Genomic DNA, 62,899 nt, shown 5'->3' on the forward strand with positions numbered 1-62,899 from the left:
AGTTTTCTATATAAATTATTAAATTATAAATATCGACACTAATAAATATTGATTTGATCTTTAAGGGAATGAAGATTTTTACAACAGGTTTCCACGACAATTAACAGTCGCATTACCTATCATTTTAAAACGTGTTTTATTAAATGCCTGCGCTTTTATTTACCACATGAACACATATTTTTCAACCATAGTTTAAATAAATGATCAAAAACAAGTTTGATTTGAAACCACCGTTACTCCTATTTACCAGTATAGGAAATGTTTTTTGTTGTTTTTGTTTGTTTATTTTTCCGTTTTATTATAACAACAGAATGGTGCAGGCGAGTATAAGCACATGTTGGGAACTTAGTAACTTAAACAGGATACAAGGGATAGCTGCCAGTGAGGATTTCCGTAACCATTAACCCTTACTCTGCCAAATTTCTCGAATGAGCTTGTCCATCTTTCAATCTTGACAGTACCATTGACTGTTATAATGGGCGTTTACCAATAAAAAAAAAATATGAGCCGTGCCATGAGAAAACCAACATAATGACTTTGCGACCAGCATGGATCCAGACCAGCCTGCGCATCCGCGCGGTCTGGTCAGGATCCATGCTGTTCGCTTTTAAAGCCTATTGGAATTGGTGAAACTGTTAGCGAACAGCATGGATCCTGACCAGACTGCGCGGATGCGCAGGCTGGTCTGGATCCATGCTGGTCGCAAAGCCACTATGTTGGTTTTCCCATGGCACGGCTCATATACTGACTGAACGATAGTGGCGCAGAGTGCAGATCATGATCAGACTGCACTGATGTGCAGGCTGGTTTTGGTCTGCACTGGTGGCAAAGGCAAAATGACTTGCCGTGAACAAGCTAAGTGTTAAATTTTTCACTTTTTTTTAAACTTACATTCAAAAATACGTAAATATAACCGTTGCATTGTTTATAAATACATGTACACAATGTTGTGTCGTCATTCGTATAATTTCAATAAATTTTGTTACCATGGTTACTGTAAAGGACTTAATGTGATGTCGCAAGAACTTGCGGTCAATTATCATTTGCTATTTTGTTGTACTTTTGTGTATCTATCTACATGTAGAAAAAGGTAGGGCTAAGTCAAATAGGAAATATTGACGCAATATGATTATTTTGTACTGATATATCGCTTTCCTGTTGTTTTCGGCTTGCAAATATACACAGCTTTCTTTGGACCTTGAAAAACTTTGACTGACAGAGAGGTATTCTTATTGGAAGACTTTCTTTTTAGTCTGCACGATACTTTCGGGTGTGCACATTAATAATGATTATCATCAAATCTACATGATACTTTCGAGTTTGCACGATATTACGGGCTGGGTTAAGGGGAGTGGGATGGTAGGACAGTTGTTATAATGCTGCGTTAGGTATTTGAAAAATTTCTGCTACATTTCGGCTTGTTTTCTTTTCTCCAGCAAATGGTATTTTATAGAAGTAAATATACATCATTTTCAACAGTTAAGAAGATTGTTAGTAAAACATATTTAAGGTTGTGGTGCATATTTAAGACAGGCCGTCATGACCAGTAACCTCATTTATAAAAATTCAATAAAATCTCGTTCCGGACAAAATGGAATAAAATCTGGATCTGGAAAGTAATAGAACCTGTTAGAAAAGTGAAGAAACAAAATAACTAGCTGTCCCTTCCTTAAGGTATAGGTCCATGTTTCGGAGAAAAAAGTTCGAACGTCATCAAATCATAGAAAGAGAGCATTGTTTTACATGAAAATTTAACAGCATATAAAACATTTATATTATATTACAAAACCATTGTCAATTTATTCATGTATTTATTAAATTCCGGAAAGGGACTGCATGATGGGGCCACACTTCTGGACAGTTCAGCGCCTTTAAAATCTCATCATTTTCAAAAAGCTGTTACATGTCTTCGTTTTGATGCATTTGCAACATCGTGCGAGTGTTTAAACTTTACATAACTAGGTAAAACATCGTTTTGTGACAATTGTTTAAACTTTACATTTATTTCTTTACAAATGACATTCTTATTCAAAGGGGGACAACTCATTAAGAATATTTTAAGTATCCAACTCTGTGGGACAGAACAGTAAAACATATATTGGATAGACAAGTTGTGCGTCAAGGTGCTGTTCATTTACTAAAAAAAAATCTGTTATTTTGTGATATACTGCTAAACCTTAAAGGTTAATTCATAGTGTTAGAAATGATGGAACGTACGAGAGCCGTTCGAAAACTAATGACAATCGCGCTACAGTAGACGTTTGACACCTGAGAAATTCGTGTTTCACGTGACTTATACATGAATGAATCTTTTATTATCCTGAAAAGTTTTGTTGAAATTTGTCTCACCGTTCCAAAGGTGTTTAGTTTTATATCAGACATAGTCATATACGCAAAATACATGTAGCAGTGAAAAGCGAACACAAATCTGAAATTAGAGAGTACGTTTTTACTTTTGTTTGTGTGTTTGTTTGTTTTTGATTTAACGCCGTTTTGCAACGTTATCTGTACCAGTACAAACCTGTTCTCCGCAAGTAACTGCCAACTTCCCCGCGTGAATCAGCAGCGAAGGAAGTATGATCCGTAGATCTGAGCTCTCCCTACTTGAGCTCTCCCTACTGAGCTGAGCGGGTGAGTCACGTTGTTATTTAGAAACACCTGCGTGCTCTACATAAATGTAGGAAGTCTGCAGTATCGGATAAACTGTTTACAGGTGGGTACGTAAATTTAAAAATGGTCAGGCAGCCCTTAAAGACAGGGCTCGTCCTTGCAAGCCCAAAACAGCAGTGTCGTCAAAGAACATTGCTGCTGTATGACTTCTGATTGATAAAGACGCCAGGTACACGGTGTCCGAGATAGCGTCTTTTCTTGGCATGTCAACGGGGAGAACTCATGAGATTCTCACCAAGCACTTTGGTTTTAAGGTTTGTGCCCAATGGGTGAGTCATATGTAAACCAAGGAGCAAAAGGTCAATAGGGTCAATTGTGCTAAAGAAACTCTGATAAAGTTCTCCAGTTTAGATGTTCGCACAATGTCACAGCTTCTGACGGAAGATGAGAATTGGATATATACTCAGCGTCACTGATATGTTACCACCCTAATGGCCCTTATGTTTTAAAAATCGCACTGGACTGTGTTAAAAGCAAAACACGACTACATTTTTGACGCATCTGAGACGTCACTGGTGTAAAGATTTGTCAAATTCGATTAACTCCATTCGAGGCACGGGCTGCACGTGCAAAATGACTTTTTCCAGCAATGTCGACATGTAGGAAAATTCTATCGCAAATCATTGATCGCACTTGAAAGTCAGTCGACAGACTAAACGGAATACGTTAAAAAAATCCAGAATATCTTTGCTTAGAACGCCACGTTTAAGGCACGATCAACACCATCAGGCCATTGACATGGTTGACGCCGAACTTTCATGTCGTGAAATTGCACGTCGTATGTGCTGTTCTCACCTGACAGTCATGAAATGGGTAAGGAGACATGATAAAACAGGGTCTATGAGTAATAGACCGCGCACAGGCCATGAAAAAGTGACGCAGATATTGTAAAAACAAGTAAAGAGGTATATATTAAGTGGTAACTTTTCAATGACGCCAAGACAGTTAACTTATATTAGCTACAGCGTCGCGTTGACAAAGTGTCCGTAGAGAAGCAATTGCAAAAATACCTAAAAGTGTGAAAAAAAAATCACTGTTCAAAAGTTTCTGAGTGATGAAAGGGAGATCACTGCGTAGCAGTTTGTGAAATGTGATGTAACGTACCACTGCCTCCTAGTTCGACAAAATAAGATCTGGAACTCTAAGATGGACAATGATCTAGTTTTAGTCTTTACGATTGGTCTAAACAGACATATGATGAGTAAGAAAAAGTTTTATTTTAATATGCTTGTCTCTGTTAAAACACACTTACGCTAGAATGACGTCGCGTTAACGTGCGGAGACGTCAAAGATTTTGTTGCGACCAAGAAAGAGCGCTGAACTATATTTTATTTACTGTTTTAGATTACCGGTAAGGGCATATAAAAAAGAATCGAAATAATGTTTATCAAAACCGTGTTTTAACACTATGAATTTATACACTGCGGTGGTAATACGTCGTACAAATAGTTACACTCGGGCCGTGCCCTTGTTAAATTATTACGCCCGACATATAACCGCCCATCGTGCATAAATAGTGTTAAAACACTCATTTGCTATAAATAATTTCTTAATTACATACTCATCTAAACTCCGTTAAGTTACAGTGGAATCTGGAACCATACTGACGTTAAATTACATATCGGGTGTGTGACGTCATTTGTGACGTTAGTTTCATGCATTCCTTCGCGTTTAAAAACTCTTTATCGACTATAATTTCAATTTTACTTGGGCTATGGAACAAATTTATATCATTAATGTTATAATTTTAAGTGTAGTATGTGTATGTTATAAAAAAATTATTAGATTTGCATCGAGAAAGATGCACTCGTTCTTTCGCGGAATGATGTTGCGTTACTAAAGTCGCGCAGTATGTCCGCTGCAGAACTCGTGCATATTTCTTGATACAAATCTAATAAGCTATAAGTATTTACTCGTAGTTGGAGTAAAACAGGCCTACGTAGTGAGTTAAATAGTAGTGACGTCAAAATAATTGCTTTTGACGTCATAATTAGGTGGCGTCTTATACACTTTTAAATCAAAACACTGGCCGAAGAAAATTTTTGGAACCTTTGAGTTTAATTTGATAACATAAGTATAGGTTATAGATCATTTATTGAACTTCTAATGCAATTAAGTTTGCCGAAACGGAGCGTAGCGTAGTGAAGGCAAAACTTAATGCATTTAGAAGTTCAATAAGTGATCTATAACCGGCTTATAGTTTAACGCCCCATTTCAGGTCAAAACTGCAAAAAGCTCCCTCTGAAGTAAACTAACCACGCCTTCTGTTAATTTATTGGCTAGTCTTATCTTCACTCATGGTGGAGAAGTACATGTTTACTACAACTTTATACAAGGTCATTTTAGTGCCAAACTTTAGCAAAACAGCGGTTGATCCAGTGCTGATTTTAATTTAGTTTACATCATAAATACATCAGTCTTATCGAGTACTTTGTGGAACACGATCTTATATTCTTATTCAATGGAAATATAATATGCAGGTTTAACTCGTAATGATGTAACAGTACAAGTCAAGCAACTACATGTATAAATAAAACAAGACAAAGTAGAATTTAAGTGCACCCTGGTTTATTTTTAGACCAGTAGAGGTAGTGAAAGATACAGAAAGGTCAAACTTGATCTATGAAAGTACAGCTTGCATTAAAATATTTGAGCCGCGCCAGACGTCTGGTCAGGATCTATGCTGTTCGCTTTCAAAGCCTATTGTAATTAGAGAAACTGTCAATAAGCGAACAGCATGGATCCTGACCACACTGTGCTGATGCGCAGGCTGGTCTGGATCCATGCTGGTCGCAAACCCACTATGTTGGTTTTCACATGGCACAGCTCATTTATCTACTTGGTCCGTTTATTAGATCTACATAGACACATTGCTTGTATGCAGTCCCTGCTTTGGTAATTGCTCCGCCTCCTAGAATGTGGGAAATCCATAATAGAAATTTACGGATTAAGTCTACGTGGACTGTGGACACCTAAGGCGATAGATTTTTCAAGGGGACCGTCTCAACATAGTTTAATTATATTATGCGCGATATGAAAAAGAGTTTATAACGGCAAAAGGGTTTGAGTTATTATATCATCACTATGCGGTAGGTGATATCAATTTGGATGTGCCTGTTTTTAGCTTGACTTTTCGAAGAAAAAGTAGAGCTATTGCACTCGCTCCGGCGTCGGCGTCTGCGTCTCCGTTGGGTTAAATTTTTTGATAAAGTCAAATATCTCTGTTACTGTCAAAGCTATTGACTTAAAACTTAAAATACTTATTTACTGTCAAAGTCTACACAAGGAAGAACAATCCCCATAACTCTGATTGAATTTTTACAGAATTATGCCCCTTTTTAATTTAGCATTTTTGGTAATAGTTTTTGATAAGGTCAAATATCTCTGTTACTATCAAAGCTATTGACTTGAAACTTATAATAGTTATTTACTATCGAAGTCTACTCCAAGAGAAAAAATCCCCATAACTCTGATTGAATTTTGATAGAATTATGCCCCTTTTAACTTAGAATTTTTGGTTAAAGTTTGTGATAAAGTCAAATATCTCTGTTACTATCAAAGCTATTGACTTGAAACTTAAAATAGTTATTTACTATCGAAGTCTACACAAGGAAGAACAATCCCCATAACTCTGATTTGAATTTTTACAAAATTATGCCCATTTTTTTAATTAAGAATTTTCTGTTAAATTTTATTATAAAGTCAAATATCTCTGTTACTATCAAAGCTACTGACTTGAAACTTAAAATTATTATTTACTATCGAAGTCTACACCAGGAAAAACATTCTGCGTTACCCTGATTTGAATTTTGATAGAATTATGCCCCTTTTTAACTTAGAATTTTGGGTTAAAATTTTTGATAAAGTCAAATATCTCTGTTACTATCAAAGCTATTGACTTGAAACTTAAAATACTTATTTACAATCGAAGTCTACACAAGGAAAATCAATCCCCATAACTCTGATTTCAATTTTTATAGAATTATGCCCCTTTTTGATTAAGAATTTTCTGTTAATGTTTTTGATCAAGTCAAATATCTTTGTTACTATCAAAGCTATTGACTTGAAACTTTAAATAGTTATTTACTATCGAAATCTACACCAAGAAAAGCAATCCCCATATCCCCTGATTTGGATTTTGACAGAATTCTGCCCCTTTTTAATTAAATGTACTAAATTGAACAAATATATATGTCATTACAGAATAACTGTAGAACATTCAATCGCAGAATTGAAGTGTTACAAGAGCGTAAGATCTGTATGGAGGCACTGACGACAACGACTTTCAAGAACCGTACATGTCTGTGCATACCTTGTGTGTAGAAGAAAACATATTGGATTGATTGTATAAACTGAAAACTGTCAACAAGAAATGAATTTTATTTCATTCATGTTTATGCCATAATACAGTATAAATGGGAAGATTTTTTTATTTTAATTATTTTCCTATCTTCCGTTCATTTATCTAGTAAAAAAGCTGTCCATCTCTTCGTCCATCCACTACTGACAAATTAAAACAATAAAGTTATACGAATACAAAGTGTTTAACGCTAATACAGAAATAACAAGTGCTCCGCCAAGCGGGGCAATATACGCCCGAAGGATTATATCAGGGGAGTGGAGCAAAATTTAAAGAACTTAATTACTGTTGAAGCCCAACCGAAAAGAACAACAAAGGGAAGAAATTCCCCGCAAAACTCTAAGTCCACTAAAATCATTGCAGGTACCATCCATGTTGTACCACAGAAAAGTGGTATCGGTTTTTTCCCTACGGCCAGTAATAAAAATGTTACAAAATAACCTATTTATAGTAACATTAAAGGGAAGTAATTCAATAACAAAATATTGTAAGTGAACAAAAAATGGATATGCCAAATAAAACCAAGAGCACCGCAATGCAAAGCAACATAAACACAAAATAAAGTCATGTGACCTTTGACCCCTAAGTGTCACCTTGACCTTAAAGCAAGCCACCTGATACAGGCGCTCTGCACGTCCTCTTGATGTGGATAACATTTGTTTCGAGTTTGTTTAAAATCCTTCAAGGAGCGGAGTCGACACGAAATTGTTAACGGACAGACAGACAAACAGACAGACAGACAGACAGACAGCCAGCCAGCCAAATGAACACCTGTGGTATCCCAAAATACGTCCCTTCGGGCGTATAATAACAACAAAGGAATGGAGACGCAAGATATTACGTTTTCTACAGTTTTCACAATGTTTTACCTGCTGACCTACATTTTGATCCCAGCTGACCCAGTTTAGATTTTTTCATGTTGGACGACGACGACGATGGAATACGGATACATCGCGATCAGACTAGCTCATCTTTTCAACTTTGTCGCAGATGCGCAACTTATAATATTGAAGAACATTTCAGGAAAGTGTTATGACGCTAGATCAAATACTTTTTGCGATATGTATAACAAAACATTTCTCTGGCGAACAGACGGACGGACAGACAAATCCAAATATTATCCTGTGCAGTGACATATTAAGCCAGACCTTACCATCATTATAGGAATGTTTTCCTACTAAACATAAATTAAAATTATCATGTTGAGACGGTCCCCTTGAAAAATCGATCGTCTAAGGTGTTCACAGTCCACGTAGACTTAATCCGTAAATGTCTAATAGGCGGAACAATGAATACTCATTAATTTTGAACTACTTCATGATTAAGTGGATCAGATTCTTCAGTTATGAAACAATATGAAAATAAGTTGGTTACTTTTTTGAAAATCCCTCGCTTGTCATTGGATAAAAACGATGGTTGAACTATAATATATTTTACATTTAGGTGTTGTCAATATGAGAATTTATCAATCTGAGAAAAGTGTATTTCAATCTCGGAAGTCCTTTTTCCAGGCCGATAAATCCAAATATTGACCAATAATTGTCTAATACAAAATAAAAGCAGACTCTCCAAGTCTAGCTGTATCCAAATGAGATCTTGTTTATTGTTTCCATCCTTAACTTAATAAGGGTCTAGACTCATAATCAGTGTAAAATGAACGTTTGGAAAACTGATCAGGGTGATGCGAGGTTACACGGGAGTTCGCCCAGTTACAATAGCCTACTGTTTTGATTATTTCTTTGATAGAACCGAGACCAAGGTATTAATTCAAGCCCAAGAGAACGAGATGGATAACAAGCAACAAAAATGATTTTGATATTTTATTTTATGATATGACGAGATTATTATGATTAAACAACAAAACATTAACGGTCGAAAGAAATCTTTTGTTTGTTTGCCCAGGGATCTAGTCAGTTAGGTAATCAAAGCCTTGAGACGTATGGTGGTTGCGGGTTTTGGTCGATTTTTTTTCTATTTAAATGCCAATCTATCAAATTAGTATGCATGTATGAGAAACAAATACAAACGTGCCTCATATGTAATATGAACTCTACATGATCTGACACGAAGATGTCTAAATTGCCAGCTGGAAATCAGTGATATGACCATGGGCTGGAATACTTATAAGTCTTGTATAATCTAAATGGTCGGTGTGAATGGATGCAACCGGTTGAACTGCTTAACCACTGATAATTCATCCGCATTGTTCATGAATGGGATTTTTTTTCATTGTTCATGAATGGGACTATTTTGTGTAGCACATGAACATCCTTTGGATGTAATTCGGAATAAAATAAAAATGCTACAAGATTGCCAGAAATATACTTGTCACTTTGGTAGCAGGATAAACCCGTAACAAACAAAAAGCATTTACACTTTTGGCCTTTAGATTTTCAAAACTCTGAATATGCCATTGAAACAACTCGCAATCAACACAGTTAACAACATGATCACGTGACTCAGCTGACACGTGACTGCCAAGCTGCACGTGCAAGCATACGTGTCCAATATTGTTGAGAAGAAGCTACCCCAAACGGCAAGATGTGTGGGATCTGTGCACGTGACAGTGAGGAGAGATGCATATGCCACGTATTCCATCGTTGTTGCCAGTCTGAAAATGAAAGTAGCCTAACTTTATTGCATGTGTGCGTACACGGTTCGTTAGCACAGACACTTGGGGTTCGGACCTCCACACACCCCATTCTCCTCCGCCCCTGGTTAAGTTAAGCCAATATATTTTAGCATTTTACCATGTATTGAGCATAGATGACGATCATAAAACGCATTTTGTAACAATTCAGCGTGTTTTTAAAAAATGCATTTTTACCATCAATGCTGTCAATATTACAAGATATGAAACATCTCACGACCACTAGGGAAACAATAGCCAGTTAAACGTTTAAATGAACCCCTACCAATGAATCACTGGTATCAATCGTCAGATCTGTTGCCATTTTGTCAAATGACACCGGTCCCGACAACTGTCATTTGTATTCCAACGAGAAATCAATAAATAATATAAATCAATCTATCTAAATTCTATGGAACACTTCCTTGCGAATAGATCCCTGCTTTGAACTGCGCATATCGTTGCCGGGTACCAAAATTGATACCGTTTCGACTGCATTATACCGGATTATCGCTTCAGCACGTGTTACACGAGGTTTGTTTACATAAAGAAGTGATGATCTGGTTTAACATAGCCGTAAGAGTAACAATTTTGGTTCCCGGTTTATGACATGCGCTACACAAAGCGAGGGTCCAGCGCAAGCAAGTGTTCCCATTGTTCGTGCGATGTTTCATATCTTGTAGTATTGGGAGCATTGATGGTAAAAATACATTTTTTAAAAACACGCTGAAATGTTACAAAATGCGTTTTATGATCGTCATATATGCTTAATACATGGTGAAATGCTAAAATATATTGGCTAAACTTAACCAGGGGCGTAGAAGAATGGGGTGTGTGGAGGTCCGAGCCCCAAGTGTCTGTGTTCGTTAGTCGTCATTAAAGTCCTGCTCCGCTGCTATTCAAATTCTTTTGTGTGTATGCAACCCATGATTACAATAGGTAACAGTTAACGGCCACGTGCCACACTGTAGCACGCAAAACCACAGGTATTTAATATAGATTTATATATAAAATAGACTCTATTTTGACAGGCGTTACTGTTCATAGTCAGGATTTTCATGCTTTTTTAGTTACAATTCAAGGTTAAAAGGTAGGACGAGAGCAGGGCTTTAACCTAAGTCATGGTATAAATCCCACACGGTAACTCAAACGATAACATGTTTGATCTTTGTGATTTTTTTTTCTTCATTAAAACGTTTCTATACAAAAAAAAATAATTTCTGTATAACATTACAGTAAGCACTTAACTTTTATCGTTAGCAACCTTTTTAGTTCAACGGTCCATGAGAACCATAACGATCAAACAATAATATAAACATGCTATCGTTTAAATTATCGTGCGGGAGTAGTACTGGTATTTCGTTAGTATTAATATGCTATATGTTCTATACAGAATTAACCATTTTCTGAGAGCTGTAATACATAGCCAGACCCATTTTTCTTAAAGATTACTATCCTTATGTTCTTAAATTATCTATAAACTACGAAAAAAAAGAAGAAGAAGAAAAGTAGGGGTCACGTATCTTCTAAGTGAGATTTTTTGTCTGACAGGTAAAAACTATGGAACACGTATCTTACAAATTGACAGCTTGTGTGAGTATGAACACATGTGTACTAAGGTTTGTGTACATTTTACAAATACAAAAAGTTTCTTTAAAATGTCAAGTATATGTCCACAGTGAAAGATTTGGTTAATCTTTGTTGCACAAAATGTAAACAAATGGACAACAATTAATTTTCAGCTACATATTTATGATGGCTGATTTCTGAGTTCGTTCTGGCTTTTACGACATACTAACATGCCAATACGACAAAAACCATACTTGTAATGTTGGTACACTATTTAGTCGTCCTCAACTTTTGCGCCAACACGAAGAACGACCTAACTGCATGTTGGCGGGTTTAAAGGGCGTGTCGATACAGAATAAGAAGGGCGTAAGTGGAAAATCGTAGTTTTAGGCCTAAAAAAATTCTTTGTTTCCGGTAACATGCTCAAAAAAATTAGAGAAAGGTAGGTCGGAATTTTTTTTTTTTTTTGGAATTTTTTTTTATTAAGGGAGACTTTTCAGAAATTATTTTTTTGTCAAAAAATGATTACAAATAAGGGGGTTATGCCTTTAGAGCATCAGTAAGTTGATTTCTAACATCACTGGCCATGTTTAAAGCATAAAAAGTGCAGTTTTGCATCTTTTTGTTAAAAAATTGAAAAAAATGTTCTCCAAGGTCATAAAATCATTTAGGGTCGGGCCAAAAATTTAGGGTAGGTCGGGATACCGGAAACAAACAATTTTTTTACGCCTTAGTTCTATAGGGCGTAAGTGGGCCCTTCTGATACAACATTTAAATGCAGATACGCCCTTCTATTACTAAGATTCTGAAAAAAAAAGCATTTTACTTACGCCTTTTTATGATTAGTGAATTTGATCAACGTAGCAATTAGTAACAAACCTTTTTTTTTAAAAAAAATAGGATGGTGCCCTTTCGTATGTAGTTTCAAAAAATATATTATTCATAAAAGGGCGTAACTAACACTTACGTCCTTCTTATTCTGTAGAACTCAGCCGCCATAAAACGGACACTTTTGATCCTAAAATAAATCTAGATAACAGTAGAAAGTGTCATAAAACTTTAGTTCAGGTAGTGACAATCAGCAATTTACATATTCATCGTAAACTATGCGAATTCGGTGCAAATATAGAGCTACATATTTACATTCCTAATCACATGGAAATTGCCCATGTCATAACGGGCCCACTACCTAAAACTGGGTAAGCCACCTTAAAATGACACGGCTTTTGATACACGCCACAATATCAACATTTTTAATAGATGAAACTTTAATACTAACATAAACAAAATATTTAAAAAATCTTCAATTTAAGTTTTCTATGTTATACCTAAATCCGGACAGTGCTGAATAATTCGGACACCGTTAAAAAGCCCTTTACGATCGTGATCGTGGTTGTTTTACTGGGAAGACCAGAATCGACGCAAAGGAACGCCTTGGTGGCCAGTTGTTAACAACGGTGTATAAATGTAATTATTTCCACCGTAAATTACCTTCAAATATCCGCACCGTTAAAAGTAAACGTTGTGTGTCACGGGGATGACGTCATTCAGTGCGCGCCAGTTATTTGAGGCGCGACGAGGTACTGATTTAATAAGAAAAATATTCTGCCTATTGCAGACGACTCTTTTTGTAAGTTGCGGGTAGGTTATAGTAGTTGTAAACATTTATTTTCACTCAGATATATTTTATTGTGTATTACATTTTGTATATTATTGTTATATTTGGCAGTTATATATTAAATTAGAAACTAGTCCACATGATCACGTGATTAACAGGTAACAAAACTTTAGTCGAACAGAGATGCCTGTATTTATTTAAAGAACTGAATTTGGCCGCTTTGCTTCAAACAAAGTTTTTTCATTGCTATTTTTGGGCGCGCTGATTCGTTGCATTTCATACCCAAATAATATCCGAATATTTAAGCACTCTGAAGACCGATTTAGACAGCTTTTACTAGCCCAAGTCGGATGATTTTCTATAATGAAATCAGCAATACACGATTTTCTTGCCGTTTTGCACAGAAATTTTTAAAGAACTGAAAATTATATATTCGATATTTTATGCACGTGTGGTTTCAGAATGCAAAGTTATCGTCAAAAGAATAACCAAAAATGTCCGGATTTAGGCACTGGACCAGTAGTCTATAGTCATAAAAGATGTACGTTAGCCAATGTATTCGAGGAATACGTCTTTTGTGGATGCAAGAAAAACGCAGTTCCCTGGTTTGTTTAAACATTAGTTACTGTAGTACGTAGGGCTACACTACTTTCTTACTGAAGGTAGTGGACCTGTAACGACAATCGGCATTTTCCGTTCAATTACGTATTTTCCGTATGTGGTTTCCGACAATTTCCGGTTGTTACCGAAGGATGCCGAAATAGTCTTCGACATTACGTAATCGCACGATAATTGCAGATTGTCGTTACACACCCCCTGAACTTACCCACATATTTCTATACTCGTAGCGGCGTCTGGTAGTGCTGTGACGTCAGTTGTGAACGCCGTCTCTGCCGTTGTAAACGTTGACGTTGCTGATACAACCGACATACAAGCCTGCGCTTCAGCTGCAAAGATGGTCAACAGTCATGATACAAAATCCCACAAAATGCAATTAATCTGATCAAGGCATAGTCAAAGTCATTCAATTACAAAATGGAGACATTGCGTTTTGTGTACTTTGTACTTACTTTTAAACGTTTCTTTTTTCACAAATATCACTCCAGTCGTACTCAGTGATTTTGCAATTAATGATAATTGAGCCGCGCCATGAGAAAACCAACATAGTGGCTTTGCGACCAGCATGGATCCAGACCAGCCTGGTCGGGATCCATGCTGTTCGCTTTCAAAGCATTTTGCAATTAGAGAAACTTTTAACTAACAGCATGGATCCTGACCTGACCGCGCGGATGCGCAGGCTGGTCTGGATCCTTGCTGGTCGCAAAGTCACTATGTTGGTTTTCTCATGGCGCGGCTCATTCTGTTAATAATAGATAAAACAACTGCCCGAAAAGAGAATATGCATACTTACATGGATAGAAAACCCTTAATATCAATGTTTCACATGAACTGACCGACAGTGCCATAAGTGTGTGTATGTGTGTGTGTGTGTGTGTGTGTGTGTGTGCGTGTGTGGGGGGTGGTGGTGGGGGGGGGGGGAAAGGCAGGGAGGTGGGGGATTCAATAGTAGTCTGTATTATATTAACACATATACACAACTATGGCAAATGTTTAACGACTAGCGCATATCGAAAATAGATAATAGCGCATATCGAAAATAGATAAACAATCTATATATATTTATGTCCGTAACAAAAAGTGTCGCAGGAACATTTTATAACCATTAGATCTAAGGACGTATGCTGCAGTTTTGGGTAAAAAAAAAAAAAAATAATAGAATTTGTTCAAACATTGTTTATGAACACAGTGTCATGTTAGAAACAGAAAAATGAAAACACAATTATAGGTCATAATATTTGTTCTGGAGTTATCTGCCCTTGGATATGCAAATTTGAAGAAAAATCCAGTTTAAGGACAGATAACTCCTAAACAAACACGATAACCTATGACTGTTTTGCATTTTTCTGTTTCTAACATGAAACTGAGTTCATATGCAAAGTTTGAACCAATTCTATCATTGGGAAATCTTTGCCCTATCTCTCATACAAGCAAGTGTCTTGTAACTAGACGATATGCAGTATATCAAATATATGTGCGGTACATCGTGTTAAATCAAATATGTGTGTGGATTCCGTGTAACATCAAATGATTGTGCGGTATACAGTGTCACATCAAATATTTGTGCGGTATACAATGTCGCATAAAATATTTGTGCTGTATGCCGTGTCACATCAAATATTTGTGCGGTATGCAGTGTCACATTTAATGATTAAATGTTTGTGCGTTATACAGTGTGATATCAAATGTTTGTGCGGTATGCCATGTGACATCAAATATTTGTGCGATATACGGTGTCACATCAAATATTTGTGCGTTATACCGTGTCAAATCAAATATTTGTGCAATATACTGTGTCCCATTAAATGATTGTGCGTTATACAGCGTCACATCAAACGTTTGTGCGGCATGCTGTGTCACATAAAATATTTATGCGGTATACAGTGTCACATCAAATGTTTGCGTAGTATACCGTGTCACATTAAATGTTTGCGCGGTATGCCGCGTCACATCAAATGTTTGTGTGGTATGTCGTGTCACATCAAATATTTGAGCGATATGATGTGTTACATCAAATAATTGTAAGGTATACAGTGTCACAAAAAAATATTTGTACAGTATGCCGTGTCATATCAAATATTTGTGCGGTATACAGTGTCACATTAAATGTTTGTGCGGTATGCCGGGTCACCTAAAATATTTGTGCGGTATACTGTGTCACATAAAATGTTTGTACGGTATGCCGCGTAACATCAAATATTTATGCGGTATACCGTGCCACATCATTTGTGTTGTATGCCGTGTCACATAAAATATTTGTGTGGTATGCCGTGTCGCATAAAATATTTGTGCGGTTACCGTGGCGCATATCTGTGTGTTTTTGTATAGATATGCACAATTTAAATTGTCAAAACATATGTTTTAATTCAAAAGCTGTATTAGTCCACATATATATTTTATTCACACGAACAATCTTACTTATCAATGTCGCAGAACACAGATTTGTGTAGGCGTTGATGATATTGTCACCCGTGGTACTGAACATTTTCAAACTTTTGGCTTCCAGCTTGCATGCCGAGAATATCGCTCTAATGCACGTGGCTAATGCAGTTTGAGCACTATTCCTAAAACACAAAAAGAACAAATAAAAGTGGTATGTACCTTTAGGCACAAAGAGAATTTTTGATACCATAGGATCTTTTGATAAATATAAACTTTTTGGTTATAGGACATTTGCCCCAAGGACATTTGCCAACCCCACCCACCCATGCATGAGGAACTTTTGATGCATAGGAGCTTTTGATACACGAAGAACTTTTGATACACGAAGAACTTTTGATGCATAGGAACTTTTGATACGTGGGGAACTTTTGAGGCATAGGATCTATTGATACATGAGGAACTTTTGATGCATAGGAACTTTTGATACGTGGGAAATGTTTGGTGCATAGGAACTTTTGATACATGAGGAACTTTTGATGCATAGGAACTTTTGATACGTGGGAAATGTTTGGTGCATAGGAACTTTTGATACATGAGGAACTTTTGATGCATAGGAACTTTTGATACGTGGGAAATGTTTGGTGCATAGGAACTTTTGATACACGAAGAACTTTTGATACACGAAGAACTTTTGATGCATAGGAACTTTTGATGCATAGGAACTTTTGATACGTGGGAAATGTTTGATGCATAGGAACTTTTGATACACGAAGAACTTTTGATACACGAAGAACTTTTGATGCATAGGAACTTTTGATACGTGGGGAACTTTTGAGGCATAGGATCTATTGATACATGAGGAACTTTTGATGCATAGGAACTTTTGATACGTGGCAAATGTTTGGTGCATAGGAACTTTTGATACATGAGGAACTTTTGATGCATAGGAACTTTTGATACGTGGGAAATGTTTGGTGCATAGGAACTTTTGATACATGAGGAGCTTTTGATGCATAGGAACTTTTGATACGTGGGAAATGTTTGGTGCATAGGAACTTTTGATACATGAGGGACTTTTGATGCATGAGGAACTTTTGATATAAAAGTTTTAAACATATGAACGTTTCATGCAAAGGAACTTTTGATACATAGAAACTTTTGATACATAGAAACATAGAAACTTTTGATACATAGGAATTTTCGAAACATATATAGGAAATTTTCATCTATAGGACCATACTTGTGTCTTATTAGAGCTAGGGTCATTTCTTAAAGATAGCCAATTACATTTGAGCAAAGTCTCATTAATACATTCTTATATATACACTTCAACACAGTATACTATACATGTGTAACGGGTCCGTAAGGATTATCGGTTATTTTCGTGCAGTTACGTAATCTCCGCATCAGACTTCGGCATTATCCGTCTGATTGACTTTACGAGTTACATCAGTAGCCGGAGAATGCCGAAGTAGTATCGGTATACTGCGTAACCTAACGTAGATTATAACACGAAATCAGCGATTATCCTGTACATCCTTTACGACATCCACCATATATTTGCCTTGGTTGTATGTTTTCCTTTCAAACGCGTCGCCTATAATGGCGTTTTACGCTATGACTGCGACGTAAAAATAGTGATTTGTTGCATGATAACAGTTTTCAGTTTTCTTTGTTTAAAAGAAAAAAAAACATCGGGCCGTTGTATAATACAATATTAACGAATGAATTTCATAACACTTACTGGCATAGCTCGGCTTGCTCAGCTAAGGTCCCGTGTGGAAAGAACCATCGCACGGTACTGGATGTGGTAGCAGCTGCGACACAAGTATTTAAGTCCGTGTCAATAGCACTATACGTGCATGCTCCGTGAGAATAGCCCACAAGAGAGAGAAGAGATAAAACTAAAAGAAAAAATGAACAAAATTTAAATTAAAATTCATTTCATAGGATTTAATCCGGGCAAACGAAATTCAGCTAAACTATACAAATTACTATGTTAAATGTCTGAAAAAAATCCAAATCACTGGTATCATATCGAAGACTTTAAAAAGAAAACTGATTACTTAATGGAAAAAAATGATTTATACCAATCAATTTGATAAATTGCTCATTATAAAAAAAGATATTTAAAGAAGATAATTAAAATTCGTTCCATAGGATTAAATCCGGGCAAACGAAATTCAGCCAAACCATACAAATTACTATGTTAAATGTATGGGAAAAAAGTCCAAATCACTGGTATCATATCAACGACTTTAAAAAGAAAACTGATTACTTAATGGAAACAAATGATTTATTCCAATCAATATAAAAAAGATATTTACCTATAATGTCTTCACACATGAAAGCGCGCATTTTAGAAATAAAATTCAGTGCAATAACCAGTTTATCGAAATCCGTCCATTTTCATACAAAAAAAAATCAAATGTACTGTCTTTTTTTCAAAGCGGGTTTTAAAAATAGCCGTAAAATTAGTCCTAATTGTTTCGGGCCAATGGTTCTTAATAGGCACCTTGTACAACGTATTGTTTTCACGAACAATGAATGCCATAATAAAAACTATAAACAGAAAGTGATTTAACCTATTTTGTCATTGAAACTCATTTATTTTTTACATTATATGAATTATAGTATTTGTATCACTGCATGCGATATACCGGCAAATTCTTACAGCGCAGGTGAATTAATTGAATGTTTTTTTGTTGTTTTTTATATGAACAAATCGTGAAAGTATATGTAATATCCACAGAGGAAATGCAATAATATATTGCCTGAATAAAAAATTCTAACATGTGAACATGTGGATCGATATTTTTATCATAAATTCACTTGTCTATTTGTTTCGTAAAAGACTGACCTCTGTGCGCTCTCAGTTTGACCGTTGGGTTTGATCAACTTATTAGGGTCACATTAGACAAAGCTTATTGTGTCTTACTACGAAACCAAGGGTCGTGAGTTCGAGCCCCCGCTCCTCCAACTAAAATTACTAGCATAGCGACAAGAGTTGAATGTATGGGTGCTTTACACCTGACACGCTAAAGAACCAGGGAAGCATCTGGAATAGGGGTGTCCTATCCTCCCACTTATATTACTAAGTTTTCTTGAGGATTCGCCCATATAGCTTACCTGTGGCGACTATACATTAGCTTATATAAAAATCGGCATACACAAAGATCAAACAAAAACAAACGAAGTCCACTTTTCAAAACTATTGTATGAGATGCTCAGTATGAACCTGTGTTAGAGCTTCGATAACATAGGCCGTTTTACGGGCGGCATTCTTTTCATCGCAGTGGGAAACCGAAAAGGCTCACCATGCGCCTTGTACCTTTTCCTGGTGTTTTGTTCGTGCTTTCTTGGGCATTGTTCATAAACGTTTTGTCCTGTATGTCAAAATATGATTTGTTTCACTTCTTCGCCATGGCAATACATGAAGACATGTGGCCCTGTCAATGGATATTTGGTTCTTTTTAAAAAGCTTTTGAAAAATACGTTCGGAAATATTCAGTCCTTTTATCATTATTTGATCGAAATAAATTGGAATGAACGGATTTTAACCTTCTCGAGATATCAAACAAAAACGTCAGTCGCAATATTTGAAAACAAAATTACATAGTGTCAGTATGGTTGAATGCTGAACTATAGGGTTGGGACGCTTTGCGTTTTGAATTGTATTTCACAGGTAGCGAACCAAAATAATAGAATTTAAAGGTAGCCTTGCAAGTTAAAACCTGAATTCAAGTAAAGAAGAAAAGAGTGGAGAATTGTGGCGCATCTTATTAAAACAAGCTCATTACCTTCTATTACCTTTAGCTTCGTTTGATGAAAATATACATTTATTTCAAAATTCTGACTAGGGACTAACAAAATTGTAATACAACAACCACATTGTGTGGGTGTGCGGGGATGGGGGAAGGGGTGGGAGGTTGAAGATCGAGTGGTAATGCACTTTCACCTCTCATAAACAATCTCCGTTGGGTCTAATATTATTTTGATAATTTTATTTGCATGCTTTCGGGCGTATGTTTTCCGAGGCGAATTTATAAAAGACATTGTATCTGAAATAATTCGTCCTCCGCAGCGGATTCATGTGGAGAAATTGGCAGTTTCTTGCGTCGAACAGGTTTGTACTGGTAAAGAACCCAGGAACACTGGTTAAGTTATTTGCCTGTCGTTACATAACTGATATACTGTTAAAAACAGCGTTAAACTGCAAACAAAACAAAACACTAGTTTTTCTTGAAAACGCGTTTTCACTATACTTGTTCTAAAACGATGTCTTTTATCAAATCGTCACGAAGAATATACGTCTAGCATGGGGATCGAACTCCGCGATCTGCGCTCTTAATACTGAGCTAAGCGGGCGGGCTCAAAAATTCTTGCAGAAGATTTCTTAGAAAATAAAAATCGAACCAGACCTAAAACTGCCATCGAGCAAGTCGTAATAGGTTTACCTACATCCTTTCATGAAATTTATTTGATGTTTGTACCTATGGACTGTACGTGCATGCAGTTTCAACACAATCTGTACTAACATATAGCTATATATACTCTGTAGACGATCTTACTTTTTAGATTTAAAAAGATTAAATATATAGTAAATTTACATTAAAAAAAACGTTTAAAAATTTAAATATATAGTATATTTATATTACAAATATATATAGTAAGTTTCAATTGAATATCTTAAATAATGAAGAAGATACTGGACTTGAACCAAAATGTCTAACCTTATGTAGAAACGGGCAGTTACTGGAAATAGTGCTGGTAGAGTGACGTTTCTTCTCACACTAATGCACATTCTCACTATATGAGCAAGTTGACGTACAGTAAGTTCCAATTAAGAAGGCTTTATTTAAACTGTAACTGAATTTTTTAAAGTCAAAAAGGGGAATAGCTTCGAAAAAAAATCAAGAAATATCTGTAAAACCGACGGATGCTCCCCGCAATTTGCATATTAACAGAATAAAAATTGAATTTACTGACAGGGCAGAGTTTACTGATGTTGAACGATCAAAGGACATAACTCGGTATAAAATCATTCGACCACAACACAAAGATAATATGCACATCTCCTCTTGATGTTGAAACTTCCAATGAAACATGGCTAAATTCCAATGAGTGATTGCAAAGAAATACTCTGGACAAGAATGGTACTATAGTATACTACTCTTGAATAATCAAAGGGCAATAACTCGGTAGAAATCATCAGACTTAAACAAGAAAATAATTTCTTGCATACCAGACGGGGATTTCCGGTATTTTTACCGGTGCTGGAAAACTCCATCTTACACCCCGGGGTGTAAGATGACTCTCGTGCTGTAAATGACGTATTACGAACTACATATATGTAGAAGATTTATGTAGTAATTTATATTTTATTTAAAAAACGGAATAAAAATTCAATACCTTGACAGTTCCTATTAGTTCCTGATAGCATATTTCTCGATTCAGATCACGTTATTTTATCAAAAATTCATAACGTTACGCTGCAACTGATAAAACAAAACCGGAACTAAACATTATTATTTGTTTTGAAACGTCATGACGTCCTTCCTGTTTACGGACGTTGGTTTCCCGCGCTTTGTTTAAATACACTGCTATAAGAAATAGTTCTAAAAAGAAAGCCGTTCGATTGATTTTATTTTTATTATTATTTCTTGAAATCGATATGCAAGAAAAAGATTCTGTCACTGGTTATAGGTGCAGATGGAAATATCCGGCTCTCGGGTAACTGTTTAGGTGGTAACTCGGCAAGGAGCCTCGTTACCACCTAAACAGTTACCCTTGAGGCCGGATATTCCCATCTGCACCTACAACCAGTGAAAGAATCTTATAATGCGCATTTCCTCTTGATATTAAAGCTTCCTATAAAGTATGGCTAAATTCCAAAAACTGGATCGCTCACCTGAGTAATATGAGCTAAATGTTTCAAATGTCAAACTGATGCTAAAATATTAAGAAAGTAGGTCAGTAGGTCACATTCATGGTCATTGAAAGTCAGTTTTAAGATCGGTGTGCACAATTGTATCTGTCATCCAAATTTCAAGGTTCTATCTTAAAAAACAACACAGTAGGTCAGTAGGTCGAGGTCAAAGTCAAGTGACCACTAATTACTTGGGGTCATCAGGTAATTATAATAAAACAGTCTAGGAAATATGATCAGACAATTTTTAAAGTATTTTTTCCTACATAACTCATATAACAAGTGACTCCAGGGGCAGGGCCTCTTTTCATCCCAGTGGCATAATTTGAACATTCTTGTTAGAGAACCACTAGGCAATGCTACATACCAAGTATCAAAGGCTTAGACCTTGAACTTTCAGACAAGATTTTTTAAAACAAGAGGGCCAAGATGGCCCTAGGTCGCTCACCTAAGAAACACAACATAACAGTGTAAAACATGTTTGACCTAGTGATTTCATGGAAACAAATATTCTGACCGTTTTTCATTAAGATTGGACCAAAACATTGGTCTCTTGAGATTAAACAAGCATTTTCTTAGATATGTCCCAGTGACCTAGTTTTTGACCCTAGATGACCCATGTTCAAACTCGACCTAGATTTTATCAAGGCAATCATTCTGACCAAAATTCATGAAGATCAATTGAAAAATACAGCCTCTATCACATTCACAAGTTTTTTCTTTGATTTGACCAAGTGACCTAGTTTCTGATCCCAGATGACCCATATTCTAAGTCGACTTAGATTTCATTAAGGCAATCATCCTGACCAAATTTCATAAAAGTCAATTGAAAAATACAGTCTCTATCGCATACAAAATATTTTCTTTAATTTGACCAAGTGACCTAGTTTTTGACCCTAGATGACCCATGTTCAAACTCGACAAATGACCTACTTTCTGACCCCAAATGACCCATATTCTAAGTCGACTTAGATTTCATTAAGGCAATCATCCTGACCAAATTTCATAAAAGTCAATTGAAAACTACAGTCTCTATCGCATACAAAAGATTTTTCTTTAATTTGACCAAGTGACCTAGTTTTTGACCCTAGATGACCCATGTTCATCTCGACCTAGATTTTATCAAGGCAATCATTCTGACCAAATTTAATGAAGATCAATTGAAAAATACAGTCTCTATCCACAAGGTTTTTCTTTAATTTAACCTAGTGACCTAGTTTTTGATCCTAGATGACCCATTTTCGAACTTGGCCTAGATTTCATAAAGGCAATCATTCTGACCAAAATTCATACGATCAAATGAAAAATACAGCCTCTATCACATACACAAGTTTTTTCTTTGATTTGGCCTAGTTTTGACCCTAGAACTCGACGTAGATTTCATCAAGGCAAACATCCTGACCAAATTTCATAAAAATCAACTGAAAAATACAGCCTCTATCGCATACACAAGTTTTTTCTTTAATTTGACCATATTCAAACTCGACCTAGATTTTATCAAGGCAATCACTCTGACCAAATTTCATGAAGATCAATTGAAAAATACAGCCTATATTGCATACACAATGTTTTTCTTCGATTTGACCCTAGATGACCCATTTTCGAACTCTGCCTAGATTTTATCAATGTTATCATTCTGTCTAAATTTCATGAAGATCAGTTGAAAAATACAGCCTCTTTCGCATACACAAGGTTTTTCATTGATTTCACCTAGTTTTTGACCCCAGATGATCCATTTTCGAACTCGGCCTAAATTTCATCAAGATAATCATTCTGACCAAAATTCATGAAGATCAATTGAAAAATACAGCCTCTATCGCATACACAAGGTTTTTCCTTGATTTGACCTAGTGACCTAGTTTTTGACCCCAGATGAAAAATACAGCCTCTCTCGCATACACAAGCTAAATGTTGACGGACGACGGACATCGAGCGATCAGAAAAACTCGTGCTTATAAAATCCTATACAAATCTATGTAAAACTTGGGACCCCCGGGGTGGGACCATTTTTCACCCCAGGGTAACAATTTGAACTAGAAATTGCTTTTGTAAAAAAGCACATGTCTCCCCAATGCAAAGTCCTATAGGCAAGAAGTCAATAGGGGTCAGGAGCAAAAGTCAAAGAAATCATCTACTTGGCATGTCCAGTCATCCCACTAAATTTCAACACTGTTGGCCTAGTGGTTCTCAAGTCATTGTTCAGGCTCCTGTGACCTTGACCTTTGATCAAGTGACCTCAAAATAAATAGGGGTCATTTACTCTGCATGTCCAATCATCCTATTAAGTTTCAACATTCTAAGTCAAGTTGTTCTCAAGTTACTCTCCAGAAATGATTTTACATGACCAGGCCCCTGTGATCTTGACTTTAATAGACTGACCCCAAAATCAATAGGGATCATCTACTCTGCATGTTCAATCATCCTATGAAGTTTCAACATTCTGGGTCAAGTGGTTCTCAAGTTATTGATCAGAAATTGTTTTCCATTTTCAGGCTCCTGTGACCTTGACCTTTAACAGAGTGACCCCAAAATCGATAGGGGCCATCTACTCTGCATGTTCAATCATCCTATGAAGTTTCAATATTCTGGATCTGAAGTTATTGATCGGAAATGGTTATCAATGTTCAGGCCCCTGTGACCTTGACCTTTACCGGAGTGACCACAAAAACAATAGGGGTCATTTATTCTGCATGAACAATCATCCTATGAAGTTTCAACATTCTGGGTCGAGTGGTTCTTAAGTTACTGCCTGGAAATGGAGAGAGACATAATAATCTTGGTTTCAGACCATAAGGTTATGCTACATACCAAATATCAAAGGCCTAGGTCTTGTGGTTTCAGACCAGAAGAGTTTTAAAGTTTTTGTCCTATACAAGTCTATGCCCCGGGGCGGGCCTCTTTTCAACCGAGGGGCATACTTTCAACAATCTTGGTAGAGGACCACTAGATGATGTCACATACCAAATATCAAAACACTAGGCCCTGTGGTTTTTTACAAGATTTTCGAAGTTCCCTGTATGTCTATCTAAACCATGTGACCCACAGGGCCGGGCCATATTTGACCCTAGGGGGATAATTTGAACAATCTTAGTAGAGGACCACTAGATGATGCTACATACCAAATATAAAAGCCCTATGAACTGTGGTTTTTGGACAAGAAGCTTTTTAAAGTTTTTCCTTTAGGTTGCCATGGCAACCAGACTTCTGCTTGGAATTCAATTCTTTGAACAATTTTGAAAGGGGGCCACCAAAGGATCATTCCTGTGAAGTTTGGTGTAATTCTGCCCAGTGGTTTTGAAGATTTATTAAGAAATTGTGGCCGGACACACCACGGACATCGAGCGGTCACAAAAGCTCACCACGAGCCTTCGGCTCAGGTGAGCTAAAAACTTCATTGAATGTCGTACAATGTTTTTGTTGGGCATTACGGAAACTTCTCCAGCTTTTGATGGTAGAGGAATGCCCAAGGTTGCTCTCTGGGCATTTTTTTTCAGACAGTTTCCTCTGGAGAACCACCTACCTTACAAAAGATAACCAGTTGGATTTTCAAAAGTTTCAGGTTTTGAACCCACATCGCAATTCAAAGTCAGTAACGGAGGATCCTTAAAACAATTATATTTAACATAGAAAGAACCCAAAGATACGTTGCATAATTTTAATTAAACATTTTATACACGACCTCGTTAAGTGTAAAGGAGGCACTAAACAAGACATTGTCACACCATATCTTTCATGCAGAAATCAAAATCTCTGAATAACAAGGCTTCAGCGAAAAACAATCATACTGAAATAATGAATGCAAAAAAACTCTTATCTTTTTTCATTTATATTAACATAAAGCATTCGATTTTTAATTTCGATTTTGGTTAAACCAGATCTGAATCCTGCTTAGTAAATATACATGGTTTCAATGTCTATAAAAAATCTACACTGAAATGATTTTCACAGTGACTGCACGGAAATTTCATGATTTACCATCAATGAAATGCATGGCACTGGAATATCTAATGTTAAATACAGGATGGTTTTAGGAATCCACTGGAAGATCACAAAATTCACGGCTCGCAAGATGTAAACGAGATGCTAGAAATGTTTTCCCGATGGTAGTAAATACCCATTTCTTTATGTTTACTTCAGGTGAATAGATAAACACTTTTGTGAGGTTTTGAAAGTAAAGTAGGCGACTATAGTCCGAGAAGCTCTGAAAACTGTTTATTTCCTCCTTTAGCATGTTGGGGATTTTAATTAATGTGTTACAGGCAACTCAACACAGTATTCAGTATCATTAACCCTGCAAAATTTCTATAATGGAATGGTCCATCATTCAATTTGGACAGTACCATTTACGAATCGAAGGGGCGTTCAAATGAAAATTTACTGACTGAATAGTGAACAGTGCAGACCATGATCAGACTGCACTAATGTGGAGGCTGATCTTGGTCTGCACTGGTTGCAAAGGCAGAATCACTTGCCACTAGCAGGCTTAAGGTTAAGGAACTGCCTCGGATGTTATTGCCTCCATCCTCCCCTTAAAGATGTACATTCAGGACACACTACACATGCTGATATCACTTTCAGTATCAACTTATAAAAGGAAAGCAAACAACCTTTACTCAATTTTAGGAAAACTTTCCTGACAATTCAAAGATTCAAAACCGCCACCTTCCTACAAATGAATTTTTAAAATCCCTCTAATTTTTCCAAGCATGGAATTTTTAATTTTCCTTTTTGTATCTTCCAGTGTTCCTGGTCACCCTGTAATACCTCTAGTGTCATTCATATCATTGATGTTCAAGTTACAGGAAATTTTATTCTTTCTATAAACACAGCCATTTCAATTCATAAAATCTGTACAAGCTTATACGAAAACGAGCATCTACAAAATAATAGCATTTAAGCAGACTGAACACAAATGGGTATAAAAATATCAACATTCTGAACATGGTTGGTTAAATTACATCATTACATGTATATAATACTGAACACTGTAAATCTGTTGTTTTTAGAACACAATACATCAGTGTTGAGCACAGTATACATTTTGAACACATTCTTGGAAGATATACGAGTAATGTGTTGGAAAATGTGTGTTGAACACAGTACACATTTTGAAAACATTGTTGGAAAAAATATGTTTAACACAGCATATATACATTTAAACACAATGAATGTTGGAAAATATGTGTTGAACACAGCATATATACATTTTGAACACAATGAATGTTGGAAAATATGTGTTGAGCACAGTATACATTTTGAACACATTGTTTGAAAATACATGTGTTGAACACAGAATATATATTTTGAACAAAATGTTGGAAAATACAAGTGTATTGTGTTGAAAAATAGTGTTGAGCACTGATACAGTTTACACATTTTGAAATACATGTGTTGAACACAGATATTATTTTGAACAAATGTTGAAATACAGTGATTTGAAATCGAACAGTATATTTGAAATTGTTGAAAATAATGTTGGAAACAGTATTTGACAATGTTGAATATGATGTGTTGGAAAATATGTGTCGAGCACTGTATACATTTTGAACACATTGTTGGAAAATACATGTGTTGAGCACAGTATGCCTTACCATGTACACTAGCTGAACCATTTCAGTGTCAGGATCTTTAAAAACCCAGGAATTTTTATGCTGAAATAAACCCCAAACAGGAATTGTGCAAGATTTATCCTACTTGAACAATTCAAACCTAACCTTGAATTTTAACATATTTTTACTCGAAATTTTCCTTTTCATCTGACATAAAATAAACCATGCAATACAATTTGAAGAGTTATACACACAAATTTCAAATAGGTACCATTGTCTGCAATATTTTGCCTACTGCATTTGTTTATTTTGTTTTGTTGGGTTTAACGTCGCACCGACACAATTATAGTCATATGGCGACTTTCCAGGTTTGATGGTGGAGGAAGACCTCAGGTGCCCCTCCGTGCATTATTTCATCACGAGCGGGCACCTGGGTAGAACCACCGACCTTCCGTAAGCCAGCTGGATGGCTTCCTAACATGAAGAATTCAACGGCCCAAGTGAGGCTCGAACCCACATCGATGAGGGGCAAGTGATTTGAAGTCAGCAACCTTAACCACTCGGCCACGGAGGCCCCGCCTACTGCATTTGACACATGAGCGAGGTCTCTTTATATGGAAAACAAATGGGTGCTACAGAAGTTTTAGAATTTGTCAATTTGAACTTTCTAAGGTATGTTTTTATGAACATTGTTGAAATTCCTCATATTCATAATTACATTATATTCATACACATGTAAAAATCTTTACCTTGACATTCAAAAATAATTATGAGGTATAAACTTTGAGCAACATAGTTTCTCTCAAGTCAGTGTGCAGATGTTGCAGTTTGACACTGGCTTGGTTAACAATTTGGGGTAAGTCCTTAAATTATGCATGTCATCAGAAAATAAAAATAGTGTTATTTAAGTTATGACATCTAAAACCAGACAATTTGCTTAAAAATATTAACGTAACGAGCAAAACGTTCTGCTCATGCACAGACTCAATCAAACAGAGTCTGCAATTTTCACTGTTTGCCTTGTTCTTAGTGCTTCCGAGGGATCTATTTTCCAGATTTTATTGTATATAACAGGAGTCAAGTCATCAACATACTACACTAAACTAGTATATTACACATAGGTGTTAACCATATACCGAAAATCACTGTCTCACGATACATTAATCTGGTGATATGCATATTGTATCATAGGCCTGTTTCACAATACAGTGAAAAGTAGAAACATTGAATGAAAACTTTCATACAATCATGTGTTAAAGACAGTAACTAAACAAATGTATCAGTTTCAACTTTAAAGCAAACTTCCAAGTACCTTCCAAGCCTTGGAGCATTTCAGTTTGTCACATGAATCACTGAATGCTTACTTATGGTACACAATTTGTATCGTGATATGGACAGCATCGCTGCATTTGTATCCAGATATATATTGTATCGTTACACCCCTAATATTACAATGAAAAGAATACTTAACTCAACTGAACATGCAATGAAGATTGGTACGGCGTAACCGTATACATTAAATATTTTCTTTTCATGCCCATTTTTTATCATTTAATGCCAATTTTTGTTCAACACAATGTCGACTGTAGCACAACTATCAAATTCATACAGGAGAGAACTGCTTTATGTGATGTTTGTGTGTGTGAGACTACATACAAGAAAAATTCGATACAACTGATCATTTATGTAGTACTCTGCACTGACCAGAAAACATGTTTACATACAGTAGAGAATAAATGTGATGTCTGTGATTATACAGAGTACATGTCGAGGGGTGAATGCGAAAATGTTCTAAGTGCTTCTTTATTTATATGCACTTAGAACTCTTTCGCATTCACCCCTCGATGTATTAATCAGAAAACTTTGTAAAAACTACATACAAGAGAGACATGCTATAATGTTTGTGATTACACATTTAATACAAGCATTTTAATATGAAAGCATACGTAGGCAGTGAACAGTAGTCATTTTTGTCAACTTTTCTACAGATAAGAGTGCAAATATGTGATTTTAAATAATGATATAATTTTATGCTGAAATTGAAACTTCAGTAACAAAAGTTTCAGACAGAGGATCATTTTTACATTCGAGCAATACAACTCCCTTATACACTCCCTCAAGAGCCTTGTCTTACCTGTAACAATTACTACATTCAGGAACTCATATGTTAAGATGATGGTCCAGAAATACCATGACAAATTTATAGCCAGACTGTTCTTTTCAGAAGGGTGTCATAACAAACACATGTCAAATATTTTCTGTTAATCCTAGAAATTCACCAAATAATAGTTTTGTATTTGTTCTTTTTTCTTTTTTGGCATTTGATAGAGAAAAGCAAGGCAAATTTTTATGAAATAAAACAAGAGTGTCCAAAAGTGTCAATGGACCCCTGTCATTCATTACAGGCTGATGTCTCACACATTTATATTTATGACTCTATGAAATTTTGCATCAATTCGCCGTAAAACCCAACTCACTCATTCACTATGAAAGTCTATTGAAAATGCATGAATTTTTTTTTTCTGTACAATTACTAAACAATTATATAAAGAATCTAACAAGACTAAGCTACCAAATATGAACACAGTATGTCCTGAGAAATATTCAGATCTCGGCAGTACAGTATTTTTCAAATATATATATATACAACAACAAAAACAAAATATTCTATGTACAAAAGTTTGAACACAATTAGTGGTATCTTTTAACCCCAAAAGAGGGAAGAACACAATATTGAGATATAGCACTTGAAACATTATTACATGAAAAAAAAAAAAAAGACAGTCTGGCAACAAAGTTTTGAATCTTAGCAAACAATTATCATTACAGAAGTCCAGACGCAAAATACATGATGATAATGATAAAACACTGATGAACAATGGTATCAGACAAGGCAACAACTGGTAAAATACAGGAAAACTGTAATGTCACAAGCTTGAAGAAAATGTTTAAGTCTATTTTGTCAAATTTGTTCAATGTATACTATTTGGCATAATTTGTAATACCTTCAAATTGTTCTTTTGCTTACATTTTAATCTATACAAATCACAATGCCAGGAAAATATGTGTATTAACTTAACAAATAATCACTTGAGGCCTACGAGTATCGTCTAATTTACCACATTCAGAGTTGAGATGCGAAGGAACCTATGGAAGCATCTAAACGATGAACAGTGGTAAATTAGATGATAAATCATAAGAAGGCCTTAATTGTTTTTTTTTTCATTCTGACATGCTCACTGACATATTTTAATAAATATTATGCTGGACTTCATTTACATGAGGAGAAATTTATTGGACGTCATAATGCTCTCTTAGTAAGTCCACACGTCAACTGTTGTTTATATATGTTTATATAATATTTATTTTACTATTTACTAATTCTTTTCACCTATGTCACCAGGAAAATAATATTTAGCTATAGAGATACAAATGTAACTTGACAAACTTTGAAAATATAACAAGATAGCTGTGTCTTCTGATAGAAGTAAAACTGTCACAGTTTGCTAGGTTTTAATCGAAGTTTGAACACAAGTTTTTGACTTCATACTTCAAATTAAATCTCCAAAACAACCAATCTGATTGCAGAATTAGAGAATGGTCTCAAAAAAACTGAATTTTGTAACACTGAGCCCAAACTCAATTTCTATATACATGTATGAGCCACGCCATGGGAAAACCAACATAGTAGCTTTCCGACCAGCCTGCGCATCTGCGCAGTCTGGTCAGGATCCATGCTGTTCGCTTTCAAAGCCTATTGCAATTAGAGAAACTGTTAGCGAACAGCATGGATCCTGACCAGACTGCGTGGATGCGCAGGCTGGTCTGGATCTATTCTGGTCGCAAAGCCACTATGTTGGTTATCTCATGGCGCTGCTCATATTTCAATCTTTGTACCTTTGTAATATATTATTACATTTCATTTTTCAGATATTCCTTGATAAAAACCTTTACATCATTTCTTTTTGAATTATTCGTTTTAGGGCCGTAATACATTTACGCTTTGCCACGGAACGTGCATATATAAAAAGTCGTTATAACAGCAAGTGAGAATCTCTCTGTTAACACACGTTTTCTCCTGTTAAAACACTCCCTGAATAGCGACAATAACAGCAGTTTTATGCTACAATATACATACTCTTCCTTCAATGGATTCACTTTTTTGGGCTCTGTTGTTAAGCACAGTTTATAGATCTAATATATCAATACCCTTACTTTTCAAATGCAACTTATTTTTGTAAACAAGAGTTATCAAATCTGTCATTGCACTGCCTAAACTTTTTTTTTCTTGAAGGAAAGTTCAATTTCTAATGCATTTTCTTTATATAACAACAGCACTTTCTTCCAATCAACAACTTGGCCTTCAGACATTTTGTTATTCCTTCCTTTACTTCAGATGTCTCAAGTCAATAGTAACTCTAAGCAGCACATTGTTTTCTTTTACCAGGCAACTCGAGCTTCAATTCTTCCCTGTGGATCCAAACCCACCATCTCCACGTTCAGTGTCATCTAGACTCTGTAAGGATAGAAACAAGATCATTTTAATTTACTGCTCCCTTTATAATATAAAATCATAAATATTCAAAAGACTAGTTCTTAAGGGGTATTTATTTTTCAAGGTTTTGTTTATCTGCAAAATTCAATCCCAAAATATGAACCGTCAATATTAGTGACAAATGCCCTCTGAAGCAACCCTTGGGATTAGATGAAAATTCGTGTTGGGGTTAAGGTTTGTGACCTAGACTCGAGACCTTAGTCATAAGCGCAACACACCTTAATATGGTTAACATTTGTTTTAAATTACTTTCAAATCCCCCTATGAATGCTGAAGTTACAGCTCGGACAAGAATTTACACAGACGGACAGTGTGATTTTGAAGGTGGGCACAAAAACAAACAAAAAAACATTTTATCTTCAAAATTTGAAATCCATGAAAGAACTGTTTAGGCTAAACACCCAAAGATTTATGCCTACAAGAGAGGACTGTAGTATCAGAATGATTGCTTTCACCTTCACTGTGTTTATTAGTATACCATTCATACATATTTATGCTAGTCAGCTGACCTACCAAGGATCCCAGATTTTGTGCCAAGGTTTGTTTTACTTTACAGCATGAATTATTCGAAAGATCAAACATCAAAGCCATTAGCAAACAAACTATTCCCCATTCCCCTTTTGAAACACAGATGCGAAGTTCTTAAACTGATCCTTTACTAACAGTGATCAATACCCCAACACTTCACTTTGATACAAGAAAGAGGTTTGGACATAATGACCCTGGTCATGCATTTCATACTATATCCTCTTGATGTGGATAGCAATTAACATTTACCCTACTTTATTTCTAAAATGGTTCAATCTATTTGGGTAGTGCCATTTTTTATTCAAAGGAGTGTTCACTGGAAATTACTGACTATAGCGAACAGTGCAGGCCATGCATGATCAGTCTGTACTGGCCGCAAAGGCAGAATCACGTACCGCCAGCAGACTAAAGGTTAATGCTGGGTAGAACCACTAACTCTTATTAGCAAGCAAAATGGCAAGCACTCTGCAACCAAGTCAAATACCTAAACAATTGACAACCAAGTCAAATACCCACAACAATTGACAACCAAGTCAAATACCTAAACAATTGACAACCAAGTCAAATACCTAAACAATTGACAACCAAGTCAAATACTTTCAACAATTGACAACCAAGTCAAATACCTAAACAATTGACAACCAAGTCAAATACCTAAACAATTGACAACCAAGTCAAATACCTAAACAATTGACAACCAAGTCAAATACCTACAACAATTGACAACCAAGTCAAATACCTAAACAATTGACAACCAAGTCAAATACCTACAACAATTGACAACCAAGTCAAATACCTACAACAACTGACAACCAAGTCAAATACCTAAACAATTGACAACCAAGTCAAATACCTACAACAATTGCCAACCAAGTCAAATACCTACAACAATTGACAACCAAGTCAAATACCTACAACAATTGACAACCAAGTCAAATACCTAAACAATTGACAACCAAGTCAAATACCTACAACAATTGACAACCAAGTCAAATACCCACAACAATTGACAACCAAGTCAAATACCCACAACAATTGACAACCAAGTCAAATACCTACAACAATTGACAACCAAGTCAAATACCCACAACAATTGACAACCAAGTCAAATACCTACAACAACTGACAACCAAGTCAAATACCTACAACAATTGACAACCAAGTCAAATACCTAAACAATTGACAACCAAGTCAAATACCTACAACAATTGACAACCAAGTCAAATACCTAAACAATTGACAACCAAGTCAAATACCTACAACAATTGACAACCAAGTCAAATACCCACAGCAATTGACAACCAAGTCAAATACCCACAACAATTGACAACCAAGTCAAATACCTACAACAATTGACAACCAAGTCAAATACCCACAACAATTGACAACCAAGTCAAATACCCACAACAATTGACAACCAAGTCAAATACCTACAACAATTGACAACCAAGTCAAATACCCACAACAACTGACAACCAAGTCAAATACCCACAACAATTGACAACCAAGTCAAATACCTAAACAATTGACAACCAAGTCAAATACCTACAACAATTGACAACCAAGTCAAATACCTACAACAATTGACAACCAAGTCAAATACCTACAACAATTGACAAACAAGTAAAATACCTTCAGCATTCGGTAACCCAAGTGAAATATCTACAGCACTTGGTAACCAAGTCAAAAATTCTTCAGCACTTTGCAAACAAGTTAAATACCTACAGTGCAAGGCAACCAAGTCAGACGTTCAGCACTAGGCAACCAAAACTACAAGTAGTTGATCAGGCTTGGCAGTTTCACAATAAACATCATGCCTGCTTAATATAATCAGAGAAATATGATGCTCCTAGATTCAACACAACTTCAGAAAATGGTTGCCTTTTACCTTTTCTTCCTGTAGCTCAGGTAGGAATATCTTCTCACATATCAGTTGAGCAATTCTATCGCCAGCTTTAACTGAAAGGAAAGAAAACTACAATCATTTATAGACACTTGCTACAGTTGTTTGTACGAGATGGGGCAAAACTTTCCAAATAATAGAATTTGTTCAAACTTTTTAAATGAACACAGTTTCATGTTAGAAACAAACGGAACAAGAGCACCGCCTTGCGTGTGCTGATGCTCATCTGATTTTTTTGTATAATATAAAAATTGTCCTACCCATGATTTTCTAAGTCCAAAAAGGGCCATAATTCTTGCAAAAAGCAGGATGGAGTTATGTTTCTTGATGTACAGAGTCAGCTTATGATGGTGTACAACTGTTGCAAGTTTCAAAGAAATAGCCTTAATAGTTTAGAAAAGCTGACCTAAACATAAAACTAAACCAAGAAGTCTGAATTTCTAAGTCCAAAAGGGGCAGTAATTTTTGCAAAAAGCAGGATAGAGTTATGTTTCCTAATGTACAGGGTCAGCTTATGATGGTGTACAACTGTTGCAAGTTTCAAAGCAATAGCCTTGATAGTTTAGGAGAAAAGTTGACCTAAACATAAAACTTAACCAAGAAATCTGATATTTTCTAAGTCAAAAAGGGGCCATAATTCTTGCAAAAAGCAGGATGGAGTAATGTTTCTTGTTGTACAGGGTCAGCTATTGATGGTGAACAAGTGTTGCAAATTTCAAACCAATACCTTTAATAGTTTAGGAGAAAAGCTGACCTAAACATAAAATTTAACCAGGCAACGCCGACGCCGATCAAGTGATGACAATAACTCATCATTTTTTCTCAAAAAATCAGATGAGCTAAAAATGCAAAAACAGTCACAGGTCACTGTGCTTGTTTAGGTGTTATCTGCCCTTTAAACTGGATTTTTCTTCACATTTGCATATTCAAGGGCAGGTAACTTCTGAACAAGCACGGTGACCGATTTTTTTCATAATTCTGTTTCTAACATGACACCGAGTTATAACAACTGTTCCTTTACTTTGCACCAGAGACTTTGTAATATATGTGAATATCTGGGTTTTTTCCAAATATTTATGAACAGATAATTTGTGTACTTGATTATTTACAAGATTCCCAGAAAATAACATAATCTAGAATACAAATTTATCAATCTTGTACTGAAAGGTACCCTTTTAACAATTTTACCTTCAAATTCTGCCTCCCCGAAGTTGAACATGACCACTCCTACATTGCCACGGTAATCCTGGTCTATCACACCAGCTGAAATATAGCATTTCAAATAAATTAACATTGCTTTGAACAAGAATGGCAAACTATTCTTAAAATGTTTTATAATTCATCCTCAAAAACTGAAATAACTTTTTTGGTCTGTTTCAAGAGAAAATCTTATCTTGCATGTATATAATGCCCTCCCCCATTAAATATATTTGTTTTTCAAACTAAATTGTATAATTATTATTTTTATACACCTATAACATTTCATAGGACTTCCACTGAAATTATGTACAGTACAACCTCTCCAGAGCAGCCCTCTCTTAAGCAAAAACCTCTCTAGCCTCTATAAAAACATCATCAAAATTTCCCTTTAGCTAAAATATACTATCAAATTTACCTCTCCAGAGCAAGAACCTCAACGTCAATATTTTTATCTCCCAACGGGTTTTGCTCTAGAGGTTGCATTGTATCTGAAAAATCCACATTCCTGGACTATATTTTTCCTAAAATTGGCAATCAATTTGCTATTAGTGGAGCATTAGTGCAGTATATTCTTAGTCTCTTGATCATCATCAGGATGACAGAAGTACTGACTGGACCTGAGCCGCACCATGAGAAAACCAACATAGTGGCTTTGCAACCAACATGGATCCAGACCAGCCTGCGCATCCATGCAGACTGGTCACGATCCATGCTGTTAGCAAACGTTTTCTCTAATTGCTATAGGCTTTGAAACTGAACAGCATGGATCCTGATCAGACTGCTCAGATGTGCAGGCTTGTCTTGATTCATGCTGGTCGCAAAGCCAGTATGTTGGTTTTCTCATGATGCGGCTCACATGTTAGCAGACCAATACGGCAATAGACAGACACAGCATGCCCATTCACGCACTGCAGTACGTGAATCACGTACAAAATATCAAATGCACGCATAAAAATCACTTGTTGGGGGTACATGCACGCAGAGATTCGGAACTCTAGTTCAGCTGCAATATCGCTGTTTATTTCATCGCGCACTTGCCAATTGTTTGGTATGGTCTAAAACGCAGATCCGGTCCACGAACGTTATAATTTCGTTTCCATCACCGAATTCTCGGCGTAATTGTCAGCTGTATAGAGGGGTTTGGTAAATGTTTTAGTCGGACGTCATACGGGTCGTGTGCAAAAAACGAATGGATACGAAACGCAAAAAGGCATTTTAGCTTTAATAAACTCAGCAAAAGGTTAACAGTATTTTATTTTTCGATATTTAACTGCAATTTTGATACACACTGCATATCTGTAATAGTTTGGCCATTTATTATTGATGGACGAATTTTACCAGTCTTCAGTTGACTGTATGTTATTTCGGACGAATCGTGTTCCGTTCACGAAATTGGGAATACATGAACCTTGCTGAAAAATTATTTATATTTAGTATAATATAGGGAGGGGTGTTTTGATTCAGAATTTCCTATCTTAACTTTGGAAAAACATTTTACATTTTCTAAAATTATCTCATCTGTTATACCCCACCCACGAGAGTTCTGTATGAAGAAAACAACAACAAAAAACAAACAAAAAAAACATGTAATATACAAATTTCAGTAGTTAAATAGAAAATTTTCAGATCTGCCATGTAGTGTACCCCCAAATTTTGAAGTGTACCCCTATTTTGCAAAAGCAGGGGGTACATGTACCCTCAACTTTAAAAATGAGTGGGCATGCTGAGACAATTTTTAAGGAATGTCAGATGTCAATCTATAGTCCCCAAAATTGGTTGAATGAAACTTGTTTTCAACCAGATTTACCAGTCGGGGACTAGTAATTGCCTCATTCAGTTTTTGTTAATGAAAACAATTTATTGCTTTGACTTGATAATTACCTCCCACATCAATGAAGTGCTTGTGTGCCAGTCCAGACCTCGGTGCTGAAATATTAAAACAAAACCAGGAAGTCACTTGTTTGCAATTCTCCGTTAACATAGTAATAGTGAATTTCCTTATTAACTGTGCTTAGACTTGCACTTTCTGGAGATAGCCTGTGGTAAAAACTTATTGACACTCATACACTTGTATTCGAAGAGTATCATTCAGACAGCACAGTACAAAACATAATTTGAAGACAGAAAATTTCTAACAGTGAACAAACCAAATTAACATGAAAAATACTTATTTGTCTCTTTTCTTTCTGTTGTAATTCCTTACATAATGAGAGCTGTCCGTAAGACAGCCAATGCTCGACTATTCAAAATATTGTCCCAGAGGCAGGAAAATATTACCCAAAATGTTAAAATATAGTGTTTTAAGTTCAAAAGGGGACATAATCTGACCAAAATGCATGTCAGAGTTATGGGACTTGATGCTATCAACTAGTTTTATAACCCCGAAGGCACATGTAAAGTTTAAACTTAATATCTGCATTTGTTCTGCAGACAGTAACTTGCATGCAAAACTTTAACCAGGATTTTCTAAGTCCAAAAGGGGGCATAATTTGCCCAAAATACATCTCAGAGTTATGGAACTTGACCCAGTGAGGTTGGTAATTGACCTAGAAAAAGAAAAAATAAGTTTCAAAGCTATATGTCTTTTAGTAATAGCTGTATGTACTTGCACAGAAAACTTTAACCAGGATTTTCCAAGTCCAAAAGGGGGCATAATTTGGCCAAAATACATGTCAGAGTTATGGAACTTGATCCACTGAGGTTGGTAATTGATCTCGAAAACGAAAAAATAAGTTTCAGATCTATATGCCTTTAAGTAATAGCTATATGTACTTGCACGCAAAACTTTAACCAGGATTTTCTAAGTCCAAACAGGGTATAATTTGGCCAAAATACAGGTCAGAGTATGAGACTAATGATGCTATCAACTAGTTTTATAACCCCGAAGACACATGTGAAGTTTCAATTCAATATCTGCATCAGTTTTGGAGATAGTAACTTGCATGTAAATTTTAAACCAGGATTTTCTAAGTCCAAAAGGGGGCATAATTTGCCCAAAATACATCTCAGAGTTATGGAACTTGATCCAGTGAGGTTGGTAATTGACCTAGAAAAAAAAAAAAGTTTCAAAGCTATATGCCTTTTAGTAATAGTTGTATGTACTTACACGGAAAACTTTAACCAGAATTTTTTAAGTCCAAAAGGTGGCATAATTTGGCCAAAATGCAGGTTAGAGTTATGGGACTTGATGTTTTGTAACCCCGAAGACACATGTGAAGTTTCAATTCAATATCTGCATTAGTTTTGAGGATAGTAACTTGCATGTAAAACTGTAACCAGATAAGTCCAAAAGGGGGCATAATTTGCCCAAAATACATCTCAGAGTTCTGGAATTTGACCCAGTGAGGTTTGTAATTGACCTAGAAAAAGAAAAAACTAGAAAATGCTTTTGTAAAAAAGCGCATGTCTCCCCAAATGCAAAGTCCTATAGGCAAGAAGTCAATAGGGGTCAGGAGCGAAAGTCAAAGAGACACTGATGGTTGGCTGCAATAGGGATCATCTACTTGGCATGTCCAGTCATCCCGCTAAATTTCAACACTCTTGGCCTAGTGGTTCTCAAGTCACTGTTCAGGCTCCTGTGACCTTGACCTTTGATCAAGTGACCTCAAAATAAATAGGGGTCATCTACTCTGCATGTCCAATCATCCTATTAAGATTCAACACTGTAGGTCAAGTGGTTCTCAAGTTATTTCCAAAAAATGATTTTACATGAACAGGCCACTGTGACCTTGACCTTTAATTGACTGACTCCAAAATCAATAGGGGTCATCTACTCTGCATGTTCCATCATTCTATGAAGTTTCAACATTCTGGGTCAAGTGGTTCTCAAGTTATTGATCGGAACTGGTTATCAATGTTCAGGCCCCTGTGACCCTGACCTTCAACGGAGTGACCCCAAAAACAATAGGGGTCATTTACTCTGTATGAACAATCATCCTATGAAGTTTCAACATTCTGGGTCGAGAGGTTCTCAAGTTATTGATTGGAAATGGTTTTCCATGTTCAGGCCCCTGTGGCCTTGACCTTTAATAGAATGACCCCAAAATCGTTAGGGGTCATCTACTCTGCATGACCAATCATCCTATGAAGTTTCAACATTCTGGGTCAAGTGGTTCTCAAGTTACTGACCGGAAATGGTTTTCAATGTTCAGGCCCCTGTGGCCTTGACCTTTCACAGAGTGACCCCAAAATCGTTAGGGGTCATCTACTCAGCATGACCAATCATCCTATTAAGTTTCAACATTCTGGGTCAAGTGGTGGTTCTCAAATTACTGACCAGAAATGGTTTTCAATGTTCAGGCCCCTGTGACCTTGACCTTTATGGAGTGACCCCAAAATCGATAGGGGTCATCTACTTTGCATGACCAATCATCCTATGAAGTTTCAACATTCTGGGTGAAGTGGTTCTCCAGTTATTGATCGGAAATGGTTTTCAATGTTCAGGCCCCTGTGACCTTGACCTTTGAGGGAGTGACCCCAAAATCAATAGGGGTCATCTACTCTTCATGATCAATCATCCTATGAAGTTTCAACATTCTGGGTGAAGTGGTTCTCTAGTTATTGATCGGAAATGGTTTTCAATGTTCAGGCCCCTGTGACCTTGACCTTTGACGGAGTGACCCCAAAATCAATAGGGGTCATCTACTCTTCATGACCAATCATCCTATGAAGTTTCAACATTCTGGTTGAAGTGGTTCTCTAGTTATTGAACGGAAATGGGTTTCAATGTTCAGGCCCCTGTGACCTTGACCTTTGACGGAGTGACCCCAAAATCAATAGGGGTCATCTACTCTTCATGACCAATCATCCTATGAAGTTTCAACATTCTGGGTCAAGTGGTTCTCTAGTTATTGATCGGAAATGGTTTTCAATGTTCAGACCCCTGTGACCTTGACCTTTGACGGAGTGACCCCAAAATCAATAGGGGTCATCTACTCTTCATGACCAATCATCCTATGAAGTTTCAACATTCTGGGTCAAGTGGTTCTCTAGTTATTGATCGGAAATGGTTTTCAATGTTCAGGCCCCTGTGACCTTGACCTTTGACAGAGTGACCCCAAAAACAATAGGGGTCGTCTACTCCAGCAGCCCTACAATCCTATAAAGTTTGAAGGCTCTAGGTCAAATGGTTCTCCAGTTATTGCTCGGAAATGAAGTGTGACGTACGGACGGACGGACAGGGCAAAAACAATATGTCTCCTGGGGGAGACATAATAAGTTTCAAAGCTATATGCCTTTAAGTAATAGCTGTATGTACTTGCACGCAAAACTTTAACCAGGATTTTGTACCGTAGATACCCATGTATAACGCGCAGTTTTTTTACCCCCGGGACCACCCGCGAATCATGGGTGCGCATAATATACAGGTATAGACAATTTTCTAACTTCAAAACAAGTTTGTTATCGATGTCTGCCATTTTTGTAAAGGGAAACTACTCCCCGCGCTTACTGTCACCGCTAAAATCTAAGATTGCCGTTACGTTCCGTAAAAGATCGATGGTTTATTTTTCTTTCAAACAAAATTAATTTCATATAAATTTAAAAGTATTTTGATGAAAGAAATGTTTATAAATCACAAAAATTATGATACTAATTAAAGATTGAGAATTATCTTTAACCGAGATCAAACTGTGAACAACATAATTGACACGAGGTGACACGTTAATAGCCGGTAATTATTGGCTATTTGTTTGTGACAAAAAGACTATCACACCTTTTGTTATTGGTTTGAATTGAGAAACTCATGTCTTTTTGAAAAATACTATTACGAAATTTTATATTAAATCAGCTGCTGTTTATTTATTCAAAATAGTTAATTAAAAAGGTAAAACAACAAATAAAACAATATTTTACTGGTTTTATTTTCGAGAAAACAAAAATCGATAGTACTGTGAGACCGATACTGCTCTCCACGGCGGATATAAAATTTATTACCGGTGTCGATGTAAACTCTTTTGTTTTCCATCCACCTCAAAATTGACCAAAAATGTTTTTTTTCCCAGGATTTCGGGCCAAAATCGGGGATGCGCATTATACACGGGTGCGCATTATACATGGGTATCTACGGTAAGTCCAAAAGGGGGCATAATTTGGCCAAAATGCAGGTCAGAGTTATGGGACTTGATGCTATCAACTAGTTTTATAAACCCGAAGACACATGTGAAGTTTCAATTCAATATCTGCATTACTTTTGGGGATAGTAACTTGCATGTAAAACTTTAACCAGGATTTTCTAAGTCCAAAAGGGGGCATAATTTGCTCAAAATACATGTCAGAGTTATGGAACTTGACCCAGTGAGGTTGGTAATTGACCTAAAAAAAGAAAAAATAAGTTTCAAAGCTATATGCCTTTAAATGATAGCTGTATGTACTTGCATGTAAAACTTTAACCAAGGTGTGACGCCGACGCCAGGGTGAGTAGAATAGCTAGACTATTCTTCGAATAGTCGAGCTAAAAATGAAACTGACATACCAACTCTTCCGTAGCAACCATCTGGCAAGCCAATCTGTATGTCTGTTTTAACAAGGGCTTTTCCCTTTGGTGGTATGGCCACATCATAGGCACTGAAACCAGATTGAACATAGACCAGTGAATTTTTTCTTCCCTCCATTTTTCTTAACCTGTGGCTTTCTGATGCGTAAAATATAATTAGACAAACACAAGAAAGTGTGAAATTCAAATCTTTGTCACCTAGTTACAAGATTTTCATCACAACAGGCACAATCATCAGTATCAATCTGCAAGAACTGATACCCACATGCCCTTTTGAATTTGGCACCTGACGAGAAGCAAACAGTTTGCAAGACATAATTATCAAATGATAACTGTGATTTTTAACTGTTACAATTTACAGCAATTTGAAGCAATATGGGGGTTGAAGAATATTATAAATTCTTCAAATTCAAAGGGAGAAAATATTACTTTCTTTTAGGGAAAATATAACACTTTTAGGGAAGAAAAGCTATGAAAATCATAACAGACACAAATTAGTATATATATCCTCGAGAACATAGTAATGATGCACATATGGTTGCTCACAGCCATTAAAACATTTTATAAAATTAATTGACCATTTTACACTAAGTTTTGTTTTCTTATATTTCATGCATCTTTCATCATTCTGATATATTTATATGATTAACTTTCTGTCAATGTTTTCAGAAATTCTAAAACAGCTTCTTGACATAATTATGCATGTAAACAAATATGGCCAAAACGAAAGTACAATGAAACGACGCACCTGACTGGTTTGTTTATTTTCACTCCTCGTGTAACCAGTACATCGAAAATTGTGAAAAGCGGTTCATTAAAGCTTTCCTCGATGCACTTTAGCAGAGTTATCTCGGTAAATATCAATGCATATGTCTATACGACATATTGAGAGAATGTAAAGTTGTTAGGGAGATATATATTTTCGTAAACAAAAACAAGAGGGCCAAATGGCCCTAAGTCGCTCACCTGAGAAACACACCATAACAGTGTAAACATGTTTGACCTGGTGATTTCACGGAAACAAATATTCTGGCCAATTTTCATTAAAACTGGACCAACAAGGAGCTGCGTTCAATAAACGCTTGATGCCCCCAGTGGCATCCTTGTAGATAGATTTTGCACCGAAGTCCAAAATGAGATCAAGGTCAAACGGAGGTCAGGTGATGTTTGAAGATGAGGAATGGTCACGGTTTACATCTGTATTAGTATCAATTCATTCTTGTAAGGGGTATTGATGCTAGACGAAACGGTCCCATTTGGTTAACCAAGAGATGGCCCATATAAAGCAACCCAAGTCCAAAATGAGGTCAAGGTCAAACTGAGGTCACGTGATGTCTGAAGATGAGGAATGGTCACAGGTTACATCTGCATTAGTATCAAGTCATTCTAGTAAGGGGTATTGATGCTAGACGAAACGGTCCCATTTGGTTAACCTCGTAAGGACGGACGAACGAACGGACGGACGGACAATCACTATATGCCTCCCGCATCCCGTGTACGAAATTCAGATTTGAATTAACTAGCCCGTTCGGGCTACCAGATTGGAAATTTTCCAAGCCCGACACCAATTTCACTAGCCCTAACTTTAATACCTTAAAATACATATTTTTTGCACCATATAACATTTTGTTAAAATACAGACATCTCTATGCATGTTTGAAGAAAAGACATACAGTACATGTTTGCCATGTTTTTGAAAAATTTTAACTCTAAATACTCCAGTCCAGATCAGCATCGTCAGAGTCCAAAAGCATCGGACATGACACTCCTTGCCAAAACAAAATCTAAACTGTTACGCCCGATTTTTTAGGATCCGCACTCGCCAATTACTGCAACTAGGACTGTTGACAATTTGCAAGATTTAATAACGAGTGCTGAATACACATTTACACACACACTGATAGCATAATTTAAGCTCCGCCTACTGCAGGTACTTGTGAGATTTCGCGAGAAGTATGAAAGCTAATCAAATTATCCGTTACGCTAGAGATGATTGTATTCAGCCAATTAGCGCTGTGGTTACGTCTTTGACACTGTGTTTGATTGTCAATACGTGAGAGTGCAAAACCAACAATTATTCCATAAGCCGCTTAAAGCGTTTCTCAGTCTGGACGCAGTACTCGTTTAATTAGCATGATTTTTTAAACAAATTAGGAAAATTCGGTAGCCTGGTCGGGCTTGTACCTGCGGAAAATAGGTAGCCCGAGCTGAAATTTGGTAGCCACGGGCTGTCGGACTACCGCGAATTTCGAACACTGCGCATCAGTAGATGCTGGGGGCATAAAAATGTGGTCTCTCAAGTTTAAACAAGTATTTTCTTAGATATGACCTAGTGACCGAATTTTTGACCCATATTCAAACTTGACCTAGATTTTATCAAGGCAATCATTCTGACCAATTTCCATGAAGATCAGATCTCTATCGCATACACAAGGTTTTTCTTTGATTTGACCTAGTGACCTACTTTTTGACTCCAGATAACCCATATTCAAGCTCGACCTAGATTTCATCAGGGCAATCATTCTGACATAAATTTATGATTATCAATTGGAAAATACAGCCTCTATCGCATACACAAGGTTTTTCTTTGATTTGACCTAGTTTTTTACCCCAGATAACCCGTATTCGAACTTGACCTAGATTCCATCAAGGCAATCATTCTGACCAAATCTCATGAAATCCACAGTTAAGCAAGGTGTACTTGTTAAGTAAATTATCGACGTTTTGAAGCACGTGATAAAAAACTGTCTCTTACATTTAACACAATTAACAAAACCAACAAGAGCTGTCACTAACGGTGACAAATGCCCCCGCAGCGCCTTGACCTTTGACCTGGTGACCCCAAAGTCAGTAGGGGTCGTGTACTCAATAAGTACTATCAGCATGTGAAGTTTGAAGGTCCTGGGTGCTGTGGTTCGCAAGTAAAGTGCCTTCATGCAAAAAGTTAACGTTGTGACGAACGAACGTACGGACAGTTGAAAACTAATATGCCTCCCTTCGGGGGCATAAAAACAGTTATATTTCAATTTGTTATTGTCACGCATTGTATAAATTAAGCATGTATACTAGGGCTGTGTATTGAATGGAAAAAATCGATATGATACGTATTGCAATAAAGAAGGATCAATACACGATACGTATTGATGATTCAATACATTACCTAGTAGGACCTATAACTTCAAAGCTACAACATGACGGGTCCAAAGTAATTGCTTGTTTCGGGTAACATGACCGTGAGAAACTGAAAATGTCTAGTTGTGTGGGTTCCTATAAAATTTGAACTCATTTAAATTGTTAAAGAAACGTTAAGATGCAATCTTTTTATCCAATAGTCCAATACATGTATCAGTCTATATTTCAGAACTGTACATTGGGAAAATGCATATATTTCTGCTTAAAGTCGTAAATTTCAACTGAGAACTTTACACTTATGCAAGGCTTTTATTAGTATACCAGATCTTTAAGTTTGTTTTGTTTTTACTTATTTCTTTAATTAAGATTGCTAAAATTTAAACAGCAACACGCGCGGTAACAACATCTGTGTAAATGGAATCCCCGCAACTAAAATTACGTAGCAGGTACGCCTGAAATGGAAAACTACCGGTGTTATGTATGGATTTCATTTCATTTTAGCAGGTAATTTCCAGTTAGTGCGAGAATAAAAATAACAAGAGCTGTCAGTGGACAGCGCGCTTGACTATTCTCAGTGCTTGATAGTATAATATAAGCAATGAGTAAAATTTTAACATTACAATAAGCATATTCTAAGTCGAAAAGGGGCCATAATTCAGTCAAAATGCTTGATAGAGTTGCCTCCTCCTTTTTACAGACTGGGGTCATGATGGTAAACAAGTACGCAAAATATGAAAGCAATATCTCAATGGACTGAATATATCGATACATGAAGAACATGAATATTCAATTCATATTGATATATTGGTATATTGATCCAGCCCTAATGTATACGGCAAAACTCTTTAAATTCAAAAGAAATCTGATTTGGGTTAAATGAATTTGGATTAAAGATAAGACAGTGAGTTTTTGTGATGGCTCGATGTCCGGCGTCTGTTGTCTGTCATCTGTCAACATTTAGCTCAAGTATGCGATAGGGGGCTGTAGTTTTCAACTGATCTTCATGAAATTTTGTCAGAATGATTACAAATGTGGCGTCTAGAGTGTTCACAAGCTTTTCCTTTGACCTGGCCTACTGACCTAGTTTTTGATCCCACATGATCCAAATTCAAACTTGACCTATAGATAATCAAGACAAACATTCCGACCAAATTTCATAAAGATTGAGTCAAAACATTGGCCTCTAGAGTGTTCACAAGCTTTTCCTTTGATCTGGCCTACTGACCTAGCCTTTGATCCAACATGACCCAGTTTTAAACTTGGCCTAGAGACCATCAAGACAAAAATTCTGACCAAATTTTTTAAAGATTGGGTCACAAATGTGGCCTCTAGTGTTCACAAGGCAAATGTTGACGGATGCCAGACACCGACGGACAATGACCTGTCACAATAGCTCACCTTGAGCACTTTGTGCTCTGGTGAGCTAAAAATCCATAGTATATGGTAGTATAATTATGGTGTCTTTGTTAGTAACTTATAAATTTTTTTAAAAACAATCAAATTTTCATATAATGATTTGTAAAATTTCAAACAGCGCGATCTTGATTATTTATTTCTTTCTTAAAGTAAATAAACGATACATACTGTGGTAATAAAATTCAGACTTTTGACCAGAAAGTACAAAAAACACAATTAAAAAATCTTAAATAACAACAAGAGGACCATGATGGTCCTGAATCGCTCACCTCTTCCCACATGACCAAGTTTTGAGTATGACCAGGGTTCTCGCCAGGCTATTATCGCCTGTCGCATGCGACATGCCTTCAGACTTTGAGTTGTATATTCGACATCCCTTATTTCCCCCGTCATCCCTTAATTGCCGAAGCGACATGTCATAAAATCATCCCAATAAACACCCCGATTAATTCGATAGTGTATTCGAAAAGCTTCCACGTGCTACCCGATAGTTTAGGTAAAGCGATGCCAGTAACCAATGACAGCTTCCTATATGTGGAACGTGTGACGTAAATTTCATCGTAGCTCCGCCTTTAAATCCTTTGACAGGCGGTATCTTGTGATGTGTACATGAAAGTGACTGTTTTCGCAAGTTTTAAGATTATACATGTCATTAGATATAATGACAGATGATTCAACAATTATCGTCCGAATGTTTTTCGCAATCAAGGAAAGACAATGTAAGGAATTAAGTCAAAAATTGTTCAACACGGTAAAATGCTTTTGAACAATTATCGCCGTAATATTAATGTTTTTCACATGTATGAAATGTGTTTTCTCGGGCCGAATATCGAAAAGAAAATGCAAGAATTAATGTTTTCTGCCGTCACTTTCAAAATAGTACTTGTAGAGAAAAGTTTGAAATACCCTCCGTGCATTATTTCATCACGAACGGACACTTTGGTAGAACCACCGACCTTCCGTAAGCCAGCTGGATGGCTTCCTCACATGAAGAATTCAACGCCCCTAGTGAGGCTCGAACCCACGTCGATGAGGGGCAAGTGATTAGAAGCCAGCGACCTTAACCGCTCGGCCACAATTTCAGAATCCCTCCCAGCCACGCCAAATGGCCAAAGGAAATCGGGCATTGATCCAAAATGGAAACCTGCGTTTCCCTGGATGACAGTCTCAGATTGTGTTGTTTTACATGTATGTACAACAAACAGTTGACATTTTCAAAAACTTAAAATGGATAAGTTTTCAGCAAATAAACTCCGCAGAAATAGAAGACATAAACTTTAAAATACAAATAGATCTGTGTGCAGTGCTAAAATTGTGTTGTTTTATGTACAATAAAATAGTAAATGAACATTTTTAGCAACTTAAAATTGATGAACTTTTAATTGTCATTCAGCAGATAACTCCATAGGATTTTTATGACCTAATATCTTTTGTTGTTGTACATGTAAATGATGCTTATTAATCACTGAAAATAACACTATGTTTTTCACTCTGAAATGCACCAAAATGAGTTGTAGTAACACAAAATTTTCTGGGGTGACCCCCATACCCCCCATGCAGGAGGGGACACCCCTCCCGCACCCACCCCTTTGCTCGTCAAAAAATATCCTTCTGCAACATCCCTTCAGAAAATCCTGGCTAGAACCCTGATGACGTCGTTTTTTCTATTATTTGACATAGTGACCTAGTTTTTGAGCTCATGTGACCCAGTTTTGAACTTGACCTAGATATTATCAAGATAAAAACTCTGACCAATTTTCAAGAAGATCCATTGAAAAATATGGTCTCTAGAGAGGTCACAAGGTTTTTCTATTATTTGACCTATTGACCTAGTTTTCGAAGGTACGTGACCCTGTTTTGAATTTTACCTAGATATCATCAAGGTGAACATTCTCACTAATTTTCATGAACATTTCATGAAAAATATGGCCTCTAGAGAGGTCACAAGGTTTTTCTATTTTTATACTTTCTGGCCTAGTTTTTGACCGCATGTGACCCAGTTTCGAAACTGACATAGATATCATCAAGGTGAACATTCAGATCAATTTTCATGAAGATCCATTGAAAAATATGGCCTCTAGAGAGGTCAAAAGATTTTAATAATTTTAGACCTACTGACCTAGTTTTTGACCGCAGTTGACCCAGTTTCAAACTTGACCTAGATATCATCAAGATGAACATTCAGACCAACTTTCATACAGATCCCATGAAAAGTATGGCCTCTAGAGAGGTCACAAGGTTTTTTTATTATTTGACCTACTGACCTAGTTGTTTAAGGTACGTGACCCAGTTTCAAACTTGACCTAGATATTATCAAGGTGAACATTCTGACCAATTTTTATGGAGATCCATTCACAAGTATGGCCTCTAGAGAGGTCACAAGGTTTTTCTATTTTTAGACCTACTGACCTAGTTTTTGACCGCACTTGACCCTTTTTCGAACTTGACCTAGATATCATCAAGATGAACATTCAGACCAACTTTCATACAGATCCTATGAAAAATATGGCCTCTAGAGAGGTCACAAGGTTTTTCTATTATTTGACCTACTGACCTAGTTTTTGATGGCACCTGACCCACTTTCGAAATTGACCTAGATATCATCAAGATGAACATTCCGACCAACTTTCATACAGATCCCATGAAAAATATGGCCTCTAGAGAGGTCACAAGGTTTTTCTATTATTTGACCTACTGACCTAGTTTTTGACTGCACTTGACCCACTTTCGAACTTGACCTAGATATCATTAAGGTGAACATTCTGACCAATTTTCATGAAGATCTCATGAAATATATGGCCTCTAGAGAGGTCACAAGGTTTTTCTATTTTTAGACCTACTGACCTAGTTTTTGACCGCACGTGACCCAGTTTCGAACTTGACCTAGATATCATCAAGATGAACATTCAGACCAACTTTCATACAGATCCCATGAAAAATGTGGCCTTTAGAGAGGTCACAAGGTCTTTCTATTATTTGACCTACTGACCTAGTTTTTGATGGCACGTGACCCAGTTTCGAACTTGACCTAGATATCATCAAGATGAACGTTCTGACCAATTTTCATGAAGATCTTATGAAATATATGGCCTCTAGAGAGGTCACAAGGTTTTTCTATTTTTAGACCTACTGACCTAGTTTTTGATGGCATGTGACCCAGTTTCGAACTTGACCTAGATATCATCAAGGTGAACATTCTGACCAATTTTCATGAAGATCTTGTGAAATATATGGCCTCTAGAGAGGTCACAAGGTTTTTCTATTTTTAGACCTACTGACCTAGTTTTTGAAGGCACGTGACCCAGTTTCGAACTTGACCTAGATATCATCAAGATGAACATTCTGACCAACTTTCATAAAGATCCCATGAAAAATATGACCTCTAGAGTGGTCACAAGCAAAAGTTTACGGACGCACACACGGACGACGGACACCGCGCGATCACAAAAGCTCACCTTGTCACTTTGTGACAGGTGAGCTAAAAATGTGGCAGCAATTTAAATACCTGGAGTAAAACGATTTTTGGCAAACAGATTTCTGTTAGTGCGGCAGAATAGGTTACGTGACCTCGTGAACGTAAATAGAAATGTGGTTTTAAAATAAAGCAGTATGGTGTCGTTGCAGTTTTTAGTAAGTTTTAGATGAATCTTTGTACATGTATTTTTTGACAGACATTTTGTTAGATATTCTTCTCAAACAATAATGTAAATTCCTTGAGGGCAAATAGGTCACAGAGGTAGGATTATCCACTATCATCGTTTGACACAGTTACATGTCAGTTTATTCGGGATATTGCACATTCGCTTTTAAAAAATTAAAGAAAATTTTTTTTATTTATTTCCTCTCAACAATTTAAGGAACCGAGAAAGTACGATCAGATAGTGATGTGTCACATGGCGCGAAAACATGACGTAATGCCATGACAATCTCGGGCAACTATACCGCTTTGATCTCCGCTTCAGATGACATAATAACCGACACACTTCTTTTAGCTCTTTGAGGGGGGTGTTAATTGATGATGAAAACAAGGCCAATTACTTACTTTATCAACAGAATAATTACAGATAATTGTTAGTTTTTTTTTTCTCTTTCAACAAAAGTCGGATGGATGATGATCATTGTGTCCACATTCTGGGACATTTTTCTGGATATCAGATTGCTACAGTTCTTCCATTTTTAATTATTTAAGAAATAACTCCTGTTTCTTTGAGTCATATGGAGTTATGACGTCTACAACATCACAATTTATGTGCTAGAATTGGAGGTCCACTGAAGTCTAGAGCAGGTCTACTAGATTTTAGCAGTTGGTGGACCTGCTGGCAACTGCTGAGAAAAGTTAAGGTTGAGGCCTGAAGTATAACAGTTATTGCAATCAGAATAGTTGGAATATCAAGGATGTGTTTGTATGATTTATTAATGTAAATATATATTTGTGGAGGGAAAAATTTCACTAATTCACACATTTGACGCACATTTCATGAAAGTGTTTAATCCCCAGCTAGAAAGCAGGCTAGGCCAACTTCCCCCCAGTGTCGCCCACCTCCCTACCCTAGAGCAGTTTAGTGCTGCAGTTTGCAGCCTTGAACACGCCTCGCCCTAGTTATCCTGCAAACTCAAGTTTTAACCTTTTTATATCACCAAAGTTATTTTTTAGTTTCTTCCACTCTAAATTTTTATCACTATATTCTTTCTCTTTTTGATTTTGACGCGCAAAATGCCTACGTTCCCGCAAGGTGTTTGACGTCTACGGAAGATAGATAGAGGTGTCCGGTTACCGGATGAAATGTGCTTCGAATGCGTTTGACTGCATCTGTATGTGTAGTCCAAATAATTGTACTCGAGAGTTGAATATCGTTATATTATTTTGACTTGTCGATATCCGCTTCCGAGTACAAACCAGAAAAGGTAAAGAATGTGGTAGCACTGTCCTCTTCTTTGCGTAAGTAACACCCAATGGAATCCGTTGGGCGGGAATTATGTTATAATAATGCAACGGATAAAAAAAAGAAATACATACATAGAAAGCCTGTAATTTTTCCTTTTCAATGATGTATATATTACCGAGATTTCTTGAGAAAAATTCAAACTATGGCAGTTAAAAAAAATGCCAAGGTTTAACACGAGTGTATTACATATTGGAAAATGGCCGATCACCGGTAAACACATTACTACACGAAGCGTTTTCATTGGTCACGCCTCCGACTGTCATTACATGAAGACGACTGAAACGTTAGAGGTTTAAATTTTTTACAACAGAAATTCTTGATAAATATGTCCTGTTCTTATGTTTTTTATTTACTATTTATGATTTAAAACAACAGGTAAGCAGTTAGGGCTAAAGAAAAATTGTGACTACTGATAAATCGTAATTTCAATTGACCACAGTTTCCACCACAGTTTTGATTGTTTCTGGTTGAGACCTCTAGGTAGACAACGTAAAATATCAAAATGTAAACAGGGCCCTTGTTTGCCGATTTTTGGGGCCGAAATTCGGCCCCATTCCCCCCTCGAAATAGTATGTTTTTTTCCCCCCAAGTACAGAAAAATTCCCCCTCGAAAGAACAAAAAAATCAAGAAAAAATCGATACCCGATAGTCTTAGGAGCCCGGGTCCGGGAGATTTTCAAAAGACGCTCAAAGGACCCGGCATGATAATTGCCTGTGCGTCACTCGGGACCCGGAGACATTTTCCTTTGATAATCAGTCATTTCCTAAAGTAAAACTATGTCCACGATAAACACGTGTATTCAAAATAAACACTCGCGGTCATGCCCTCCTGCCTTTGATCTTCTGCTAAATTCCCGCCCTTTATCCTGTGGACATGCCACGCTGATTTTTCTTTATCAGCAAGTTACGTCACGGCGAGTGCACATAGGTAATGAGAATCAATGAAGTGTTAACATTAATTGATAAAGCGTTACCCGTATTGAGCCTGCATACTGTCAAAAAAGGCGCCAATTATTAAATTATCGTAATTAAGCGACCAGCTGAATACCGAGCACGTGAAAAGTGTCCTGCAAGATTTCTTCATGCAAACTTTAAATTAGATCATTGTTTAATGATTGTACCTTAACTTCAACGAGAAAATCCACAAATTTAAATGAATTTGGAAAGTAAAAATAAGTTTAGAATGTCCATTCACGATTCTAATTACACCCGATGACATATGCAATTTTTCCAAAATTCACTAAAAAAACTTGACTTTCAATGCAATTTTTTAATGAAAAGCAGCATCATTATTTGAGGAACTATCTCTGGTTTACCTTAGTGGACCAAGTAACTGGCAAAAAACAACATTTCAGACGACATTCCAAAAGTGTACCAGTATCCGGATAGTACGTTTTTGGATACATTTTTACAGAGTGTTTTAGCACTTTTCTGCTAGATCTAACAAACAAAAATATTGAAGAAAAACCTCATCAAATTAAAATGAATTTTGATAAAAATTTATTTAAAATATGAGATGACCTGAAACAGAAATTGTTATTATGCTGTAACATGTTCTTGGTTGTAGTAGCTATTAATTACGTAGTATTACTTTATAAGAAAATATAGTCAATTGTATCGATGTGTTGGGGCAGGACTCTTGTATTTTGAAAAAGGACCCTTCGAAATTTGGACCCAAGGGTCCCGGGACTCTTGGGTTTTCAGGTCTAGTGGAACCCCTGGTTTTACTGATCCGTATAATACGCTCGTTTTTCAGTTCCCCGGATGCGTGTATGCAAAGTTACTTCTCTTTGAAAAAAAATGTTGCATAATGCACATCATACAGTAAAAAGATCACGGATGCAACTGGGGCGAAATGCGCAAAAATAGATTTGCTTTTTAAGCAGCATGCTCTCAAAAAACAAACTACTGTCACGGACACCGCTGTTTAGATCAGGGCCAGACATGCACAATCAGGTAGATACGATGAAGGGAAGCCCTGCTCCGGCTTCTGCTGAGACAATGTCCGTGGATACTGCTAGTGCTTCCGTTAATGACGACATGTGAACCTCGATTGGATGTCACCTAACTGATTTAATAAAAGAAAATAAAAGTTGCCTGTTTTCAATAGATTATGTTCTGTACAATACTTCTTATATATTCACATTAGTTTGATATCTGTAATACTCAATTGACCTTAATTTAAGGGGTTATGATCAGATGTCATATCTCCAGAATGAATTCCCCCCTCCCTTGAAAACGACGCAAAATTCCCCCCTCCAAGGGCCCCGGCCCCAATCCCCCAAAATGTAGAGAGGGCCCTGGTAAAATCGGTCTGCCCGAGGTCCCATTATTTAGACTATTGTATGTGATGCTGTCAAACTTGACCATTATTTCATGACCTGTATACTTAAAACTTGTGCACAAAAAAACTAAATCCACGCGGTGTAACCTTTAGGAGCCGAACAAATGGCCATATATGGGTAAAACTTACGAGTAAGTTTTGCCTGAGGGGAATAAATCTTGATCTTCTAGACGCTTGGAACTATTTTTTATGCGCATTAATAATGTGTTATTAGGTTTTATTATATATCGATATATACTTCATATATTTTCTTCTATATATGTTTCTAATCCATATCTTCATGGTATTTGTTAATTACGATTTTTTTTGTTTCTAACCTATACATGTATGTACTGTACACGATTAACGTTTACCGTATCTACACGCCATATTGCGCAAGCGATAAAACCAATTAATTTAACGTTTACCGTATCTACACGCCATATTGCACAAGCGATAAAACCAATTAATAACTTTGCATGACTGTGTACTGTTTACAATGAACAATGTAAAAGTCGATTTATTTTAACTATTACTGATATTTAATCCGTTCTTTAGTTTTTTATTCAAAAGTATTATTTTAGAAAATTGGTGTTATAAATTTTAAGTTATTCTAAAGTATTACATGCAACAAAAACAATTTATATATTTTGCTTTGTTATTTATATTGTTATCATTCACCTGTATATTCTTATATTTCAGTTTATTCATTCTTTTATAATATACCTTACGTCTGTTATTCTTTTATAATGCATAAACAAATGTTTCGCATTTTAATATATAGATCTATAACACCTTCCTGAAATATTCTTTCGTATTATAAAACTTTTAGCCTACCACCGAATATTGTCGCAGTCATTTAAGAAAAAATTTCACTCAATCGCCGAAAATGTAATATGTTGACACAATAAAGAAACTTATTTCATAATAACCTGATTACTTTATAGTAGTGTTATAGAAATGTATAAAGTGTATACAGTATAAAGGTGTTAATACCTCCGCGAAGGATTATCGCTTTTACATATTTAACTGTACTTTGAATATAAATGCTTACAATTACACAGGGTCTGTAAGTTTTACCCATAGTATTATATAGAGCGACGAAAATTTTTTCAACACTACTAGAAATGCAATGCCCAGCGAGGGAAGTTTCTCCCGGGAGAAGGGTTTCTCTTGGGGCTCTTTATACCAGAAAAAGGGGCTACGGAATACTTTTGGGGGTTGTGAAGTGTATTAAAATGCATATTGACGGAAATTTTGCATACCAAAAGAGATAACTCTTACATAAACGTAAATTTTACATGAGTTATCTTTTTACGATTTTTCATATTTTATAAAGAGATAACTCCTTCAACCACAAGCGTTTAAGAGTTGTCTCTTTATGCATGTAACTTATCCTCGGCATATTATATACAGAAATTGAAATATACACTGAGTTATTTAAAATGTTCAATATTTTTATTAAATTACTGGCAATTCATGACATATATATCACTTTTCTGAAATGTTCGATAACATCATCAATCAATTATAACGGATTATTGTCGTATTAGAAGGTAGAAAGTTTTTTTCCAATACCTTACAATCTTTGTATATAGAGTTATTACATTTTATACCTTACAATAAACATCGCTGATTACTTTGTTACGATTATGTGAATAGTGTAAAATATTTTTAATGTTTTTATAACCTTACTACACAATTATCTGTATGAACTTTGTAACTGTAACTTAAATAGATGAATCAACTTTTCTGAAATACAGTATTTGTATAATGATCGATATTATAAACGTAGTGCAGTATAATCCAATGTGTACAATACATGTTTATTACTGTTATAATGTCTGATTGACAGAAAATGGTAAATATTATACGCTGTATTTCAGAAAAGTGGATTATAGAATTTCATACAATATTATATAACTGTTAAATTATTATAAACTTATGGCTGACAAAGCATTCCATTGAAAAGTTATATTACCCAGAGTATTATATAGAGCGACGATAATTTTTTTTCAACGATGATTATATATATTGCCTTGCGAGGGACGTTCCTCCCCGGAGAAGGGTTTCTTTTTGGGATGTTTGCATTAGAAAAAGGGGCGGAATACTTTTGGAGGTAATCAAGTGCCTTAAAATGCGTGTTTTATGGACAACTTCGATGCAAAGGGAGACAACTCTTACACTTTGTAAATTTCACATGAGTTATGTCTTTACGATTTTGCAAAACATTTATAAAGAGATAACTCTTCCATTGTTATATATGCATGAGTTATCTCTTTATGTTTTACATCTGCGCAACACATATTTTGCTTTCACTTTGTACAGAAATAAAATGAATCAGTGCTTAAATATACATAAGGACTGTAAGTTTTACCCATAGTATTATATAGAGAGACGAAATTTTTTCTTTTCATGTATGAATATTTATATTGCCTTGCGAGGGAAGTTCCTCCCGGGAGAAGGGTTTCTCTTGGGGATCTTTGCATCAGAAAAAGGGGCTACGGAATACTTTTTGGGGTAGTCAAGTGTCTTAAATTGCGTGTTTTATGGACAACTTCAATGCAAAGGTAGATAACTCTTACACTTTGAAAATTTGACATGAGTTATCTCTTTACGATTTTGCATATTTTCTAAAGAGATAACTCTTCCATTGTTATGTATGCATGAGTTATCTCTTTATGTTTTACATCTTACCAACACATACTTTGCTTTCATTTTGTACAGATTTAAAATGATTCAGTGCATATATATACGTAAAGTCTGTAAGTTTTACCCATAGTATTATATAGAGAGACGAATTTTTTTTTCATGTATGATTATTTATAATGCCTTGCGAGGGTAGTTCCTCCCGGGAGAAGGGTTTCTCTTGGGGATCTTTGCATCAGAAAAAGGGGCTACGGAATACTTTTTGGGGTAGTCAAGTGTCTTAAATTGCGTGTTTTATGAAAATTTTCCATGACAAGGGAGACAACTCTTACATTTTGTAAATTTAACATGAGTTATCTCTTTACGATTTTGCATTTTTAAAAAGAGATAACTCTTCCATTGTTAGGTATGCAAGAGTTATCTCTTTATGTTTTTCATCTTACCAACACATACTTTGCTTTCACTTTGTACAGAATAAAAAAGTTTCAGTGCATATATATACGTAAAGTCTGTAAGTTTTACCCATAGTATTATATAGAGAAACGAAATTTTTTTTCATGTATGATTATTTATATTGCCTTGCGAGGGAAGTTCCTCCCGGGAGAAGGGTTTCTCTTGGGGATCTTTGCATCAGAAAAAGGGGCTACGGAATGCTTTTTAGGGTAGTCAAGTGTCTTAAATTGCGTGTTTTATGGACAATTTCCATGACAAGGGAGACAACTGTTACATTTTGTAAATTTAACATGAGTTATCTCTTTACGATTTTGCATTTTTAAAAAGAGATAACTCTGTAATTGTTAGGTATGCAAGAGTTATCTCTTTATGTTTTTCATCTTACCAACACATACTTTGCTTTCACTTTGTACAGAATAAAAAAGTTTCAGTGCATATATATACGTAAAGTCTGTAAGTTTTACCCATAGTATTATATAGAGAGACGAAATTTTTTTTCATGTATGATTATTTATATTGCCTTGCGAGGGAAGTTCCTCCCGGGAGAAGGGTTTCTCTTGGGGATCTTTGCATCAGAAAAAGGGGCTACGGAATGCTTTTTGGGGTAGTCAAGTGTCTTGAAATGCGTGTTTTATGAACAATTTCCATGACAAGGGAGACAACTGTTACATTTTGTAAATTTAACATGAGTTATCTCTTTACGATTTTGCATTTTTAAAAAGAGATAACTCTTCCATTGTTAGGTATGCAAGAGTTATCTCTTTATGTTTTTCATCTAACCAACACATACTTTGCTTTCACTTTGTACAGAATAAAAAAGTTTCAGTGCATATATATATATACGTAAAGTCTGTAAGTTTTACCCATAGTATTATATAGAGAGACGAATTGTTTTTCATGTATGATTATTTATATTGCCTTGCGAGGGAAGTTCCTCCCGGGAGAAGGGTTTCTCTTGGGGGATCTTTGCATCAGAAAAAGGGGCTACGGAATTCTTTTTGGGGTAGTCAAGTGTCTTAAATTGCGTGTTTTATGGACAATTTCCATGACAAGGGAGACAACTGTTACATTTTGTAAATTTAACATGAGTTATCTCTTTACGATTTTGCATTTTTAAAAAGAGATAACTCTTCCATTGTTAGGTATGCAAGAGTTATCTCTTTATGTTTTTCATCTTACCAACACATACTTTGCTTTCACTTTGTACAGAATAAAAAAGTTTCAGTGCATATATATACGTAAAGTCTGTAAGTTTTACCCATAGTATTATATAGAGAGACGAACTTTTTTTCTTGTATGATTATTTATATTGCCTTGCGAGGGAAGTTAATCCCGGGAGAAGGGTTTCTCTTGGGGATCTTTGCATCAGAAAAAGGGGCTACGGAATACTTTTTGGGGTAGTCAAGTGTCTTAAAATGCTTGTTTTATGGACAAATTCGATGCAAAGGGAGACAACTCTTACAATTTGTTAATTTGACATGAGTTATCTCTTTACGATTTTGCAAGTCATAAATGTAAAAATGAAAGAGTTATATATTTAAGAAAATATGCAAAATCGTAAAGAGATAACTCATGTCAAATTTACAAAGTGTAAGAGTTGTCTCCCTTTTCATGGAAATTGTCCATAAAACACGCATTTTAAGACACTTGACTACCCCAAAAAGTATTCCGTAGCCCCTTTTTCTGATGCAAAGATCCCCAAGAGAAACCCTTCTCCCGGGAGGAACTTCCCTCGCAAGGCAATATATATAATCATAGTTGAAAAATAAATATCGTCGCTCTATATAATACTATGGGTAAAACTTACAGACTTTACGTATATATATGCACTGAAACTTTTAAAATATGTACAAAGTTAAAGCAAAGTATGTGTTGGTAAGATGTAAAACATAAAGAGATAACTCTTGCATACCTAACAATTACAGAGTTATCTCTTTTTAAAAATGCAAAATCGTAAAGAGATAACTCATGTTAAATTTACAAAATGTAAGAGTTGTCTCCCTTGTCATGGAAAATTTTCATAAAACACGCAATTTAAGACACTTGACTACCCCAAAAAGCATTCCGTAGCCCCTTTTTCTGATGCAAAGATTCCCAAGAGAAACCCTTCTCCCGGGAGGAACTTCCCTCGCAAGGCAATATAAATAATCATACATGAAAAAAATATTCGTCTCTCTATATAATACTATGGGTAAAACTTACAGACTTTACGTATATATATGCACTGAAACTTTTAAAATATGTACAAAGTTAAAGCAAAGTATGTGTTGGTAAGATGTAAAACATAAAGAGATAACTCTTGCATACCTAACAATTACAGAGTTATCTCTTTTTAAAAATGCAAAATCGTAAAGAGATAACTCATGTTAAATTTACAAAATGTAAGAGCTGTCTCCCTTGTCATGGAAAATTTTCATAAAACACGCATTTTAAGACACTTGACTACCCCAAAAAGCATTCCGTAGCCCCTTTTTCAGATGCAAAGATCCCCAAGAGAAACCCTTCTCCCGGGAGGAACTTCCCTCGCAAGGCAATATATATAATCATAGTTGAAAAAGAAATATCGTCGCTCTATATAATACTATGGGTAAAACTTACACACTTTACGTATATATATGCACTGAAACTTTTTTAATCTGTACAAAGTTAAAGCAAAGTATGTGTTGGTAAGATGTAAAACATAAAGAGATAACTCTTGCATACCTAACAAAGGAAGAGTTATCTCTTTATTATTTTTTTGCAATATCGTAAAGACATAACTCATGTCAAATTTACAAACTGGAAGAGTTGTGTCCCTTTGCCTCTATTTTGTCCATAAAACACGCATTTTAAGACACTGGGCTAACCACAAATGAATATTTTGTCTGTATAAAGCATTGTATGGCACAATTTAATAATAACTTAACAGTAATACAATATTGTAAGGAATAATACAATCCACTTTTCTGAAATACAGCGTTTATTAATTTACCATTTGTTTAATCAGGCATTACAACACTAATAAACATTAAATGCACAACTAGGTTTATGCTGTGCTTCCTATATATTATAGATCATTATACACATACTGTACTTCAGAAAAGTTGATTAATCTATTTTAGACATTTCACAACATTAGCAGTCATAACTGATATATTTGGATATTTTATAATATTGTTCAAAACAATGTTATCCACTTTTCTGAAATACTGCTTATTAATTCCCTATATTTTCTATCAGGCATTATAACACTAATAAACATGTATTGTACACGTAGGTTTATGATGTGCTACCTTATTTAATACATATCAATATAAAAATACTGTATTTCAGAAAAGTTTATTAATGTGTTTTATTCATTTCACAATATTAACAGTCATAACTGATATATATATACAGTAGATATTATTATTTCTTTTAACATTTTATTGCAAGTTTAATAGTAATATCTCATCGGCGTATGAATGAAGTGAAATATATGAACGGAAGAAAGTAGTTCCAGGCGTATGAATGCATAAGCGTCTACGTGATCCAGATTAAGAAAAAAGGTAAAACTCTCTCGTAAGTTTTACCCATATTATGCCGAACAAATTTCTCACCTGTACAAATCATAGCCAGCAGCCAATTTAGAACCACGTGTAGGTGTAAAAGCTTTAGATGTCAGTTTTGCGAACCGTAACATAACTGAATCCAACGGCATTTTGCACAACCTTTTGCTCTCTGGCTCAACAGATTCCACTTGGGTTTCCACTTCTACTGGCATTGTTACGATATATTTTGTTTGTGTTTTCAACTGTGGCGGAATTTAATTGACGCGGGAAAATTGCAGACTGGTTACCCGTTCAATAGCGGAAAGGTCAATTCAGTAAGACTAAATATCGGAATGATATTTTTGCACGGAAAGGGCTAGTCATAGCCTCTATGCCGTCTAAACAGCTGATCGCATGTATTGACATGCTGCCGTTTGACGTCATAGGCCACTCCTTTCAAAAAATGTCAATATAAGAAGGAGAATTTAGAATGTGCAATGCAACTCCATGCAAGGATTTCGGAAAATTTTGTATAGAAATAAATAAACATAAATTGTCCTTTTTTATATTGAATACCATTTGAATCAGTGTAGATGCTTCTAATTTGCAAGAAAAACGTTTTCTTCACCGCTGTGATTCTGTCATGTTTTCAAACAGCGGCCGCCATTTTAGGAATTTCTCTACATTGTAATGACGTCACAAATATGCATATCACTGGGGTCAAACGTGCGGTTTCCCACGGGTTTCTTTGAAATTGTGATGGGAAATGCCTGTCTGTTGTAGAACATAAAATCTTAACTTTATTTCTAAAGATAATCAGAGAATAGTGATGAATGTTGTTTTTTTTAATCTGTTGTGTTATTATCCGGGTATGGTAAAAGTGGCTGCTCTTGATTCTTGATTGACCATAAATCAAAATGCCAGGGTCATAATTATACGTGTAAAGAAAATGAGGCACTTAACGGGTTTATTGTTTACGATACGCATCTTACCAGTACCGTAAATTTATAAACAACTGAGGGAAGCATATAATTGATTTTTTTTTTCATAATATACAAAGGTGTTTGTTAAAACAAATTTATTTGAGCTCGATTGTGATAAAAGCTTCAAGTTTATTTGACCAACACTCGAGTCCGCTTCCTGAAAAAGCAAGTCTACTAGTGTCATATATGAGAAGATGCGGTCGTGACCTCAGTGGGGCTTGAAACTATGAACTGCGACCGACACCTTAACCACTAGTCTAAGACCAGCGCTCCCCTTACGAAGATGTTGACATCAAGTTGTTTTCCATCAGGCGTTTGAGTAACATGATAAGGGCAGGAGCAAGCGCTGTGTGCTCAAACTTCATAACCATTGACTCTTCGAGATCGATGTCTACGGTTAGAAATATTATATAAATTATTTATAAAGTAAATACAGAAATTGACATTACTCACCACTACCAATTTATATCAAAAACGTAAAATTTGTTTCACCATTCACTAGTCTTAATGACAGATACGGACTCGAGACCCGGATCCAGCTCGTGCTATCCCCTCCCCCAACCTCGTTGACTGAGAAGTGACCTATACTCATTATATTAACTCAAAATGCACCAAAGGCCGCCATTTCATGTCTGTATTTCAAAACTTCCCAGGGGAAGGGGAAGAGCCCCCTGATCCCCCTATAATGAGGGGGATGTCTCACCAGTCTGTATTAAAAAAAGTATCCAGGCGAGAGACCCCCTAACCCCAAGCCCCTTATATGGGCAGAGGTCCCCTCCAATACCTACCGGCTGTCAGAGCTATGCGCCTCGAAGGTGACGTCTTCGTTATAGACTGGTGCGTAATTAATTGTAAATTGTGTTTACGCCACAGGAACGCTAATTTAAAGCATATTCGTCTGAGAGAAGCCGATTGTTTTGGAATACTTCATCCAATACCAGAATAAGAGTAAAATTAAAACACATGTTTCCGTGTGTTAACATCTGCAGAATGTCTCATGGACTCGGACATAAACAATCCCTCGGGAAATTGCAAATAATATATATGTAATATGATTAGAATAAACTTGCACTATCTCTATGGAAATTTCCGTTCTATTAAAGTCATACTTGTATACTAACATTTTCAAATTAGGACGGGAAAATCACATAAATTTAAAATTAAATAAGCAGGCGGTCATTAACGAAGGGGTCGCATGGAAGACACGTACATCTTTGCCGCCAGAATTTTGAGGTAACCAATAGCTAAAACGGCACTAAGAATTACATGTCTCTCCCCATTCTATGAGCAAGACCATGTTGATCGTCACGGAAAACATACGCCTCAACCGGGACTCGAACTCCCGACACCGAGATCCGGAGATCTGCGTTCTTCTCCCTATTGAGCTAGGCGGGCGGGCTAACATCATGTTGAAGAAATTTTTTTATATATGTGTGAAAACAGTGCAAGGTTCCTTGCCTCAAAGACGCAGAACTTTGAGGGAAA

The 62,899-nt window shown here is 36.1% G+C and overlaps 2 protein-coding genes across 2 annotated transcripts; both read right to left on the minus strand.

Moving 5' to 3' along the window:
* Positions 1 to 8,837: 8,837 nt before the first annotated feature.
* Positions 8,838 to 18,326, minus strand: LOC123543145 (uncharacterized). The gene is made up of 5 exons (XM_053531511.1): positions 18,174 to 18,326; positions 17,591 to 17,750; positions 15,883 to 16,028; positions 13,673 to 13,793; positions 8,838 to 9,641 (listed from the first exon to the last, which is right to left on the minus strand). The coding sequence occupies exons 1-5, from the start codon at positions 18,202 to 18,204 to the stop codon at positions 9,416 to 9,418; spliced, it is 684 nt and encodes a 227-aa protein (XP_053387486.1). The 5' UTR covers positions 18,205 to 18,326; the 3' UTR covers positions 8,838 to 9,415.
* Positions 18,327 to 27,288: 8,962 nt separating this feature from the next.
* Positions 27,289 to 60,732, minus strand: LOC123542210 (deoxyuridine 5'-triphosphate nucleotidohydrolase-like). Its single transcript, XM_045327918.2, has 6 exons — positions 60,501 to 60,732; positions 41,983 to 42,074; positions 37,392 to 37,436; positions 35,499 to 35,573; positions 34,296 to 34,366; positions 27,289 to 31,840 (listed from the first exon to the last, which is right to left on the minus strand). Exons 1-6 carry the CDS (start codon positions 60,662 to 60,664, stop codon positions 31,784 to 31,786), a joined length of 504 nt encoding a protein of 167 aa, XP_045183853.2. The 5' UTR covers positions 60,665 to 60,732; the 3' UTR covers positions 27,289 to 31,783.
* Positions 60,733 to 62,899: the final 2,167 nt, after the last annotated feature.

Source organism: Mercenaria mercenaria, chromosome 19, assembly GCF_021730395.1.
Source record: "Mercenaria mercenaria strain notata chromosome 19, MADL_Memer_1, whole genome shotgun sequence".
Taxonomy (NCBI): domain Eukaryota; kingdom Metazoa; phylum Mollusca; class Bivalvia; order Venerida; family Veneridae; genus Mercenaria; species Mercenaria mercenaria.

What these genes read in the sequence shown, in the direction of transcription:
- LOC123542210 (XM_045327918.2), bottom strand. Translation starts at nt 60,664, where the DNA reads ATGCCAGTAGAAGTGGAAACCCAAGTGGAATCTGTTGAGCCAGAGAGC. An exon ending in TGGTTGCTACGGAAGAGTTG is followed by an intron (nt 37,437 to 41,982) that starts GTATGTCAGTTT and finishes TTAATATTTCAG; the next exon opens with CACCGAGGTCTGGACTGGCA. An exon ending in GCACTTCATTGATGTGGGAG is followed by an intron (nt 35,574 to 37,391) that starts GTAATTATCAAG and finishes GCTATATTTCAG; the next exon opens with CTGGTGTGATAGACCAGGAT.
- LOC123543145 (XM_053531511.1), bottom strand. Translation starts at nt 18,204, where the DNA reads ATGCGCGCTTTCATGTGTGAAGACATTATAG. An exon ending in CATGTGTGAAGACATTATAG is followed by an intron (nt 17,751 to 18,173) that starts GTAAATATCTTT and finishes TTTTTCTTTTAG; the next exon opens with TTTTATCTCTTCTCTCTCTT. An exon ending in GTGTTCTGCGACATTGATAA is followed by an intron (nt 13,794 to 15,882) that starts GTAAGATTGTTC and finishes CCATCTTTGCAG; the next exon opens with CTGAAGCGCAGGCTTGTATG.